This window comes from Protomyctophum bolini (genome assembly GCF_963924005.1).
Source record: "Protomyctophum bolini genome assembly, chromosome: 11".
Classification (NCBI taxonomy): domain Eukaryota; kingdom Metazoa; phylum Chordata; class Actinopteri; order Myctophiformes; family Myctophidae; genus Protomyctophum; species Protomyctophum bolini.
This window is the reverse complement of record NC_137872.1, coordinates 12197997-12270085: the sequence shown is the minus strand read 5'-3', so window position 1 is coordinate 12270085 and position 72089 is coordinate 12197997. Positions and strand designations below refer to the sequence as shown.

Sequence of the window (72089 nt, the reverse complement as noted above, 5' to 3'; positions counted from 1 at the left end):
AAGTTAGCCTCGTTTCTCATCATTTTGGACCGTGGGCTATAGCCCTTATCGTACGGCATACTATGGCACGCCGTTTTTCATCATTTTTGAGGATTTGAAAAAAATGAAAAATGAAAAAAACAGTGGGTTATAGCCCATGTTTTTTGAAATTTTGAAAAAAAAAGTTAGCCTCGTTTCTCATCATTTTGGACCGTGGGCTATAGCCCATATCGTACGGCATACTATGGCACGCCGTTTTTCATCATTTTTGAGGATTTGAAAAAAATGAAAAATGAAAAAAACGGTGGGTTAGAGCCTATGTTTTTTGAAATTTTGAAAAAAAAAAGTTAGCCTCGTTTCTCATCATTTTGGACCGTGGGCTATAGCCCATATCGTACGGCATACTATGGCACGCCGTTTTTCATCATTTTTGAGGATTTGAAAAAAATGACGAAATGAAAAAAACGGTGGGTTATAGCCCATGTTTTTTGAAATTTTGAAAAAAAAAGTTAGCCTCGTTTCTCATCATTTTGGACCGTGGGCTATAGCCCATATCGTACGGCATACTATGGCACGCCGTTTTTCATCATTTTTGAGGATTTGAAAAAAATGAAAAATGAAAAAAACAGTGGGTTATAGCCCATGTTTTTTGAAATTTTGAAAAAAAAAGTTAGCCTCGTTTCTCATCATTTTGGACCGTGGGCTATAGCCCATATCGTACGGCATACTATGGCACGCCGTTTTTCATCATTTTTGAGGATTTGAAAAAAATGAAAAATGAAAAAAACGGTGGGTTATAGCCCATGTTTTTTTAAATTTTGAAAAAAAAAGTTATCCTCGTTTCTCATCATTTTGGACCGTGCCCATATCATACGGCATACTATGGCACGCCGTTTTTCATCATTTGAGGATTTGAAAAAAATGAAAAAATGAAAAAAACGATGGGTTATAGCCCATGTTTTTTGAAATTTTGAAAAAAAAAGTTAGCCTCGTTTCTCATCATTTTGGACCGTGGGCTATAGCCCATATCGTACGGCATACTATGGCACGCCGTTTTTCATCATTTTTGAGGATTTGAAAAAAATGAAAAATGAAAAAAACAGTGGGTTATAGCCCATGTTTTTTGAAATTTTGAAAAAAAAAGTTAGCCTCGTTTCTCATCATTTTGGACCGTGGGCTATAGCCCATATCGTACGGCATACTATGGCACGCCGTTTTTCATCATTTTTGAGGATTTGAAAAAAATGAAAAATGAAAAAAACGGTGGGTTATAGCCCATGTTTTTTTAAATTTTGAAAAAAAAAGTTATCCTCGTTTCTCATCATTTTGGACCGTGCCCATATCATACGGCATACTATGGCACGCCGTTTTTCATCATTTGAGGATTTGAAAAAAATGAAAAAATGAAAAAAACGATGGGTTATAGCCCATGTTTTTTGAAATTTTGAAAAAAAAAGTTAGCCTCGTTTCTCATCATTTTGGACCGTGGGCTATAGCCCATATCGTACGGCATACTATGGCACGCCGTTTTTCATCATTTTTGAGGATTTGAAAAAAAGTGAAAAATGAAAAAAACGGTGGGTTATAGCCCATGTTTTTTGAAATTTTGAAAAAAAAGGTTAGCCTCGTTTCTCATCATTTTGGACCGTGGGCTATAGCCCATATCGTACGGCATACTATGGCACGCCGTTTTTCATCATTTTTGAGGATTTGAAAAAAAGTGAAAAATGAAAAAAACGGTGGGTTATAGCCCATGTTTTTTGAAATTTTGAAAAAAAAAGTTAGCCTCGTTTCTCATCATTTTGGACCGTGGGCTATAGCCCATATCGTACGGCATACTATGGCACGCCGTTTTTCATCATTTTTGAGGATTTGAAAAAAATGAAAAATGAAAAAAACAGTGGGTTATAGCCCATGTTTTTTGAAATTTTGAAAAAAAAAGTTAGCCTCGTTTCTCATCATTTTGGACCGTGGGCTATAGCCCATATCGTACGGCATACTATGGCACGCCGTTTTTCATCATTTTTGAGGATTTGAAAAAAATGAAAAATGAAAAAAACGGTGGGTTAGAGCCTATGTTTTTTGAAATTTTGAAAAAAAAAGTTAGCCTCGTTTCTCATCATTTTGGACCGTGGGCTATAGCCCATATCGTACGGCATACTATGGCACGCCGTTTTTCATCATTTTTGAGGATTTGAAAAAAATGACGAAATGAAAAAAACGGTGGGTTATAGCCCATGTTTTTTGAAATTTTGAAAAAAAAAGTTAGCCTCGTTTCTCATCATTTTGGACCGTGGGCTATAGCCCATATCGTACGGCATACTATGGCACGCCGTTTTTCATCATTTTTGAGGATTTGAAAAAAATGAAAAATGAAAAAAACAGTGGGTTATAGCCCATGTTTTTTGAAATTTTGAAAAAAAAAGTTAGCCTCGTTTCTCATCATTTTGGACCATGGGCTATAGCCCATATCGTACGGCATACTATAGCGCGCCGCTTTTCATCATTTTTGAGGATTTGAAAAAAATGACGAAATGACAAAAACGATGGGTTATAGCCCATGTTTTTTGAAATTTTGAAAAAAATAGTTAGCCTCGTTTCTCATCATTTTGGACTGTGGGCTATAGCCCATATCGTACGGCATACTATAGCGCGCTGTTTTTCATCATTTTTGAGGATTTGAAAAGAATGACGAAATGACAAAAACGATGGGTTATAGCCCATGTTTTTTGAAATTTTGAAAAAAAAAGTTAGCCTCGTTTCTCATCATTTTGGACCGTGGGCTATAGCCCATATCGTACGGCATACTATGGCACGCCGTTTTTCATCATTTTTGAGGATTTGAAAAAAAGTGAAAAATGAAAAAAACGGTGGGTTATAGCCCATGTTTTTTGAAAATTTGAAAAAAAAAGTTAGCCTCGTTTCTCATCATTTTGGACCGTGGGCTATAGCCCATATCGTACGGCATACTATAGCGCGCTGTTTTTCATCATTTTTGAGGATTTGAAAAGAATGACGAAATGACCAAAACGATGGGTTATAGCCCATGTTTTTTGAAATTTTGAAAAAAATTGTTAGCCTCGTTTCTCATCATTTTGGACCATGGGCTATAGCCCATATCGTACGGCATACTATAGCGCGCAGTTTTTCATCATTTTTGAGGATTTTAAAAAAATGACGAAATGAAAAAAACGGTGGGTTATAGCCCATGTTTTTTGAAATTTTGAAAAAAAAAGTTAGCCTCGTTTCTCATCATTTTGGACCGTGGGCTATAGCCCATATCGTACGGCATACTATGGCACGCCGTTTTTCATCATTTTTGAGGATTTGAAAAAAAGTGAAAAATGAAAAAAACGGTGGGTTATAGCCCATGTTTTTTGAAATTTTGAAAAAAAAAGTTAGCCTCGTTTCTCATCATTTTGGACCGTGGGCTATAGCCCATATCGTACGGCATAGTATGGCACGACGTTTTTCATCATTTTTGAGGATTTGAAAAAAATGACGAAATGAAAAAAACGGTGGGTTATAGCCCATGTTTTTTGAAATTTAGAAAAAAAAAGTTAGCCTCGTTTCTCATCATTTTGGACCGTGGGCTATAGCCCATATCGTACGGCATACTATGGCACGCCGTTTTTCATCATTTTTGAGGATTTGAAAAAAATGAAAAATGAAAAAAACGGTGGGTTATAGCCCATGTTTTTTGAAATTTTGGAAAAAAAAGTTAGCCTCGTTTCTCATCATTTTGGACCGTGGGCTATAGCCCATATCGTACGGCATACTATGGCACGCCGTTTTTCATCATTTTTGAGGATTTGAAAAAAATGAAAAATGAAAAAAACGGTGGGTTATAGCCCATGTTTTTTGAAATTTTGAAAAAAACAGTTAGCCTCGTTTCTCATCATTTTGGACCGTGGGCTATAGCCCATATCGTACGGCATACTTTGGCACGCCGTTTTTCATCATTTTTGAGGATTTGAAAAAAATGAAAAAATGAAAAAAACGATGGGTTATAGCCCATGTTTTTTGAAATTTTGAAAAAAAAAGTTAGCCTCGTTTCTCATCATTTTGGACCGTGGGCTATAGCCCATATCGTACGGCATATTATGGCACGCCGTTTTTCATCATTTTTGAGGATTTGAAAATAAGTGAAAAATGAAAAAACCGGTGGGTTATAGCCCATGTTTTTTTAAATTTTGAAAAAAAAAGTTAGCCTCGTTTCTCATCATTTTGGACCGTGGGCTATAGCCCATATCGTACGGCATACTATGGCACGCCGTTTTTTAACATTTTTGAGGATTTGAAAAAAAGTGAAAAATGAAAAAAACGGTGGGTTATAGCCCATGTTTTTTGAAATTTTGAAAAAAAAAGTTAGCCTCGTTTCTCATCATTTTGGACCGTGGGCTATAGCCCATATCGTACGGCATACTATGGCACGCCGTTTTTCATCATTTTTGAGGATTTGAAAAAAAGTGAAAAATGAAAAAAACGGTGGGTTATAGCCCATGTTTTTTTAAATTTTGAAAAAAAAAGTTAGCCTCGTTTCTCATCATTTTGGACCGTGGGCTATAGCCCATATCGTATGGCATACTATGGCACGCCGTTTTTCATCATTTTTGAGGATTTGAAAAAAATGAAAAATGAAAAAAACGTTGGGTTATAGCCCATGTTTTTTGAAATTTTGAAAAAAAAAGTTAGCTTCGTTTCTCATCATTTTGGACCGTGGGCTATAGCCAATATCGTACGGCATACTATGGCACGCCGTTTTTCATCATTTTTGAGGATTTGAAAAAAATGAAAAATGAAAAAAACGGTGGGTTATAGCCCATGTTTTTTGAAATTTTGAAAAAAAAAAATTAGCCTCGTTTCTCATCATTTTGGACCGTGGGCTATAGCCCATATCGTACGGCATACTATGGCACGCCGTTTTTCATCATTTTTGAGGATTTGAAAAAAATGAAAAATGAAAAAAACGGTGGGTTATAGCCCATGTTTTTTTAAATTTTGAAAAAAAAAGTTAGCCTCGTTTCTCATCATTTTGGACCGTGGGCTATAGCCCATATCGTACGGCATACTATGGCACGCCGTTTTTCATCATTTTTGAGGATTTGAAAAAAATGAAAAATGAAAAAAACAGTGGGTTATAGCCCATGTTTTTTGAAATTTTGAAAAAAAAAGTTAGCCTCGTTTCTCATCATTTTGGACCGTGGGCTATAGCCCATATCGTACGGCATACTATGGCACGCCGTTTTTCATCATTTTTGAGGATTTGAAAAAAATGAAAAATGAAAAAAACGGTGGGTTAGAGCCTATGTTTTTTGAAATTTTGAAAAAAAAAGTTAGCCTCGTTTCTCATCATTTTGGACCGTGGGCTATAGCCCATATCGTACGGCATACTATGGCACGCCGTTTTTCATCATTTTTGAGGATTTGAAAAAAATGACGAAATGAAAAAAACGGTGGGTTATAGCCCATGTTTTTTGAAATTTTGGAAAAAAAAGTTAGCCTCGTTTCTCATCATTTTGGACCGTGGGCTATAGCCCATATCGTACGGCATACTATGGCACGCCGTTTTTCATCATTTTTGAGGATTTGAAAAAAATGAAAAATGAAAAAAACAGTGGGTTATAGCCCATGTTTTTTGAAATTTTGAAAAAAAAAGTTAGCCTCGTTTCTCATCATTTTGGACCATGGGCTATAGCCCATATCGTACGGCATACTATAGCGCGCCGCTTTTCATCATTTTTGAGGATTTGAAAAAAATGACGAAATGACAAAAACGATGGGTTATAGCCCATGTTTTTTGAAATTTTGAAAAAAATAGTTAGCCTCGTTTCTCATCATTTTGGACTGTGGGCTATAGCCCATATCGTACGGCATACTATAGCGCGCTGTTTTTCATCATTTTTGAGGATTTGAAAAGAATGACGAAATGACAAAAACGATGGGTTATAGCCCATGTTTTTTGAAATTTTGAAAAAAAAAGTTAGCCTCGTTTCTCATCATTTTGGACCGTGGGCTATAGCCCATATCGTACGGCATACTATGGCACGCCGTTTTTCATCATTTTTGAGGATTTGAAAAAAATGAAAAATGAAAAAAACAGTGGGTTATAGCCCATGTTTTTTGAAAATTTGAAAAAAAAAGTTAGCCTCGTTTCTCATCATTTTGGACCGTGGGCTATAGCCCATATCGTACGGCATACTATGGCACGCCGTTTTTCATCATTTTTGAGGATTTGAAAAAAAAGAAAAATGAAAAAAACGGTGGGTTATAGCCCATGTTTTTTGAAATTTTGGAAAAAAAAGTTAGCCTCGTTTCTCATCATTTTGGACCGTGGGCTATAGCCCATATCGTACGGCATACTATGGCACGCCGTTTTTCATCATTTTTGAGGATTTGAAAAAAATGAAAAATGAAAAAAACGGTGGGTTATAGCCCATGTTTTTTGAAATTTTGAAAAAAACAGTTAGCCTCGTTTCTCATCATTTTGGACCGTGGGCTATAGCCCATATCGTACGGCATACTTTGGCACGCCGTTTTTCATCATTTTTGAGGATTTGAAAAAAAGTGAAAAATGAAAAAAACGGTGGGTTATAGCCCATGTTTTTTGAAATTTTGAAAAAAAAAGTTAGCCTCGTTTCTCATCATTTTGGACTGTGGGCTATAGCCCATATCGTACGGCATACTATGGCACGCCGTTTTTCATCATTTTTGAGGATTTGAAAAAAATGAAAAATGAAAAAAACGGTGGGTTATATCCCATGTTTTTTTTAATTTTGAAAAAAAAAGTTAGTCTCGTTTCTCATCATTTTGGACCGTGCCCATATCATACGGCATACTATGGCACGCCGTTTTTCATCATTTGAGGATTTGAAAAAAATGAAAAAATGAAAAAAACGATGGGTTATAGCCCATGTTTTTTGAAATTTTGAAAAAAAAAGTTAGCCTCGTTTCTCATCATTTTGGACCGTGGGCTATAGCCCATATCGTACGGCATATTATGGCACGCCGTTTTTCATCATTTTTGAGGATTTGAAAATAAGTGAAAAATGAAAAAAACGGTGGGTTATAGCCCATGTTTTTTTAAATTTTGAAAAAAAAAGTTAGCCTCGTTTCTCATCATTTTGGACCGTGGGCTATAGCCCATATCGTACGGCATACTATGGCACGCCGTTTTTCATCATTTTTGAGGATTTGAAAAAAAGTGAAAAATGAAAAAAACGGTGGGTTATAGCCCATGTTTTTTGAAATTTTGAAAAAAAAAGTTAGCCTCGTTTCTCATCATTTTGGACCGTGGGCTATAGCCCATATCGTACGGCATACTATGGCACGCCGTTTTTCATCATTTTTGAGGATTTGAAAAAAAGTGAAAAATGAAAAAAACGGTGGGTTATAGCCCATGTTTTTTTAAATTTTGAAAAAAAAAGTTAGCCTCGTTTCTCATCATTTTGGACCGTGGGCTATAGCCCATATCGTATGGCATACTATGGCACGCCGTTTTTCATCATTTTTGAGGATTTGAAAAAAATGAAAAATGAAAAAAACGTTGGGTTATAGCCCATGTTTTTTGAAATTTTGAAAAAAAAAGTTAGCTTCGTTTCTCATCATTTTGGACCGTGGGCTATAGCCAATATCGTACGGCATACTATGGCACGCCGTTTTTCATCATTTTTGAGGATTTGAAAAAAATGAAAAATGAAAAAAACGGTGGGTTATAGCCCATGTTTTTTGAAATTTTGAAAAAAAAAAATTAGCCTCGTTTCTCATCATTTTGGACCGTGGGCTATAGCCCATATCGTACGGCATACTATGGCACGCCGTTTTTCATCATTTTTGAGGATTTGAAAAAAATGAAAAATGAAAAAAACGGTGGGTTATAGCCCATGTTTTTTTAAATTTTGAAAAAAAAAGTTATCCTCGTTTCTCATCATTTTGGACCGTGCCCATATCATACGGCATACTATGGCACGCCGTTTTTCATCATTTGAGGATTTGAAAAAAATGAAAAAATGAAAAAAACGATGGGTTATAGCCCATGTTTTTTGAAATTTTGAAAAAAAAAGTTAGCCTCGTTTCTCATCATTTTGGACCGTGGGCTATAGAGCGCCGCAGTCCCCGCCCCCTTTCAGAAAAGCGAGTGGCCCAGGAAGTGAAAGCCCCATGCATTCTGCCATCGGCACTTTTCATATAATTTATTTAAAGACGGTTACGCCGCGGACAAAGCCAATTCGGATCGTGACGAATCATGACAATGAACACAATATTTTGGGAAGATCAAATCATTAGAAAGAAGAAAAGAAAGTCAGGAGACAACACTATTTGTTTTATTTTTCGTCTTATAAATTATTTGATCGGCCCAAAATATTGTGTTCATTGTCATGATTCGTCACGATCCGAATTGGCTTTGTCCGCGGCGTAACCGTCTTTAAATAAATTATATGAAAAGTGCCGATGGCAGAATGCATGGGGCTATCACTTCCTGGGCCACTCGCTTTCTGAAAGGGGGCGGGGACTGCGGCGCTCTATAGCCCATATCGTACGGCATACTATGGCACGCCGTTTTTCATCATTTTTGAGGATTTGAAAAAAAGTGAAAAATGAAAAAAACGGTGGGTTATAGCCCATGTTTTTTTAAATTTTGAAAAAAAAGGTTAGCCTCGTTTCTCATCATTTTGGACCGTGGGCTATAGCCCATATCGTACGGCATACTATGGCACGCCGTTTTTCATCATTTTTGAGGATTTGAAAAAAAGTGAAAAATGAAAAAAACGGTGGGTTATAGCCCATGTTTTTTGAAATTTTGAAAAAAAAAGTTAGCCTCGTTTCTCATCATTTTGGACCGTGGGCTATAGCCCATATCGTACGGCATACTATGGCACGCCGTTTTTCATCATTTTTGAGGATTTGAAAAAAATGAAAAATGAAAAAAACAGTGGGTTATAGCCCATGTTTTTTGAAATTTTGAAAAAAAAAGTTAGCCTCGTTTCTCATCATTTTGGACCGTGGGCTATAGCCCATATCGTACGGCATACTATGGCACGCCGTTTTTCATCATTTTTGAGGATTTGAAAAAAATGAAAAATGAAAAAAACGGTGGGTTAGAGCCTATGTTTTTTGAAATTTTGAAAAAAAAAGTTAGCCTCGTTTCTCATCATTTTGGACCGTGGGCTATAGCCCATATCGTACGGCATACTATGGCACGCCGTTTTTCATCATTTTTGAGGATTTGAAAAAAATGACGAAATGAAAAAAACGGTGGGTTATAGCCCATGTTTTTTGAAATTTTGAAAAAAAAAGTTAGCCTCGTTTCTCATCATTTTGGACCGTGGGCTATAGCCCATATCGTACGGCATACTATGGCACGCCGTTTTTCATCATTTTTGAGGATTTGAAAAAAATGAAAAATGAAAAAAACAGTGGGTTATAGCCCATGTTTTTTGAAATTTTGAAAAAAAAAGTTAGCCTCGTTTCTCATCATTTTGGACCGTGGGCTATAGCCCATATCGTACGGCATACTATGGCACGCCGTTTTTCATCATTTTTGAGGATTTGAAAAAAATGAAAAATGAAAAAAACGGTGGGTTATAGCCCATGTTTTTTTAAATTTTGAAAAAAAAAGTTATCCTCGTTTCTCATCATTTTGGACCGTGCCCATATCATACGGCATACTATGGCACGCCGTTTTTCATCATTTGAGGATTTGAAAAAAATGAAAAAATAAAAAAAACGATGGGTTATAGCCCATGTTTTTTGAAATTTTGAAAAAAAAAGTTAGCCTCGTTTCTCATCATTTTGGACCGTGGGCTATAGCCCATATCGTACGGCATACTATGGCACGCCGTTTTTCATCATTTTTGAGGATTTGAAAAAAAGTGAAAAATGAAAAAAACGGTGGGTTATAGCCCATGTTTTTTGAAATTTTGAAAAAAAAGGTTAGCCTCGTTTCTCATCATTTTGGACCGTGGGCTATAGCCCATATCGTACGGCATACTATGGCACGCCGTTTTTCATCATTTTTGAGGATTTGAAAAAAAGTGAAAAATGAAAAAAACGGTGGGTTATAGCCCATGTTTTTTGAAATTTTGAAAAAAAAAGTTAGCCTCGTTTCTCATCATTTTGGACCGTGGGCTATAGCCCATATCGTACGGCATACTATGGCACGCCGTTTTTCATCATTTTTGAGGATTTGAAAAAAATGAAAAATGAAAAAAACAGTGGGTTATAGCCCATGTTTTTTGAAATTTTGAAAAAAAAAGTTAGCCTCGTTTCTCATCATTTTGGACCGTGGGCTATAGCCCATATCGTACGGCATACTATGGCACGCCGTTTTTCATCATTTTTGAGGATTTGAAAAAAATGACGAAATGAAAAAAACGGTGGGTTATAGCCCATGTTTTTTGAAATTTTGAAAAAAAAAGTTAGCCTCGTTTCTCATCATTTTGGACCGTGGGCTATAGCCCATATCGTACGGCATACTATGGCACGCCGTTTTTCATCATTTTTGAGGATTTGAAAAAAAGTGAAAAATGAAAAAAACGGTGGGTTATAGCCCATGTTTTTTGAAATTTTGAAAAAAAAAGTTAGCCTCGTTTCTCATCATTTTGGACTGTGGGCTATAGCCCATATCGTACGGCATACTATGGCACGCCGTTTTTCATCATTTTTGAGGATTTGAAAAAAATGAAAAATGAAAAAAACGGTGGGTTATATCCCATGTTTTTTTTAATTTTGAAAAAAAAAGTTAGTCTCGTTTCTCATCATTTTGGACCGTGCCCATATCATACGGCATACTATGGCACGCCGTTTTTCATCATTTGAGGATTTGAAAAAAATGAAAAAATGAAAAAAACGATGGGTTATAGCCCATGTTTTTTGAAATTTTGAAAAAAAAAGTTAGCCTCGTTTCTCATCATTTTGGACCGTGGGCTATAGCCCATATCGTACGGCATATTATGGCACGCCGTTTTTCATCATTTTTGAGGATTTGAAAATAAGTGAAAAATGAAAAAACCGGTGGGTTATAGCCCATGTTTTTTTAAATTTTGAAAAAAAAAGTTAGCCTCGTTTCTCATCATTTTGGACCGTGGGCTATAGCCCATATCGTACGGCATACTATGGCACGCCGTTTTTCATCATTTTTGAGGATTTGAAAAAAAGTGAAAAATGAAAAAAACGGTGGGTTATAGCCCATGTTTTTTGAAATTTTGAAAAAAAAAGTTAGCCTCGTTTCTCATCATTTTGGACCGTGGGCTATAGCCCATATCGTACGGCATACTATGGCACGCCGTTTTTCATCATTTTTGAGGATTTGAAAAAAAGTGAAAAATGAAAAAAACGGTGGGTTATAGCCCATGTTTTTTTAAATTTTGAAAAAAAAAGTTAGCCTCGTTTCTCATCATTTTGGACCGTGGGCTATAGCCCATATCGTATGGCATACTATGGCACGCCGTTTTTCATCATTTTTGAGGATTTGAAAAAAATGAAAAATGAAAAAAACGTTGGGTTATAGCCCATGTTTTTTGAAATTTTGAAAAAAAAAAGTTAGCTTCGTTTCTCATCATTTTGGACCGTGGGCTATAGCCAATATCGTACGGCATACTATGGCACGCCGTTTTTCATCATTTTTGAGGATTTGAAAAAAATGAAAAATGAAAAAAACGGTGGGTTATAGCCCATGTTTTTTGAAATTTTGAAAAAAAAAAATTAGCCTCGTTTCTCATCATTTTGGACCGTGGGCTATAGCCCATATCGTACGGCATACTATGGCACGCCGTTTTTCATCATTTTTGAGGATTTGAAAAAAATGAAAAATGAAAAAAACGGTGGGTTATAGCCCATGTTTTTTTAAATTTTGAAAAAAAAAGTTATCCTCGTTTCTCATCATTTTGGACCGTGCCCATATCATACGGCATACTATGGCACGCCGTTTTTCATCATTTGAGGATTTGAAAAAAATGAAAAAATGAAAAAAACGATGGGTTATAGCCCATGTTTTTTGAAATTTTGGAAAAAAAAGTTAGCCTCGTTTCTCATCATTTTGGACCGTGGGCTATAGAGCGCCGCAGTCCCCGCCCCCTTTCAGAAAAGCGAGTGGCCCAGGAAGTGAAAGCCCCATGCATTCTGCCATCGGCACTTTTCATATAATTTATTTAAAGACGGTTACGCCGCGGACAAAGCCAATTCGGATCGTGACGAATCATGACAATGAACACAATATTTTGGGAAGATCAAATCATTAGAAAGAAGAAAAGAAAGTCAGGAGACAACACTATTTGTTTTATTTTTCGTCTTATAAATTATTTGATCGGCCCAAAATATTGTGTTCATTGTCATGATTCGTCACGATCCGAATTGGCTTTGTCCGCGGCGTAACCGTCTTTAAATAAATTATATGAAAAGTGCCGATGGCAGAATGCATGGGGCTATCACTTCCTGGGCCACTCGCTTTCTGAAAGGGGGCGGGGACTGCGGCGCTCTATAGCCCATATCGTACGGCATACTATGGCACGCCGTTTTTCATCATTTTTGAGGATTTGAAAAAAAGTGAAAAATGAAAAAAACGGTGGGTTATAGCCCATGTTTTTTGAAATTTTGAAAAAAAAGGTTAGCCTCGTTTCTCATCATTTTGGACCGTGGGCTATAGCCCATATCGTACGGCATACTATGGCACGCCGTTTTTCATCATTTTTGAGGATTTGAAAAAAAGTGAAAAATGAAAAAAACGGTGGGTTATAGCCCATGTTTTTTGAAATTTTGAAAAAAAAAGTTAGCCTCGTTTCTCATCATTTTGGACCGTGGGCTATAGCCCATATCGTACGGCATACTATGGCACGCCGTTTTTCATCATTTTTGAGGATTTGAAAAAAATGAAAAATGAAAAAAACAGTGGGTTATAGCCCATGTTTTTTGAAATTTTGAAAAAAAAAGTTAGCCTCGTTTCTCATCATTTTGGACCGTGGGCTATAGCCCATATCGTACGGCATACTATGGCACGCCGTTTTTCATCATTTTTGAGGATTTGAAAAAAATGAAAAATGAAAAAAACGGTGGGTTAGAGCCTATGTTTTTTGAAATTTTGAAAAAAAAAGTTAGCCTCGTTTCTCATCATTTTGGACCGTGGGCTATAGCCCATATCGTACGGCATACTATGGCACGCCGTTTTTCATCATTTTTGAGGATTTGAAAAAAATGACGAAATGAAAAAAACGGTGGGTTATAGCCCATGTTTTTTGAAATTTTGAAAAAAAAAGTTAGCCTCGTTTCTCATCATTTTGGACCGTGGGCTATAGCCCATATCGTACGGCATACTATGGCACGCCGTTTTTCATCATTTTTGAGGATTTGAAAAAAATGAAAAATGAAAAAAACAGTGGGTTATAGCCCATGTTTTTTGAAATTTTGAAAAAAAAAGTTAGCCTCGTTTCTCATCATTTTGGACCGTGGGCTATAGCCCATATCGTACGGCATACTATGGCACGCCGTTTTTCATCATTTTTGAGGATTTGAAAAAAATGAAAAATGAAAAAAACGGTGGGTTATAGCCCATGTTTTTTTAAATTTTGAAAAAAAAAGTTATCCTCGTTTCTCATCATTTTGGACCGTGCCCATATCATACGGCATACTATGGCACGCCGTTTTTCATCATTTGAGGATTTGAAAAAAATGAAAAAATAAAAAAAACGATGGGTTATAGCCCATGTTTTTTGAAATTTTGAAAAAAAAAGTTAGCCTCGTTTCTCATCATTTTGGACCGTGGGCTATAGCCCATATCGTACGGCATACTATGGCATGCCGTTTTTCATCATTTTTGAGGATTTGAAAAAAAGTGAAAAATGAAAAAAACGGTGGGTTATAGCCCATGTTTTTTGAAATTTTGAAAAAAAAGGTTAGCCTCGTTTCTCATCATTTTGGACCGTGGGCTATAGCCCATATCGTACGGCATACTATGGCACGCCGTTTTTCATCATTTTTGAGGATTTGAAAAAAAGTGAAAAATGAAAAAAACGGTGGGTTATAGCCCATGTTTTTTGAAATTTTGAAAAAAAAAGTTAGCCTCGTTTCTCATCATTTTGGACCGTGGGCTATAGCCCATATCGTACGGCATACTATGGCACGCCGTTTTTCATCATTTTTGAGGATTTGAAAAAAATGAAAAATGAAAAAAACAGTGGGTTATAGCCCATGTTTTTTGAAATTTTGAAAAAAAAAGTTAGCCTCGTTTCTCATCATTTTGGACCGTGGGCTATAGCCCATATCGTACGGCATACTATGGCACGCCGTTTTTCATCATTTTTGAGGATTTGAAAAAAATGACGAAATGAAAAAAACGGTGGGTTATAGCCCATGTTTTTTGAAATTTTGAAAAAAAAAGTTAGCCTCGTTTCTCATCATTTTGGACCGTGGGCTATAGCCCATATCGTACGGCATACTATGGCACGCCGTTTTTCATCATTTTTGAGGATTTGAAAAAAAGTGAAAAATGAAAAAAACGGTGGGTTATAGCCCATGTTTTTTGAAAATTTGAAAAAAAAAGTTAGCCTCGTTTCTCATCATTTTGGACCGTGGGCTATAGCCCATATCGTACGGCATACTATAGCGCGCTGTTTTTCATCATTTTTGAGGATTTGAAAAGAATGACGAAATGACCAAAACGATGGGTTATAGCCCATGTTTTTTGAAATTTTGAAAAAAATAGTTAGCCTCGTTTCTCATCATTTTGGACCATGGGCTATAGCCCATATCGTACGGCATACTATAGCGCGCAGTTTTTCATCATTTTTGAGGATTTTAAAAAAATGACGAAATGAAAAAAACGGTGGGTTATAGCCCATGTTTTTTGAAATTTTGAAAAAAAAAGTTAGCCTCGTTTCTCATCATTTTGGACCGTGGGCTATAGCCCATATCGTACGGCATATTATGGCACGCCGTTTTTCATCATTTTTGAGGATTTGAAAATAAGTGAAAAATGAAAAAACCGGTGGGTTATAGCCCATGTTTTTTTAAATTTTGAAAAAAAAAGTTAGCCTCGTTTCTCATCATTTTGGACCGTGGGCTATAGCCCATATCGTACGGCATACTATGGCACGCCGTTTTTCATCATTTTTGAGGATTTGAAAAAAAGTGAAAAATGAAAAAAACGGTGGGTTATAGCCCATGTTTTTTGAAATTTTGAAAAAAAAAGTTAGCCTCGTTTCTCATCATTTTGGACCGTGGGCTATAGCCCATATCGTACGGCATACTATGGCACGCCGTTTTTCATCATTTTTGAGGATTTGAAAAAAATGAAAAATGAAAATAACGGTGGGTTATAGCCCATGTTTTTTTAAATTTTGAAAAAAAAAGTTAGCTTCGTTTCTCATCATTTTGGACCGTGGGCTATAGCCAATATCGTACGGCATACTATGGCACGCCGTTTTTCATCATTTTTGAGGATTTGAAAAAAATGAAAAATGAAAAAAACGGTGGGTTATAGCCCATGTTTTTTGAAATTTTGAAAAAAAAAAATTAGCCTCGTTTCTCATCATTTTGGACCGTGGGCTATAGCCCATATCGTACGGCATACTATGGCACGCCGTTTTTCATCATTTTTGAGGATTTGAAAAAAATGAAAAATGAAAAAAACGGTGGGTTATAGCCCATGTTTTTTTAAATTTTGAAAAAAAAAGTTATCCTCGTTTCTCATCATTTTGGACCGTGCCCATATCATACGGCATACTATGGCACGCCGTTTTTCATCATTTGAGGATTTGAAAAAAATGAAAAAATGAAAAAAACGATGGGTTATAGCCCATGTTTTTTGAAATTTTGAAAAAAAAAGTTAGCCTCGTTTCTCATCATTTTGGACCGTGGGCTATAGAGCGCCGCAGTCCCCGCCCCCTTTCAGAAAAGCGAGTGGCCCAGGAAGTGAAAGCCCCATGCATTCTGCCATCGGCACTTTTCATATAATTTATTTAAAGACGGTTACGCCGCGGACAAAGCCAATTCGGATCGTGACGAATCATGACAATGAACACAATATTTTGGGAAGATCAAATCATTAGAAAGAAGAAAAGAAAGTCAGGAGACAACACTATTTGTTTTATTTTTCGTCTTATAAATTATTTGATCGGCCCAAAATATTGTGTTCATTGTCATGATTCGTCACGATCCGAATTGGCTTTGTCCGCGGCGTAACCGTCTTTAAATAAATTATATGAAAAGTGCCGATGGCAGAATGCATGGGGCTATCACTTCCTGGGCCACTCGCTTTCTGAAAGGGGGCGGGGACTGCGGCGCTCTATAGCCCATATCGTACGGCATACTATGGCACGCCGTTTTTCATCATTTTTGAGGATTTGAAAAAAAGTGAAAAATGAAAAAAACGGTGGGTTATAGCCCATGTTTTTTTAAATTTTGAAAAAAAAGGTTAGCCTCGTTTCTCATCATTTTGGACCGTGGGCTATAGCCCATATCGTACGGCATACTATGGCACGCCGTTTTTCATCATTTTTGAGGATTTGAAAAAAAGTGAAAAATGAAAAAAACGGTGGGTTATAGCCCATGTTTTTTGAAATTTTGAAAAAAAAAGTTAGCCTCGTTTCTCATCATTTTGGACCGTGGGCTATAGCCCATATCGTACGGCATACTATGGCACGCCGTTTTTCATCATTTTTGAGGATTTGAAAAAAATGAAAAATGAAAAAAACAGTGGGTTATAGCCCATGTTTTTTGAAATTTTGAAAAAAAAAGTTAGCCTCGTTTCTCATCATTTTGGACCGTGGGCTATAGCCCATATCGTACGGCATACTATGGCACGCCGTTTTTCATCATTTTTGAGGATTTGAAAAAAATGAAAAATGAAAAAAACGGTGGGTTAGAGCCTATGTTTTTTGAAATTTTGAAAAAAAAAGTTAGCCTCGTTTCTCATCATTTTGGACCGTGGGCTATAGCCCATATCGTACGGCATACTATGGCACGCCGTTTTTCATCATTTTTGAGGATTTGAAAAAAATGACGAAATGAAAAAAACGGTGGGTTATAGCCCATGTTTTTTGAAATTTTGAAAAAAAAAGTTAGCCTCGTTTCTCATCATTTTGGACCGTGGGCTATAGCCCATATCGTACGGCATACTATGGCACGCCGTTTTTCATCATTTTTGAGGATTTGAAAAAAATGAAAAATGAAAAAAACAGTGGGTTATAGCCCATGTTTTTTGAAATTTTGAAAAAAAAAGTTAGCCTCGTTTCTCATCATTTTGGACCGTGGGCTATAGCCCATATCGTACGGCATACTATGGCACGCCGTTTTTCATCATTTTTGAGGATTTGAAAAAAATGAAAAATGAAAAAAACGGTGGGTTATAGCCCATGTTTTTTTAAATTTTGAAAAAAAAAGTTATCCTCGTTTCTCATCATTTTGGACCGTGCCCATATCATACGGCATACTATGGCACGCCGTTTTTCATCATTTGAGGATTTGAAAAAAATGAAAAAATAAAAAAAACGATGGGTTATAGCCCATGTTTTTTGAAATTTTGAAAAAAAAAGTTAGCCTCGTTTCTCATCATTTTGGACCGTGGGCTATAGCCCATATCGTACGGCATACTATGGCACGCCGTTTTTCATCATTTTTGAGGATTTGAAAAAAAGTGAAAAATGAAAAAAACGGTGGGTTATAGCCCATGTTTTTTGAAATTTTGAAAAAAAAGGTTAGCCTCGTTTCTCATCATTTTGGACCGTGGGCTATAGCCCATATCGTACGGCATACTATGGCACGCCGTTTTTCATCATTTTTGAGGATTTGAAAAAAAGTGAAAAATGAAAAAAACGGTGGGTTATAGCCCATGTTTTTTGAAATTTTGAAAAAAAAAGTTAGCCTCGTTTCTCATCATTTTGGACCGTGGGCTATAGCCCATATCGTACGGCATACTATGGCACGCCGTTTTTCATCATTTTTGAGGATTTGAAAAAAATGAAAAATGAAAAAAACAGTGGGTTATAGCCCATGTTTTTTGAAATTTTGAAAAAAAAAGTTAGCCTCGTTTCTCATCATTTTGGACCGTGGGCTATAGCCCATATCGTACGGCATACTATGGCACGCCGTTTTTCATCATTTTTGAGGATTTGAAAAAAATGAAAAATGAAAAAAACGGTGGGTTAGAGCCTATGTTTTTTGAAATTTTGAAAAAAAAAGTTAGCCTCGTTTCTCATCATTTTGGACCGTGGGCTATAGCCCATATCGTACGGCATACTATGGCACGCCGTTTTTCATCATTTTTGAGGATTTGAAAAAAATGACGAAATGAAAAAAACGGTGGGTTATAGCCCATGTTTTTTGAAATTTTGAAAAAAAAAGTTAGCCTCGTTTCTCATCATTTTGGACCGTGGGCTATAGCCCATATCGTACGGCATACTATGGCACGCCGTTTTTCATCATTTTTGAGGATTTGAAAAAAGTGAAAAATGAAAAAAACGGTGGGTTATAGCCCATGTTTTTTGAAAATTTGAAAAAAAAAGTTAGCCTCGTTTCTCATCATTTTGGACCGTGGGCTATAGCCCATATCGTACGGCATACTATAGCGCGCTGTTTTTCATCATTTTTGAGGATTTGAAAAGAATGACGAAATGACCAAAACGATGGGTTATAGCCCATGTTTTTTGAAATTTTGAAAAAAATAGTTAGCCTCGTTTCTCATCATTTTGGACCATGGGCTATAGCCCATATCGTACGGCATACTATAGCGCGCAGTTTTTCATCATTTTTGAGGATTTTAAAAAAATGACGAAATGAAAAAAACGGTGGGTTATAGCCCATGTTTTTTGAAATTTTGAAAAAAAAAGTTAGCCTCGTTTCTCATCATTTTGGACCGTGGGCTATAGCCCATATCGTACGGCATACAATGGCACGCCGTTTTTCATCATTTTTGAGGATTTGAAAAAAAGTGAAAAATGAAAAAAACGGTGGGTTATAGCCCATGTTTTTTGAAATTTTGAAAAAAAAAGTTAGCCTCGTTTCTCATCATTTTGGACCGTGGGCTATAGCCCATATCGTACGGCATAGTATGGCACGACGTTTTTCATCATTTTTGAGGATTTGAAAAAAATGACGAAATGAAAAAAACGGTGGGTTATAGCCCATGTTTTTTGAAATTTAGAAAAAAAAAGTTAGCCTCGTTTCTCATCATTTTGGACCGTGGGCTATAGCCCATATCGTACGGCATACTATGGCACGCCGTTTTTCATCATTTTTGAGGATTTGAAAAAAATGAAAAATGAAAAAAACGGTGGGTTATAGCCCATGTTTTTTGAAATTTTGAAAAAAAAAGTTAGCCTCGTTTCTCATCATTTTGGACCGTGGGCTATAGCCCATATCGTACGGCATACTATGGCACGCCGTTTTTCATCATTTTTGAGGATTTGAAAAAAATGAAAAATGAAAAAAACGGTGGGTTATAGCCCATGTTTTTTGAAATTTTGGAAAAAAAAGTTAGCCTCGTTTCTCATCATTTTGGACCGTGGGCTATAGCCCATATCGTACGGCATACTATGGCACGCCGTTTTTCATCATTTTTGAGGATTTGAAAAAAATGAAAAATGAAAAAAACGGTGGGTTATAGCCCATGTTTTTTGAAATTTTGAAAAAAAAAGTTAGCCTCGTTTCTCATCATTTTGGACCGTGGGCTATAGCCCATATCGTACGGCATACTATGGCACGCCGTTTTTCATCATTTTTGAGGATTTGAAAAAAAGTGAAAAATGAAAAAAACGGTGGGTTATAGCCCATGTTTTTTGAAATTTTGAAAAAAAAAGTTAGCCTCGTTTCTCATCATTTTGGACTGTGGGCTATAGCCCATATCGTACGGCATACTATGGCACGCCGTTTTTCATCATTTTTGAGGATTTGAAAAAAATGAAAAATGAAAAAAACGGTGGGTTATATCCCATGTTTTTTTTAATTTTGAAAAAAAAAGTTAGTCTCGTTTCTCATCATTTTGGACCGTGCCCATATCATACGGCATACTATGGCACGCCGTTTTTCATCATTTGAGGATTTGAAAAAAATGAAAAAATGAAAAAAACGATGGGTTATAGCCCATGTTTTTTGAAATTTTGAAAAAAAAAGTTATCCTCGTTTCTCATCATTTTGGACCGTGCCCATATCATACGGCATACTATGGCACGCCGTTTTTCATCATTTGAGGATTTGAAAAAAATGAAAAAATAAAAAAAACGATGGGTTATAGCCCATGTTTTTTGAAATTTTGAAAAAAAAAGTTAGCCTCGTTTCTCATCATTTTGGACCGTGGGCTATAGCCCATATCGTACGGCATACTATGGCACGCCGTTTTTCATCATTTTTGAGGATTTGAAAAAAAGTGAAAAATGAAAAAAACGGTGGGTTATAGCCCATGTTTTTTGAAATTTTGAAAAAAAAGGTTAGCCTCGTTTCTCATCATTTTGGACCGTGGGCTATAGCCCATATCGTACGGCATACTATGGCACGCCGTTTTTCATCATTTTTGAGGATTTGAAAAAAAGTGAAAAATGAAAAAAACGGTGGGTTATAGCCCATGTTTTTTGAAATTTTGAAAAAAAAAGTTAGCCTCGTTTCTCATCATTTTGGACCGTGGGCTATAGCCCATATCGTACGGCATACTATGGCACGCCGTTTTTCATCATTTTTGAGGATTTGAAAAAAATGAAAAATGAAAAAAACAGTGGGTTATAGCCCATGTTTTTTGAAATTTTGAAAAAAAAAGTTAGCCTCGTTTCTCATCATTTTGGACCGTGGGCTATAGCCCATATCGTACGGCATACTATGGCACGCCGTTTTTCATCATTTTTGAGGATTTGAAAAAAATGAAAAATGAAAAAAACGGTGGGTTATAGCCCATGTTTTTTGAAATTTTGAAAAAAAAAGTTAGCCTCGTTTCTCATCATTTTGGACCGTGGGCTATAGCCCATATCGTACGGCATACTATGGCACGCCGTTTTTCATCATTTTTGAGGATTTGAAAAAAAGTGAAAAATGAAAAAAACGGTGGGTTATAGCCCATGTTTTTTGAAAATTTGAAAAAAAAAGTTAGCCTCGTTTCTCATCATTTTGGACCGTGGGCTATAGCCCATATCGTACGGCATACTATAGCGCGCTGTTTTTCATCATTTTTGAGGATTTGAAAAGAATGACGAAATGACCAAAACGATGGGTTATAGCCCATGTTTTTTGAAATTTTGAAAAAAATAGTTAGCCTCGTTTCTCATCATTTTGGACCATGGGCTATAGCCCATATCGTACGGCATACTATAGCGCGCAGTTTTTCATCATTTTTGAGGATTTTAAAAAAATGACGAAATGAAAAAAACGGTGGGTTATAGCCCATGTTTTTTGAAATTTAGAAAAAAAAAGTTAGCCTCGTTTCTCATCATTTTGGACCGTGGGCTATAGCCCATATCGTACGGCATACTATGGCACGCCGTTTTTCATCATTTTTGAGGATTTGAAAAAAATGAAAAATGAAAAAAACGGTGGGTTATAGCCCATGTTTTTTGAAATTTTGAAAAAAAAAGTTAGCCTCGTTTCTCATCATTTTGGACCGTGGGCTATAGCCCATATCGTACGGCATACTATGGCACGCCGTTTTTCATCATTTTTGAGGATTTGAAAAAAAAGAAAAATGAAAAAAACGGTGGGTTATAGCCCATGTTTTTTGAAATTTTGGAAAAAAAAGTTAGCCTCGTTTCTCATCATTTTGGACCGTGGGCTATAGCCCATATCGTACGGCATACTATGGCACGCCGTTTTTCATCATTTTTGAGGATTTGAAAAAAATGAAAAATGAAAAAAACGGTGGGTTATAGCCCATGTTTTTTGAAATTTTGAAAAAAAAAGTTAGCCTCGTTTCTCATCATTTTGGACCGTGGGCTATAGCCCATATCGTACGGCATACTATGGCACGCCGTTTTTCATCATTTTTGAGGATTTGAAAAAAATGAAAAATGAAAAAAACGGTGGGTTATAGCCCATGTTTTTTGAAATTTTGAAAAAAAAAGTTAGCCTCGTTTCTCATCATTTTGGACCGTGGGCTATAGCCCATATCGTACGGCATACTATGGCACGCCGTTTTTCATCATTTTTGAGGATTTGAAAAAAAGTGAAAAATGAAAAAAACGGTGGGTTATAGCCCATGTTTTTTGAAATTTTGAAAAAAAAAGTTAGCCTCGTTTCTCATCATTTTGGACTGTGGGCTATAGCCCATATCGTACGGCATACTATGGCACGCCGTTTTTCATCATTTTTGAGGATTTGAAAAAAATGAAAAATGAAAAAAACGGTGGGTTATATCCCATGTTTTTTTTAATTTTGAAAAAAAAAGTTAGTCTCGTTTCTCATCATTTTGGACCGTGCCCATATCATACGGCATACTATGGCACGCCGTTTTTCATCATTTGAGGATTTGAAAAAAATGAAAAAATGAAAAAAACGATGGGTTATAGCCCATGTTTTTTGAAATTTTGAAAAAAAAAGTTAGCCTCGTTTCTCATCATTTTGGACCGTGGGCTATAGCCCATATCGTACGGCAGGCATACTATGGCACGCCGTTTTTCATCATTTTTGAGGATTTGAAAAAAAGTGAAAAATGAAAAAACCGGTGGGTTATAGCCCATGTTTTTTTAAATTTTGAAAAAAAAAGTTAGCCTCGTTTCTCATCATTTTGGACCGTGGGCTATAGCCCATATCGTACGGCATACTATGGCACGCCGTTTTTCATCATTTTTGAGGATTTGAAAAAAAGTGAAAAATGAAAAAAACGGTGGGTTATAGCCCATGTTTTTTGAAATTTTGAAAAAAAAAGTTAGCCTCGTTTCTCATCATTTTGGACCGTGGGCTATAGCCCATATCGTACGGCATACTATGGCACGCCGTTTTTCATCATTTTTGAGGATTTGAAAAAAAGTGAAAAATGAAAAAAACGGTGGGTTATAGCCCATGATTTTTTAAATTTTGAAAAAAAAAGTTAGCCTCGTTTCTCATCATTTTGGACCGTGGGCTATAGCCCATATCGTACGGCATACTATGGCACGCCGTTTTTCATCATTTTTGAGGATTTGAAAAAAATGAAAAATTAAAAAAACGGTAGGTTATAGCCCATGTTTTTTGAAATTTTGAAAAAAAAAGTTAGCCTCGTTTCTCATCATTTTGGACCGTGGGCTATAGCCCATATCGTACGGCATACTATGGCACGCCGTTTTTCATCATTTTTGAGGATTTGAAAAAAATGAAAAATGAAAAAAACGGTGGGTTATAGCCCATGTTTTTTTTAATTTTGAAAAAAAAAGTTATCCTCGTTTCTCATCATTTTGGACCATGGGCTATAGCCCATATCGTACGGCATACTATAGCGCGCCGTTTTTCATCATTTTTGAGGATTTGAAAAAAATGACGAAATGAAAAAAACGGTGGGTTATAGCCCATGTTTTTTTAAATTTTGGAAAAAAAAGTTAGCCTCGTTTCTCATCATTTTGGACCGTGGGCTATAGCCCATATCGTACGGCATACTATGGCACGCCGTTTTTCATCATTTTTGAGGATTTGAAAAAAAGTGAAAAATGAAAAAAACGGTGGGTTATAGCCCATGTTTTTTGAAATTTTGAAAAAAAAAGTTAGCCTCGTTTCTCATCATTTTGGACCGTGGGCTATAGCCCATATCGTACGGCATACTATGGCACGCCGTTTTTCATCATTTTTGAGGATTTGAAAAAAATGACGAAATGAAAAAAACGGTGGGTTATAGCCCATGTTTTTTGAAATTTAGAAAAAAAAAGTTAGCCTCGTTTCTCATCATTTTGGACCGTGGGCTATAGCCCATATCGTACGGCATACTATGGCACGCCGTTTTTCATCATTTTTGAGGATTTGAAAAAAATGAAAAATGAAAAAAACGGTGGGTTATAGCCCATGTTTTTTGAAATTTTGAAAAAAAAAGTTAGCCTCGTTTCTCATCATTTTGGACCGTGGGCTATAGCCCATATCGTACGGCATACTATGGCACGCCGTTTTTCATCATTTTTGAGGATTTGAAAAAAAAGAAAAATGAAAAAAACGGTGGGTTATAGCCCATGTTTTTTGAAATTTTGGAAAAAAAAGTTAGCCTCGTTTCTCATCATTTTGGACCGTGGGCTATAGCCCATATCGTACGGCATACTATGGCACGCCGTTTTTCATCATTTTTGAGGATTTGAAAAAAATGAAAAATGAAAAAAACGGTGGGTTATAGCCCATGTTTTTTGAAATTTTGAAAAAAAAAGTTAGCCTCGTTTCTCATCATTTTGGACTGTGGGCTATAGCCCATATCGTACGGCATACTATGGCACGCCGTTTTTCATCATTTTTGAGGATTTGAAAAAAATGAAAAATGAAAAAAACGGTGGGTTATATCCCATGTTTTTTTTAATTTTGAAAAAAAAAGTTAGTCTCGTTTCTCATCATTTTGGACCGTGCCCATATCATACGGCATACTATGGCACGCCGTTTTTCATCATTTGAGGATTTGAAAAAAATGAAAAAATGAAAAAAACGATGGGTTATAGCCCATGTTTTTTTAAATTTTGAAAAAAAAAGTTAGCCTCGTTTCTCATCATTTTGGACCGTGGGCTATAGCCCATATCGTACGGCATACTATGGCACGCCGTTTTTCATCATTTTTGAGGATTTGAAAATAAGTGAAAAATGAAAAAACCGGTGGGTTATAGCCCATGTTTTTTTAAATTTTGAAAAAAAAGAGTTAGCCTCGTTTCTCATCATTTTGGACCGTGGGCTATAGCCCATATCGTACGGCATACTATGGCACGCCGTTTTTCATCATTTTTGAGGATTTGAAAAAAAGTGAAAAATGAAAAAAACGGTGGGTTATAGCCCATGTTTTTTTAAATTTTGAAAAAAAAAGTTAGCCTCGTTTCTCATCATTTTGGACCGTGGGCTATAGCCCATATCGTACGGCATACTATGGCACGCCGTTTTTCATCATTTTTGAGGATGTGAAAATAAGTGAAAAATGAAAAAACCGGTGGGTTATAGCCCATGTTTTTTTATATTTTGAAAAAAAAAGTTAGCCTCGTTTCTCATCATTTTGGACCGTGGGCTATAGCCCATATCGTACGGCATACTATGGCACGCCGTTTTTCATCATTTTTGAGGATTTGAAAAAAAGTGAAAAATGAAAAAAACGGTGGGTTATAGCCCATGTTTTTTGAAATTTTGAAAAAAAAAGTTAGCCTCGTTTCTCATCATTTTGGACCGTGGGCTATAGCCCATATCGTACGGCATACTATGGCACGCCGTTTTTCATCATTTTTGAGGATTTGAAAAAAAGTGAAAAATGAAAAAAACGGTGGGTTATAGCCCATGTTTTTTTAAATTTTGAAAAAAAAAGTTAGCCTCGTTTCTCATCATTTTGGACCGTGGGCTATAGCCCATATCGTATGGCATACTATGGCACGCCGTTTTTCATCATTTTTGAGGATTTGAAAAAAATGAAAAATTAAAAAAACGGTAGGTTATAGCCCATGTTTTTTGAAATTTTGAAAAAAAAAGTTAGCCTCGTTTCTCATCATTTTGGACCGTGGGCTATAGCCCATATCGTACGGCATACTATGGCACGCCGTTTTTCATCATTTTTGAGGATTTGAAAAAAATGAAAAATGAAAAAAACGGTGGGTTATAGCCCATGTTTTTTTTAATTTTGAAAAAAAAAGTTATCCTCGTTTCTCATCATTTTGGACCATGGGCTATAGCCCATATCGTACGGCATACTATAGCGCGGCGTTTTTCATCATTTTTGAGGATTTGAAAAAAATGACGAAATGAAAAAAACGGTGGGTTATAGCCCATGTTTTTTGAAATTTTGGAAAAAAAAGTTAGCCTCGTTTCTCATCATTTTGGACCGTGGGCTATAGCCCATATCGTACGGCATACTATGGCACGCCGTTTTTCATCATTTTTGAGGATTTGAAAAAAATGAAAAATGAAAAAAACGGTGGGTTATAGCCCATGTTTTTTGAAATTTTGAGAAAAAAAAGTTAGCCTCGTTTCTCATCATTTTGGCCCGTGGGCTATAGCCCATATCGTACGGCATACTATGGCACGCCGTTTTTCATCATTTTTGAGGATTTGAAAAAAATGAAAAATGAAAAAAACGGTGGGTTATAGCCCATGTTTTTTGAAATTTTGAAAAAAAAAGTTAGCCTCGTTTCTCATCATTTTGGACCGTGGGCTATAGCCCATATCGTACGGCATACTATGGCACGCCGTTTTTCATCATTTTTGAGGATTTGAAAAAAATGAAAAATGAAAAAAACAGTGGGTTATAGCCCATGTTTTTTGAAATTTTGAAAAAAGTTAGCCTCGTTTCTCATCATTTTGGACCGTGGGCTATAGCCCATATCGTACGGCATACTATGGCACGCCGTTTTTCATAATTTTTGAGGATTTGAAAAAAATGAAATGAAAAAAACGGTGGGTTATAGCCCATGTTTTTTGAAATTTTGAAAAAAAAAGTTAGCCTCGTTTCTCATCATTTTGGACCGTGGGCTATAGCCCATATCGTACGGCAGACTATGGCACGCCGTTTTTCATCATTTTTGAGGATTTGAAAAAAATGAAAAATGAAAACAGTGGGTTATAGCCCATGTTTTTTGAAAGTTTGAAAAAAAAAGTTAGCCTCGTTTCTCATCATTTTGGACCGTGGGCTATAGCCCATATCTTACGGCATACTATGGCACGCCGTTTTTCATCATTTTTGAGGATTTGAAAAAAATGAAAAATGAAAAAAACGGTGGGTTATAGCCCATGTTTTTTGAAAAAAAAAGTTAGCCTCGTTTCTCATCATTTTGGACCGTGGTCTATAGCCCATATCGTACGGCATACTATGGCACGCCGTTTTCCATCATTTTTGAGGATTTGAAAAAAATGAAAAAAAACGATGGGTTATAGCCCATGTTTTTTGAAAAAGAAAAGTTATCGTTTCTCATCATTTTGGACCATGGGCTATAGCCTATATCGTACGGCATACTATAGCGCGCCGTTTTTCATCATTTTTGAAAAAAAATGTAATAATGAAAACAAAATTTGTATGTCTACTTCGAAGTTATGCACATTTTATGATAGGCCACTCCCATTGCATCTCCCCCACCCCTTTTAGCCAATTGGTCTGAAAGCACATGACCTTCATGCAACATTTCAGTCTTCTACAGCAAATATTGTAGCTGCTAGAGGGACGTTTAGGAAGATTTGACAAAACCGCTGGCGGCCATTTTGAAAAATGGCTGCCACACCCACCAGAATAAGAATTTGGGATGGCCCAATATCCAGTTTCGTTACCAATATATCTGTCAAAACTTCTGCCAAATTTGGCGCTTACGTCATAAAATGAACGATAGGTTAGCTATGCCGCCTCACTATGGAACGAAAATCATTCCGAGACCATGGGCTATATAGTCCATGATCTTGGAATGATTAGTCTATTTTTTCAAATCCTCCAAAATGAAAAACGGCATACTGAAAAACGAGGATTTGAAAAAAAGTTCCATGGACTTCTAATATGGACCCAACCCCCAACTGACTGCCGAGTGTGACCGTGGACTGCCATTTTTGGTGGAAGGAGAAGAGAAAACCAAGAGTACCTTCGGGCTTGTCCCTAAATAGACTTGTAACCCAAATGTAGAGAGTACAAACGCAGTAAAGAACCTGGGGGTTATCATCTCTGAAAAGGCAACAATGAGCAGAAAATGAACCATGTAAATACAACAAATTGAGGGCACCGCAGGGAGTTGAACCCCATTCTGGTAAACCAGTAGTACCACACCAGTGCCTTAGTTTGTTTTGTTGTAATTTACAGGTCCAAAAGCAATCACATTCATAATAATTTGAATCATAATGGACTATAAATGATAGCCATGATTATGTCTTACAATTGAAATCGAGAAGAAGACTAAGGAAAACTCCTCAGACATAAACTAAGAAAATATTTTATTTTTCCGTGCTCATAAAGAGCTGCAAAGTGCTAAAAGTGAAAAGTGCAGCAGAAAACCTTTGGGTCATAGGCCCATCGTCAATGCCTCGCCTACTGACCGGCATGAATTAAGTTAGCTGCAAATGGCAGCATAAATAAATCACATCAATACACACCACATAATGTGATGTGAACTGACACGATGAAGCTTCACTCGCACATTATAAAAGACATACATCACATCAATCCACATCACATACCTAACCCTAGCCCTAACCCTAAATTCATCATGTGATGTGGGGATGACGTGATGAAGCCTTACTCACCAATGTGAAATGATACGAGACATAAACACACATCACATACCGGGCCTGTGTTCATATGTGATGTGGGCTTAGATGAAGCTTTATACTCACAAATTGGATCTGATAATATAGCACAAACAATGCTCTTATGACCTAGAGGTTTGCTGCTGGACTTCTCACTTAAAGCACTTGGAGCGCTTTATGAACATGAACAAAACAAAAAGATTCTTGGTCTCCGCCCAAGCAGTTGGCCTTAGGTTTGTGGCCAGTCTTTCTAGCCAGTTGTCCCACATTTCTATTTTAAAATCTACATGTTTTCAAAAGAATTGCCCACATTTAAATATACATTACAATTTATGCCATTTGTGGACGATTGACAAATTATACAAGGTTCAAATTATGCAATGGCAGAAGCATTCTTTGGACCCCAGTATTTGTCAGCAATACAGCAACACTATGAACATGAGAACACAACATACATACAACACTGAGGATGACATTAGAACACAAGAGCAATGAACAGAGTGCATGGCGTGCAACGAGCTATCCGCAATTTGTGAAATAATCACATAAAAATATCACATAAATGCACATCACATACCGGCCTGTGTTCATATCTGATGTGAACTGACGTGATGGCGCTTTACCAGCAAATGACACAACGCAAATGACGTGAAACGATACAGCTCCAATCAAATGATTAGAAACTGTATGAGAGACACGACCCGACACACGCTAGTGAAGAACTAGTGATAGATAGGAAAGAAAGAAATGACTTATGAAAAATAAAGCAAAATGCGATTAAAAACTCTGACCAGAAAAAACAATAACTTTATTAAAGCAAAGAATAGAAGAGAAGATGAAAGGTCGGGGTAGAAACCGTGCATGTTCGATACTAATAGGTTATATTCAATAATGGATGATCTTTGCATCGTGAGCTTGTAGATCAGCTATTTTCTACTTTAGTGTGTGACACTGTAGCATGACCAAGTAAGGAAATTAATTTACAAAAGGTTGAACTATGGAGATACAAGGTTTCTGCCCGACATCAAAAGATAATAAACTACGCCCACTTACCTTCAATATCAGCACTAAACAAAACAAACTAACCAACGAAGAAAATCTGCCATAATTTTCTTCCTGTTAGTTTGGACAGATCTACAGCATAGAAGGCTGTAAACAGTGTTAAGCAGGCTACATGCTACCATAATGATACCGGAAATAAGTCGCATGACGCCAAATCACATTTTGTACACACAGTCCACTAGTGAAGAACTAGGGCAATGGGCAAGGAGAAATAAAAAAAATACTTTTTTTTATTAAAAGAGAAAGGAAATAGAAATTCTAATAACTCGACACAGAAAACAGTACAGAAAGACTACAACAGAACATACATAATGTGATGTGACGTGACGCGACAGCTTTACCCGTAAATTATGTTAAACAATACATAAATCACATTGCGGCATGTGATGTAGAGTGGCATTATACACAGATTACGTGAAACGATACACGGTGCGAATGACAACCTATGGTATGGTAGCATGTAGCATATAGCCCACTTACACAAGCATCAGGAATCAAAAGGTTCATTACTAACCTTCACTGCCAACAGCACCCAGGAGTGGCAACAGCACTGTACCTTCAATACCGACGTCGCCTTGTCAGCTTCACGTTCTGAAATGACAAGAAAAAAATATATCTATTTAGTTGTCGGCCTACAGGATGACATTTTGTAAGTCATAACAGTCACTGAAAGCTGTGTCACCAATATCTTACTTTATTATTGTCACAAATTGTGATTAAAGCTCCTATAAGCAATAATGTCAATTTTAATGATTTTTATTTCATTCAGCAATGAGTAAAACACACATGATTTAGTCTCTGCGATACATCTAGGGGCCCCAATCTGCAGTCAAAGATATTCCTAGAAGCTTTGTCATTGGTCAGAGAAAAAAAAAAGAACCCGGTCAAAATGACTGACCAATCAGGAAGTAGACAGGCAAATCGACCAATGACAAAGCTAGGAACATCTTTGAATGCAGATTGTGGCCCCAAGATGTGTCAGAGACAATATTGTTTTACCCATTGCTGGCAGTCTGAATACCAGATTTTTTTTAAGTAATTACATTTGACATATTGCTTATAGCAGCTTTAATGATTCAACCCATTAAACGGCGACTTCACCCCTTTTGCAACCAGAGCTTATTTTAATGATGTTTGGGAGACAAGAAACACTTTCCTGGGTTTTTTATGTGGGTAATCGTCGTTTTTAGATACGGTATGTAGTATTTCAAAAGTGTCCATGGGCTCCATGATGTCATGGACAATGGGCTCACTTCCTCCCTAGACTACATGTTGTCTCAGTAAGACAGCCCTCCCCTATGCACAAGGAGCAGTGCACCAAAGCATTATGGGAATTGTAGTCTGGGTAGGAAGTGTCCATGAAATCATGGACACATTGAAATACTAAAAACACATAAAAACCTCAGTAAGGTTTTTCACCCAAACATATGTAAAATCATATGTATGACAATGAATGGTCAACTTGACATGTAATGGTGACACTGCCCTTGTTTCTACTACAGCCACATGTAATCCAGGTACATACCATGGGGGGGCTTCCGTCGCTCAGTTGAAGATAGCCGGTATTAATAGAGCCGCGTAGGTTGTATGGCACAATACGTCCCGAGCACCGTACGCCTCGTGATCTCAGGGAGCGTTCGTTGACACCGTTATACGTTTCAGCTCAGCCGAGTAGACACTCTATTATCAATACCAGCCATCTCCTGATGACCCCATCCAAGGTCACACATGACACCAAGGTCACATGATTAACCTGCAAGACATAAATAAAAACAACATTACTCTTTATCCAGATTTCATACATTGTAAAATTCATATAATATTAAAAGGATATTTCACTTTATCGTCTACTCAGGCTTATGTGAACACTGCAGACAGCTTTTAAGTTGCTTGATTCAGTATTTAAATATTCATTTTAGCTTTTTAGCATTTTAACTTAAAACTGTCTGTAGTGTTCACATAAACCCGAGTAGATAATACAATGACAAAAAGTTAGTTTTTTAAAGTGAATTGTCCCTTTAAGATATTGGTAAAAAAAAATCTAAACTTCAAAATCTACATTATATAACTTGAGTCAAAGTTAAAAGGTTTTGGCATCAAAATGTACTTAAACATTTCAAATGGGACAATCTGCATACTTGGTCATTTTGAACAGAAAAAAACCTTTTGAAAATAGCAGATCTAAAAGCTCACAATGTGTCACATCACATTCACAATGCATTGTGAGCTTGTAGATCAGCCATTTTCACAGACAAGACAATGCTTTTGTTGCGATCAAGGCCCAAGGCCTCAGTCACACATAAGCATATGTTCTGGGCTCTGCCTGTGTTTGATTGCCCCCCAAAATCAAACACAAATGTTTGGTCAAAGCATGTGCCTCCCATTGGAAATGCATTGGGGCGGCCATTAAACAGAAAAGACAAATGTTTTTTTTGTGTGATCGAGGCCCAAGGCCAAAGAACGAGTCCTATAAAAGGACAAACATTGCTGACATTGTTGTCCATTTAGTGTCACAATAAACAACAGTCTTATAAATACTCTGTTTAAACAATAAACAGTCCTATAAATCATCTTAATGTCTAAACAACAACAGTGCTCAAGGATAAAACCATGTTTCTCAAACAAACGCTTCTTACCTTGGAACAAACAGCTCTGCTCACAGACAACATGAAGTGGATCCCAAACCAAACAGCATGCTGGGAAAAAACATGGCCGCTCCTATTTAAATCCAAAGCCCCGCCCACTGGATCCGGTCACCTGTTCAACTAGTCCGTCCGTCATTGGTCCGTTAGTCAGTTGCTGTGTGCACCACACACACACACACACACACACACACACGCACACACGCACTCATGCACTCACGCACGCACGCACGTGCATTATTTCACCCTTTGGTTGGTTATAAAGGCTTATATTAATAAACACAAGGACGTGTGTGTCTGTGGCTGCCTGTATCAGCCTTTATAGGTTTGTTTATTCCGCCATCTTGTTTGATATTTGTTTGAGTGTCACCACCATCAGCCTTTAACAGGTTTTCAATCAGGCAAATGAGCACCAGCAGCCATCTAGCAGCTGTCTGCCTTCCTGCCTGTCCAATTGTCCATGAGTAGCTGTCTGTCTGTCTATGAGTAGCTGTCTGCCTGCCTGCCCAATTGTCTATGAGTAGCTGTCTGTCTGTCTATGAGTAGCTGTCTGCCTGCCTGTCCAATTCTCCATGAGTAGCTGTCTGTCTGTCTGCCTGTCTATGAGTAGCTGTCTGCCTGCCTGCCAGCCAGCAAGTTGGTTAACAGAAAATAAATTGTTATGGCTGAGTAAAATAAAATACAATAAACACAATTTGCCTGAAAATAGATTACCCAGCTATGACCTTTTTCATGAAAAAAATGAGTAGTGATATGGCTGACTGAGTAAAATAAAACAATCTACCTGAAAATAGATAGCTATAAGTGAAGAGCAATTTCCGCAATTACCATTTCCACAATTTCCGCAATTTCCATTTCCGCAATTTCCTCAATTTCCATTTCCGCAATTTCCATTTCCACCATTTCCGCAATTTCCGCAATTTCCAACTATTAATGGCAGCTGGGTTTCATCATTCAAATAAAATAGAATTCTGTCCGTTTAGCTATAAAATTATGTCAGGGAATAGGGATACACAGTATATGTCTTTCATTTGCATTGCATCTCCCCCCCCCCCCCCCCCCCCCAAGCTTTTATTTTCGTTCGAGTAATAGTACAACTCTAATAGTATTACTTATAATAATGTAATTAAAGATAACTTAATTCAGATTTATTTATTTTTATTTCATTTTCCAGATTTTTTTTTCTTCTTTTTTTTAGATTTTCATTGGTGGGCCAGTCATAATGGTCCCGCGGGCCTGATGTGGCCCGCGGGCCTGAGGTTGAGTATCACTGCCGTACGATATGGGCTATAGCCCATGGTCCAAAATGATGAAAAACGAGGATATTTTTTTCTTTCAAAAATTCAAAAAACGATGGGCTATAACCCATCGTTTTTTTCATTTTTTTCAAATAAATAATAAATAAAAACTCATCAAAATTGTACTTAGTACAGTACGTGAGTAAATGTACTTAGTTACTTTTAACCACTGCATCAAACTCCACATCTAGTTTGATGCTGTAAATTCCACAGTAAGACACAGGAAATGCCCAGAAGGTCTTGAATGAGTGTTTTTACTTGTTGTAAGCAAGCAAGAACATGTTATGCATCGTGGAGGACATTTTAGGATACAATCACCACCAGCATATTACCGGTAGCATCTGAAAAAGCATAGCATTATACACAGAAATACCGAGCGTTTTAAGGGCAATAATAAACACTCAAATGATATCACAATAATATACCACAGCTACACCACCTGCAGCCATGATATAATCACAATATAACATATCCTCTCGTGTACTGTTGCTTAAATACTGTCCTTTTCTAGTAATGTATGCTACTTCCCCAATGTATTTACTTTTAAATACTACATATTAAGCAGACATACATAAATCCAAGTTCAGACTCAGCCCCCAAAAATAGACTGATTTGAATCCGACAGCTGAATACAGTCGGGATGGAGTTTTACCCCTGTGGAGTGAGCAGCACACTCAGCCACAGAAACAGAAAAAATATTGCAGATGAGGTCTGTCCAAGATAATTTGGCTCGGATCTCTAAATAGCCAATGCCCTGATATCTGAGGTCTTGCACATTTACAATAGAAAAGTGTATTGATTGAGTTTTGACTAAAGTCACCATTTTGCTCTCTGACAACATATTTTCTGTCATCTGAAGAGATTATCAGAATTACATATTACTCAAAATCTCGATTGTTCTTTAGTACTGTATTTGCATTCACCAAGTCTAGCCTGAGAAATATGGATTTCTACATTGTTATGCTCGAGTCTTTAGCGAAAGAAACATTTTAAGTCAGGGGGAAATCTTCTGAAAAGCCTTTTACGATTACAGTTATATACAGACTGTGGCATTTGTGCAATGTTTTTTTTTTTGTACTTTTCATATACTTGTCATAACTGCAGTGAAAGCATTCTGATTAAAATGTCAATGTCATAAATATTATCTGAACCAGTACTTGACCATAATAATTACATATAGATCTGGGATACAGTGACAAAAAACTAATATCAAAATAAATAGCAACAAATAATCTCTAAACGTATATCAAAATAAATAAAACAAAAACAATTGGAACTGTGATTCAGTCATATAAAAGTGCAACACCCATACTCTAACCCTAACCCATGTCCCACTGGAACATGGCTAGTACTAAGCTGTATTGTCGATATTTGAAACACATGAAAACACCAAATATTCAGTGTTCATCTTTTGTCTGGTAGCTAATTACCTTTGACTGTTGAACCAATTATTGCCATCCAACACAAAGAAATACATTCCAGCTCTTGAGGAATTACGGTTAACGAAAGGCTAGTTTATGCCCCATTGTGCGATAGTGTTGCCTGCCAAGTGAACGGCTGAGAATAGCAGACCTACAAGACCACAACACGTCAAAAGCGAGACGCGTTGCAAGCTTGTAGGTCAGATATTCTCAGTGCGAGACACCGTCACGCGGCAAAGTATGAATCAGGCTTAACGCTTAAGTCTTTAGCATACCAAGTTACTAAATAGCTCTGGTCTTTCAGTGTATTAACTTGACAAAGCGGTCCATTCAGTCCAGCCCAAACATTTGTTTGCATAACATACAAACAACATGCAATGTGGATTTTTTCTTTCCCCATAAGCAAGCACCAAGTGGTCCGAGTTTTAACTGTTTAGACAAATCTGAACACTTGTACTCCGGCTGAGCCTGTGTCATGACATGAATAATCTGAACACATATAGTACATAGTATATACACATCTTACTGTATAACTATCATTTTTAGAATACTGCACATAAATACACAATACGAGTCATTGGGTCTGAGGCATTTTAGGATTTCTTTTTACGAATAATTAGTACCTCTTAGCTGCATGGTAATATACTGTAGATTAGAAGGACTTACACATAATACCTTAGGTCCATCAATCCTCAAGTCTGCATTTCTGCCTAAACAATAACCCCTGGCCTGGACATGTATTTTGTAGAGGTTTTGTGCACTGCAGACATTAACACTGGGAGATACGTTTTATCTCCCAAATCATGAGGAGAGACAATCAAATTACTGCTGAAACTTTACAGGACTACACGTCGAGTAGCTTACCAGAACACCCGGCTAGCCCTGTACTTCCTGTACAACGCACAATAAACAAGTTGTAGAGACTCTAGAATTCGGCTGATTTAAACCATTCAGCTGACTCTAATAACAGAGTTTGAACAACACTAATGTTTGGATTAAGGTAGATAAAGAATATAACGGAAGGAAATTAGGAAGAGCTCAATGATGAAAGCAATGATGAAAGCATTTGAGCGTCTCAAGAAGATGGGAGATAACAAGTGGACTGCATTATGACATAAAGATCACTGCACCGTCTGGATTCTATGTTTGCATCCAAGTAACCTCCAAATGATCTTTGGTGAAATAATTTGGTCAAGGAAGGACCAAAAGAAGAGCAAACCCCATACCAGCTCATGCAGTCCTTTGGCAGAGCCCTCAAATTCAATGTCCCTGAGTGGAGTGCGTGTTCTCACTCAGGTCGTCTTTGGTCTTCTGGATGCAGGTAAAGATTTCCTTGAAGAGAGCTTTGTATTCTGGCTGCTGCCCATCCTCCACGACTCTGCGGCGGATTCGATTGCCAACGTAGGGACTGGTGGCCGTCTGAACGGCCTTGTGGTTCATCTCGTCTCCTCCCTGCTGGCACCGCCGCAGAAGCTCCTCGTATTTTACCTGAAACATGACAAAAATGTACATATAAGTATTTACCCAAAATCAATTTGCAGTCCGTAAGTTTTATGTTCAAATGCAGTCTTATGAAAGTAAGCTCTAGATTGCAGCTTTAACTAACCACTACACAAGCTAGGAATACACCACCTGCAGTGCGCTGTACTGGGCATCCACTTCATTGAGCAGAGAGATTCCCCTTTGTTTTACCGCCTCTGCTCGTCTGATGCACATCTGCTCGTGGCCACGCCGAAGGTCATCTGTATTGGTCCTCCTCACAGGGATGTCACTGCTACGCCTCTGCTGGCTGTACGTCCCCGACTCCACTGCTTCTTTCTCCACCTTCTCCTCCTCCTCCTCCTCCTCCACCTCCTGCTTGGGTTTCTCCTCAGAGGAAAAGAAGACCGTATCAGGTAGCAGCAGCTTGTCCGGCCTCCTGGCACTGTGGGGGGGGGGGGGGGGGGGGGGGGGACAGCAGCATGTTACTTTGATGGCCAATAACTATTACATAATACATGTTATGGGTACATTCTAAATGATGTTACCAGTAGAGGGTATGCGCATGCATAAAGTGAGTGGAAGATCGAGTGGCAAAGTGAGTTTAATGCAATCAGATAGGACATTTCTTTCTTTGGATGTCAAGGCCAGAAAGTAATTTTTATTTGCCACTCAGTAGGCATTCCTGCATAACTTCTGGTTATGATGATGATGTCACACGTATAGTTGCATACCCTCTATTGGAAAAAAATAAAAATAAACTAAATTATCAAAATAAAAATAGAAAAATAGCTCAGGTGCTCACCTGCTCGTAAAATCGGCATGCCACAGAAGCCGGAGTTCCTCCACTTCGGCCTCCAGCTCCCTCTGCCTGGCCTGGCAGCCCTCCAGAGCGGCCAGCCTCTGCTCCAGAGTCCCGTTCTCTCTGGCAGTCAACTCCGTCTCGTGCACCGCCGCCTCCCTGCGACTCCGTTCTGCAGCCACCTGCTTCTGAAGGGTCTGGATGGAGCGCTGAAGGATGGCCTGCACCTCCTCTGGGTCTTGGTGTTCCTCTCGGTCGTAGGAAGACACCTGCGGAGACCAGGGTCGATCCACGCGCAGGCTTTCATAGTCCAGGTACCTGAGACGAGGAAGGTGGACAGAAATGTGTCACTTCAGAAAGGGGTAACACTATATGGCTATAATTGGGACTTTAATGACCGTCAGTCCTTGACTTTGATTGTGTCCTTGACACAACCCATCTCGTCGGGTTAAGATATTGATCCTTCCCATCCATTTTAATGAAACTCTGCCCATACATTCTCTACTTTCACCATTATTGTTACCACGACCTTGGACCATTTCTCGGTAGAATCATTCCCACAAAGTCTCATGAAAAGCCACCTCTCCATTTGCAATAGCAAACAATAAATAATAATCAATAAAAATAATAAATAATCAATCAATTTATTTGACAATGGTGGCTTACTTTACTTTGTTTTAGACCAATGTCTATCTCACTTCACACAGCAACACTGTTTCAGAATAAATAGAGGTACACTGAAACCACAACATTTAAATATGTTTTAACACTGACTATAAGAGACTAGGGAGGATTAATCCACTCTTCGCTGTGGATTATATCTAAAATCTCTAAATCAGAATATGTTGGCTAGCTTTGGGTAACCAGAGGATGTCCAATATAATATGGGGCCTAAGTCACCAGTGCACCGTCTATAGAGCACCGAAGTCCTGACGTAACTCGCTCATCCCTTCGATTCCCCTGGTTCGCGGAAGTAATTTCTCTATGGAGAATAACATGGGGTGATCTTAATATCGTCTACTATAAGCGTTGTGGTCCAAAAAGAAACAAGCTGTCTCGGCGTTATTGTCAGGGAGGTGTCTCTGTATCGTTTGCAACAGTCAGTGACTCATATATGATACAGTCTGCTTCTAGCGAAAATCTAACTAATTCAGCAGCTGTAACATTAGCGTTTTTTCTCAGTCAGTTGATTCTTCATATCCATATGAGTGAAGCGGCCGGGGTGACATGTTTATTTTTCAAACACAGTTCTTATATGAAGCAATCTAAAAATCCTCCTATGGCGATTTCAATGCAGCCGGCGAAAACTAGAGTTCTCAACAATCCAGAAAATGAAGGCCCGGCCCTATACCTGGGCCCTCATCAAACCCTGTACACTCAAGACACTGCCCCCGCTGCCACCCTTAGATCTTCATATATGGAGCTGACCTGTTCTGACATTCCATATGTTGATCTGACCTCATCAAACCCTGTACACTCAAGACACGCTCCATATATGGTCAGTACAGAATTCATTCCATTATGTTGATCTGCCAAAGCACCAACGCTCGCCCAGCAGTCTGCCGTCACCCGGGCAGATGCGTGCATTTTATGATTTAATTCTAGGTGAAAATGTTAAAGACTAGGGTGAAGTGTCAAGGGGACATTACCATGTTACTTCTGGCACAAGACAAAATGACATTCAAATTCAAATGAACGTTGGGTCTTCATTAGTGCAACAAACAAATTATGAAAAGCAGCCGCATGTAAAAGCCACATTCCCATCCGAGAAACACAGGGTTACAAAACTTTCAGGGCAACTTCCTGTATTTATCTGTTGCTATTGTTTTGGCATGCCATGTCATTTTCTTCTGGAGAATAGTGTTCCTTTACACATACTTGAAATTAGTATCTGCGAGGACACAATGGTATTTTTACTAACACAAACCTGTCATGGTTCAAGTCATAGAGCTCCTTGAGACAAGAAACACTCTGTGCTCCGAGGCTGCGTCTCTGCTCGGCCAGTTCTCGTCTGTTCCGCTCTTTCTGGGCACTCTTCAGTTCCTCCACCTGGGTCTGCAGGTCCTCCATGTGGGTCTGCAGTGCATCAATGGTCTCTGTCAGACTAGAACCATGAGAAGAGAAGAATTAATGTGGCGTAGAAGCCAGTGCATAAAATGTGGTGTGGAAATTAAAAGGTACGTGAACATGGTAGGATCACAGGAATATAGGGCTGCAACTATTGATTTCTCAAAGATTATTCTATCGATTAATTTTGAGATGAATTGAAATAAAATCTCCAAAATATATTTTATATATCAACGAATACATGAAGAAATTGCAATTAATCTTCTAAATCTATTGACTTATTTGTCATATAACTAATAGCAAAACGAGCTGGTCTACAACCTCACAATGTGTCACATCACAACATGTTTGTACTTTTACATCAAGAAATCATAATTTTGAATTTGATTGATAAGATGCATATTGACCAATAGATATGGCTGATTTGAGCAAAAAGAAACTGACCTATGGATTTTCTGCTGGGAAAGGCGGTTGTCTTGAACCAGTCTGTGGTTGCCCTGCTCTAAATCCCTGGCTGCCATATCCAGCTGCTCATAGACCTTGGCATGCTGGTCATTCATCTGCCGTAGCAAGTCCACCTGCTTTGTCAGGTACTGTTGGAGAGGAGAGACACGAAGTGAGTTAAATATGTGCTCAATATGGGAAAGGAAACAAGAGCCATTTCTCACCAAAACCTGACCATCTATGGAATCTCCAGTGTTGAGGGCCTTTTGAACACTAGCTCCCTCCCCATCTCCAAGAATTACGAGAAGATTTCACTGTCCTGTGAAATATTCCCCTTCCCTCCCTCCATATAAAGCTTATCAATGCTGTGAATTATTCACAGCATTTAGCTTTAGTATTAATTAACTGTTAGAGTAAGCTTCAAGAAAAACAGTTGGCTATAATCAGAGGAACATTATTTGAAGTTGTAAATTTTACTTTGAACACCAAGCTCTCACTATTAACATTAAGAGAATATTGATTCTTGCTCAAGACAAGTACAGAGACAAAATTAAAAGTCTGGATGGGACGACAAGTGCAATATGATCACAGTGGCTAGAGCAGAGCCTGACTAGACTTTGAAATAGAGATAATAACGTATCATGTGCTAAGCATGCTTTATGTGTATGTTAAATCGAAGAAGCGGATCAATTTCATTTCTGGCAGACATTGTATTTGTTATCCATGATCAAGGCCAGGGCACTTTATTTATTTATTTATTTATTCATGAAGCACAGCCATACGTCAATCATTGCATCAAGAATTACATCTACCGTACATTTGCAGAAAGTGTGTAATATTATACTTTGTTGTACAACCATGTTGCTTGCTGAAAATAATTGATTTTCAACTGGAAAAACATGCTGCACTTTATTTGAAAATCAGTTACTTACTACTTTCGGGAACTGTCACAGTTCAATTGTACATGAAAGTATAAATTAGCCATGAGACTGACAGCAGACACTATAGACAGGGGTCAGCAGAATACAGGGGATTAGTTTATTAAGTACTCAAGCCACTGGAAGACACACTGTAGTGTAAACAGATAAGGCTCTTATATGCTGACCTGAATTGGTCAGCATATAAGTTGCGTGTCCTGCAACTGTAATGTCGGTCTGTTTATATGCCAAATGACATATGCAGACATCATAATGTCAAGGCACACTGTATGGTGGAGTCAAAGCTAAATGTCTATACACACTTTATGATGGTGTCTGGTGAGTCAACACAAAATAATATGGTGGTGTCCAATAAGTTACTATATTTAGCTCGTTTGTACAGTATGTTTCTCTAAATAAAAAAACACTGGTAAACTCTGCAAGTGAACCACGATCATATTAAAACCTTGAATTAGGTTCCACATGAATATGGTAATACTTTATTATGTGAAAAAAGTAATTGGAATGTATTAAAGTTTTTCGACATTTAGCAGTCCCTGTGAGGCAACATTGGTTTAACCAGACGAACTGTGCTAGAATGATTAAATCACAGTGTCTTCGTGACTTGCATTCACTTAATTTCTTAAAAACAAAAAGTCGCTGCCGGGGTCGGGAGTAAGACTTTCAAATTATTCCATTTGGACTATTCTAAGTGGGGCTCTCATTTTAAACTCAAGTAAGTAATATTTAAAAAATAATAACAGTAATTGAAGTGTCTATATGGTCAGCGGTTGGTCCGATAACAGTCATTTACTTACAGAACGAGCTGTGAAGTGTGAGTAAAGAGTACAGTATGTCAGGCACACGAGACCAGTGGGTTGTTTCCACAAATGCGGTGGATTGGAACAGTAAATAGTATCTAAATACCGTTCACTCAGTCGTTATTAAGAATAGTTTTAGTACTGTTTTAACCTCTATCTCCTGCAGCTGTTCCTGGTTAGTGCCATACAGCCCCTGCAGAGCCTGCTCCAACTCATGGTTTCTGTCCAGGAGAGTTTTCCCCAGCTCAGCTGCGAGATGGAGATCTGTAAACACACAGGAAATCATACTGAATAAACAAGGTGTAATGTTCAATGTGCACACATTGCAGCAATAAAACCACATGCTTGTAAACAGTAGGTCACAGATATGTTTGCATGTTCTTTACACATTAACTTAACTGTATGTGTCTCACACACACACACACACACACACACACACACACACACACACACACACACACACACACACACACTCGCACTCGCACTCTATCCAACCTAATCTGTTACTTGTCAAACAAGTTGCGTTTGCTGAGTGTTTAAAACAAGAAGGAACAAAGTCATATTATATGAAGTTAATGTATGGCCCAGCGGGCATACTGAGTGAGAACGTCAGATCTAAAGTTGCTAGTAGTGTTACTGTGCCGTGTGCATGAATATCTCCTTATCCAGGACACAATCAACGCATGGGAAAATTACAGCCTCAGGAAATCCTGGAAACAGCTGAGACTTCTCTGGCTTATGTCTTTCCTTAACCCATGAGTCATGGGCCATGACCAGTCTGTTACTCTGTTTATCAAAGTATGTGTGTCAGTGTCACAAGAGTAGGCTACAGAATTGTGTATGTATTCTAGTTGTGTGGTGTATCTTTTTTTTGTCATACGTTTTAAATTTACTAAAAAAAGCAAAAGAACACTAAATATAATAGTTGACTGGCTCTCAATGAGTTGTTCAATGGGACTCCCATCTAAATTATTGATATTTTGGAATCATTTGGTCCAATTTGTATATATATAATTATTATTATTAATTTTACACAGTGTAGAATAGATTGGGATCCCAGATATTTAAAAAAAATAAAAGAGGATCAAAAGGGGACCTGATGCATATCAGTGTCATAGCCCCACAAGCAGAACCCAAATGTAGTAAAGTTTCTGACACTTTGATTATATAAAGCGACAATCAAATTTCATAAAAGCTTTATGTAGGGTTCCGAGAGGGGCTAATCAGTGTCACAGACTCAACAGTGTCCCTAATTTTTAAAAGACAACAAGAGCCTCTTAACATACATAATCCAGCTCTATCTATCCCCACCTCCTCCTGGCATCCACCCTACTCTAATTACCAATTCATAAATAATAGTTTTTGAAGTAATCATAAATAATAGTTTTGAGGTGATAAATTACCGTTTTGATTTGCTAGTTATACACACAGTTACACTACAATTCCAGTGGTTACAACTTACAAACCACACCAGCTGACAAGTGTTTAGGGCGCGACCAACCCATACAGGCAGCCCTTACCACGTTCAAGGTCCTGTTTCCCATACCAAGACTCTTCCCCGTCAAAGTCTTCCTCCACAATCATGTCCGTTAGCATCGTTACTATCTATGATCCCGCTTGAGAGGAGACTGCAGCCGTCATGAACTTGAAGTAAAACAACGGGTTACGGGACCCACAGACAGGTTGAACTATAGTTGTTGTCCCGCGGCGTCCCACTCCCAGAGCGCTCAGCATAATGCTCAACGCTCATCCATCCTCCGGCGGTGTGTTCTGTTCCCTTCTGCAGCAAGCGAGATTGCAGCAACGTGGCAAATACTGTCATCCACCCAGCTAGCGCACAACCAATATGACGTAGTCAAAACAGCTTGACCAATCACGGTGAAGTAGGCGGAACAAACGTTTTGTTTTTGTTTTAGTATTCTTACAAACACCAAGGCATGAAGGCAATACATTACAGTGCATTCATCTTTACAGTACAGTCAGAGTACATTATATAAACAATTATATATAAGCATCAGTGGAACTTCAGTGTAAGATAATAAATGAATAATAATATAACATGGTACATACATAAATGACAGAAAATTAAAACAATTCCAAAATAAATAGAGTGGCTACAATGACAAAAATGCAGTCCATAGTTAAACTCGAGAGCTCAGTAAATATTTCAAGTTCTTAATAAAAAGCCTAGTTTTATTCAGTGCAATCCGGTCTAGGGCCCGCCTACTTCACTGCTGTATCCATTCATTTCCACTCACACATACATGCACGCACACAGACCTATTCCGTATCCGCTGATTAGCGGATATGTAACCTGGCAAAGCGAATTCAAAATGTTTATGTGTTTATGTCCTGTTGTTCCGCCTATTTCCGCATATACAGAGGAATGGAGTTTGACTGGACGCGGCGCTGCTAACTGATGTTAGACCTGATTATTGTAAGTTATTACACATTTAAAACCTAATTTGTGACAGCAGTCGTCATGAAGGTCTTATGTGGTTATGCCATTGTAATTTACCTGCAAACGAATATGCGAAATGAACCGATGCTGAAGATGCAACAGCTGAAAGCACGCGACTATACTGTTGTGTTGATGTGTATTCTAGTTGTCCAGTATTCCTATATTGTACTTCGATTTTGACGCTGGTATGTGGTATGTCACTGCCATCTGGGATTTCTCAACTAATTTAATTCATTTCGTTGCAGATGTGTTAAAATAAAAAGCAGCCGTGTGGAATCGTTTCAGTATTGTCTACATAATTATACTTTGGTGTAACCGATTCGGACCATCACCATGACCGTGGAGAAGACAGGCCCAGGTGCACGCACCTACGGACGGGGAGTTCAGCGTCACCTGGTGAACTTTGGAATCCACCCTGCAGCAGTGTCCTACTCAATGACCACTCTTGGAGCTGGCATGATGAACAGTATCTTCAGCTTCTATTATGTCAAACTCTTCCTCAACAAATACAAAATATCAGAGGGAGCATTTCAACAGTCACAAGTGAGTACACACACACACACACACACACACACACACACATACATACACTCACTTATTTGTTCATTTAACACAGAGTGCACAAATGGATAAATTAACACACATGTGTGTATATTAGGGAAATACTATGTGTGCTCATTCTCAAAATGTCTTGAAATACAAATATGGACACACACCTGGATGCTTCATTTTGGTATCTCACAGATCGTATACATGGTGTGGAATGCAGTGAATGACCCTCTGTTCGGTTACCTGCAAGACAACTCCCGCGTTCCCTGCTGCTCACAGCGCCGCCTCTCCATCCTATACGGAGCTCCCCTCTACTCCCTGGCCTTTCTGCTGGCCTGGTTCCCATGGCGGACATACGCCCCCAGTGACTGGATGAGCGGCCTCCACTTGACGGTGGCGCTCTGCGCGTTTGATGGCATGTTGACATTTGTGCTGTTGGCACAGTGCGCCCTGTTCGCTGAAATCTCCAGCCACCATCAGAGTCGCCTACGACTCATCAAGTACAACCAAGTAAGCAAGCGAGCAAAGCCCCCTCCTTGTTTTCTTGCACCAAATGTCTTTGCCCAAAAGAGGCAATCTGCAATCTCACAAGATGTTGTGTTGCGACACGTTGTAAGCTTGTAGATCTGCTATTTTTCGGGGGGGGGTTTTTACTGAATGTTTGCCTATCATGGCGCGCCCCGAATAGGAATGCTAGAGTTCAAGTGGTTAAAGATGTCATTAACTCTGCTTGATTTTTCTCTGTACATTTTAGAATCTAGTGTCCTTTAGTTTAGCCCATGCATTCTCCTTCCGTTCTTCATTCTCAGGTGGCATCCCTCATTGGTTCCTCCAGTGTGCTATTCTGTGGTCTCCTCTCCAACAACATGGATGATTTCCCAGCCTTCCAATGGTTTACTGTGCTGGTAGCCATCGTGGCCTGTGGCTGCATGCTCTATACAGGCGTCCACAGTGAAAGTCGCTTTGATAACAAAGGATCCACTGGGTCTGATGACGAGGCTTCTGGCGAATCAGCGCTCTCCTTCTCTGCCGTAATGTCTATGTCGAAGCAAATCTTAACCAACAGGGACTTCCAGCTCTTTGTGGTCATGAACTTTTTCCAGGTCTTCATGGTGGCTTTCTGCAATAACTTCACCATGATATATGCTGAGCATCTAATTCCCCCTGATGCACTGCCATCTTTGGCTAAGAGTATTATGTATGGAGCTGGATTCATTTGCCCACAGGTATTGTGCAGCATAGCCCTACTGTAGTTTTTCGATGATATTATTAAATGTTGTTCAAGTGCTATTTGAAATGTACAGATTTGTCATTGGGGATGCATTTGGAAATCTCTGTGACTCACTTCATCATTTAACCCTTTTCTCAACCCTAGATATTAGTCCTCTGTCTCCAAAATCTTCTCCATAGTCTTGGCTACTACAAGATGATTCTTTTCACCTTCTATGTGGAGGCAGGAATGGCTGTGGTAATGCTGGCTCTGGGTCCTCACTACTATTATATACTAGCATTCTTCCTCATTGCTAACATGTAAGAGACTACACCATTTCTACTGAATGGTATATTGTGTTTTACCTATTACAGTTACAATTTATAATTCAGTGTTTCATTGACTATGCCATGAGGTTTACTTTATATCACGTGTTGTAAGAAATCAATATATCTGCTCTACCTTGTATTCTCCATACAGGGTCATTACTCAGGCGACCTTCAGTCTATTCTGTCTACCTCTGGCTGACATAATTGACTCAGATCTGCAGAGGAACAAGCGCAGGTAAAAAACAAAAACAAGAGGGGGAAAAAAAGACAGATTATGTGTAGTCCAGTCCAGTGCTGATTTTCACTCTAATCCGTTGAGTCATGATCATATTTGGCAGTCATTGGTAATTTAATTGAACTGTTATTTAAATAGCAATATTTTAATGATTATTTTGGTTTCGTCTCTGTAGTTCTCCCCTCTCCTCTATGGTGTTTGGAACAAATGCACTTTTCACTAAACCTGCCCAATCTCTGGCACCTATGATGGTGGTTAGTATTCTCAACCAGTTTGGCTATGAAAAGCTGAAGGATGCAAGCAGCAATTCAAATCAAAGGTAAAGACTACATCTCAATGGCAGTCTGCTGAACTAACTGCAGTTGCTGTTTGGGAGACTATATCCAGGATTAGTGTAACCTCATTCTATATGTAACTGTATTGTTAGCCTATTTATATAGATCCTAAGTCGACTTTGTCCAGCTGTTTAGTTGTTTTTGTGTTGGAAAAATAAACATTTGAGCACTGAGGAAATAATTCTTGAAAATAGCAATCGGGTTTATAAATTATATTATTGGGTGTGTTTAATTTATAAAAAGAGAAGGGAACCCCCCTCATCTGCTCCAAAAGTTTATTATTGACGACGTTTCGAGCGAAGGCTCTTCATCCTTATGTGCGTATTTTACTATAGTTTCTGTGTGTTTAATCTATATAAATGAACATTTTAATTTTGAATGAGAAAATAATAAAACAGTGGATTGGATGAATATAATAATATAAATATAACTCTGCTATAGGAAAAACAAAAAGGGTTGACCAGAAATTAAATATTGACAACCAATGTTTTATCCCTAAATAAAATATAACTACACTTTCATCACTGCAGTTCTAAATGATATTCAACATACAAATATTTGGTCCACATCAATTAAGTAGGTATTATTAATTCTCCTTCTCAGTGCACTGGAAGACCTGCATGGGGCCATGTTCTACTTGGTGTGTCTGGTGCCCATGTGTGTTGCTGTTCTACAAGCCCTGGCCTGGAAGCCATTCTCCATACGCAACAGTCATACAGTTGACATAAAGTATATGGACGGCTAACTTTGACAACCTGTCAGTCCAACATTCCAAGGAATGATTCTGTTGGGTTTGGTGTTGGGGTTTGTTAGTTTAGTGTTGAACACAAAGATAAGATGACCAGCGCTTTGTGTGTTGTTTTGAGGACTTTGAGAAAAACTGTCAAGTGAAAGTTGAAGTTTTCTTTTAATGAGTAATGGCTCATCAACCTGTCATGCCTCTTAACAATCAGTGCACTAACTGAACTACTGTAGGTGATTTGATTGTAAAAGTGTGACTCACCAAGATGTCTTAACAGGCAGACAGTTTGAAGTCTGATTGCCTTGTTACTTTAAAGTGTGCCAGTTTGCGTAATGGTAGTCGTACATAGCCAGACGATTAGATATCTCAGACTACTAACACGTCTGTCAATATGGGCCAACAGCGGCTGCTAACAAACCTATACCCACTGATTTGGAAAGCAAATCATAGCACTGTCCCTGTATGAAGAAACATCATACATTTAATTTAACCTATAAACACCTGAGGCTGATTCTGCGAATGTCTTGTAAATCCTAAAGGCCAAACCGCACCAATGCAATCCTTGCAACTACCATTGGGGATAATGGTTGCAAGGAGTTGCATGGTGAGGTCTTGGTTTTATGAAAGAACTTATGTTGCTATATCAGTGGTGCTTAAACTTTTTCATGTCAAGGACCACTGGAATGATTTATGTATTTGGTCGCGGACCACCAGTAACAAAAAAGATTATGAACATGAAGTATGTAGATCCAAAGATGTGCACAAATGTTTAAAAAATAGCAGATTTGTAAATGTACTATTTTTGAATAGCCAAAGTATAAAATAAGCTGAAGTGGTTAAAAGATTGTGATGCAAAATGAGGTAAAATGAGAGATGTCTGATCATCTAGCTAGCACAATGGGGACTACACCCTGCACTCGTACTGTATATAGTGGGATTTTTTTTATTTGGGACTGTATTTTAGGGTGCATAGAGAATACTGTAAGCACTTCCATTGTGCCTTTCTCCTGTTATGGCAATTGATGTGCCATTTGTTGTGATGATACACTTTAAGTACAATAAAGGGACCAGGTGTAACAGGACATTTATTGTATTTTTATACTGATTTATTACACAAATCATGTAAGTTTATATTGCACAAATATCAATCTATCTACTGTAGTGTATACTGTACAGTGTATAAAAGGAATGAGTGTCTTTGACACAGGAAGAGTTTACAGTAAGCTAAGGCATTAACATCAATTTATTTGGATTTCCGCGATTTCCAATTTCCGCAATTTAGGCACTGGTGTCGTACTTCTGGTTTACCGGAACAGGGTTCAACTCCCTGCAGTGCCCTGCTCAATGTGTTGTATTTGTGTTGCGGAGGATGAGAAACAATTTCCGCAATTTGCAATTTCCGCAATTTCCAATTTCCCCAATTTCTGCAATTTCCGCAATTTTCAATTTCCGGAATTTCCAATTTCCGCAATTTCCAAAATTTCCAATTTCCAATTTCCGCAACACTCCGCAATTTGCTAATCTTTCTCATCCTCCGCAACACTCCGTAATTTGCTAATGTTTCTCATCCTCCGCAACACTCAATTTTTCCGGTAAATACAACAAATTGAGCAGGGCACTGCAGGGAGTTGAACCCCGTTCCGGTAAACCAGAAGTACGACACCAGTGCCTTAGCTTTTGTGTATTCAACTATTTGGGTAACATGTGAGCTTTATCCTCTAATTCAGGGGTTCCCAAACTTTTTTGGACCAGGTACCCCTTTTGGGGTAGATATTTTTCCAGGTACCCTCTCATCCTCGCAACACGGATAACAATATATTTACAACCACAAGCAGTGTTTCCTGCAGGAAAAAGCTTTGGCATGGTGCTGGGCACAGGCCGCAATTTTGATTAATTAATTAATAAGATTAATACATTAAGATTAATTTGTATTATTGCTCTTGTATTGCTATTGGAGACACTGGGCAGGCACTGAGGAGGCACTGGGGAGACACTGGGGAGGCACTCAGGGGCACACTGGGGAGGCACTCGGGGGGCACACTGGGGAGGCACTCGGGGGGCACACTGGGGAGGCACTGGGAAGGCACTCAGGGGCACACTGGGGAGACACTGGGGAGGCACTCAGGGGCACACTGGGGAGGCACTGGGAAGGCACTCGGGGGGCACACTGGGGAGGCACTGGGAAGGCACTCGGGGTGCACACTGGGGAGGCACTGGGAAGGCACTCAGGGGCACACTGGGGAGGCACTGGGGAGGCACTGGGGAGACACTGGGGAGGCACTGGGGAGGCACTCAGGGGGACACTGTCTAAATGTAGACGTCTAAATGTATACGTCTAAATGTAGACGTCTAAATGTAAGTTTGGGAACCACTGCTTTAAACACTTTAGCACTTTATGAACATGAACAAAATAGATGGGTCCCCCCTGGAACTCCCTCAGGTACCCCTGGGGGTCCCCGGACCCCACTTTGGGAACCACTGGTCTAAATGTATACAGACGTCTAAATGTAGACGTCTAAATGTAAGTTTGGGAACCACTGCTTTAAACACTTTAGCACTTTATGAACATGAACAAAATAGATGGGTCCCCCCTGGAACTCCCTCAGGTACCCCTGGGGGTCCCCGGACCCCACTTTGGGAACAACTGCTCTAATTCATGGGCCTGGATTTTTTTTTTCAAAATTTCAAAAACATGGGCTATAACCCATCGTTTTTTTCATTTTTTCATTTTTGTCAAATCATCAAAAATAATGAAAAATGGCGCGCTATAGTATGCCGTACGATATGGGCTATAGCCCATGGTCCAAAATGATGAGAAACGAGGCTAACTTTTTTTTCAAAATTTCAAAAAACATGGGCTATAACCCATCGTTTTTTTCATTTTTTCATTTTTGTCAAATCATCAAAAATGATGAAAAACTGCGCGCTATAGTATGCCGTACGATATGGGCTATAGCCCATGGTCCAAAATGATGAGAAACGAGGCTAACTTTTTTTTCCAAAATTTCAAAAAACATGGGCTATAACCCATCGTTTTTTTCATTTTTGTCAAATCATCAAAAATGATGAAAAACGGCGCGCTATAGTATGCCGTACGATATGGGCTATAGCCCATGGTCCAAAATGATGAGAAACGAGGCTAACTTTTTTTTCAAATTTTCAAAAAACATGGGCTATAACCCATCGTTTTTTTCATTTTTTCATTTTTGTCAAATCATCAAAAATGATGAAAAACTGCGCGCTATAGTATGCCGTACGATATGGGCTATAGCCCATGGTCCAAAATGATGAGAAACGAGGCTAACTTTTTTTTTCAAAATTTCAAAAAACATGGGCTATAACCCATCGTTTTTTTCATTTTTGTCAAATCATCAAAAATGATGAAAAACGGCGCGCTATAGTATGCCGTACGATATGGGCTATAGCCCATGGTCCAAAATGATGAGAAACGAGGCTAACTTTTTTTTTCAAAATTTCAAAAAACATGGGCTATAACCCATCGTTTTTCTCATTTTTTCATTTTTGTCAAATCATCAAAAATGATGAAAAACGGCGCGCTATAGTATGCCGTACGATATGGGCTATAGCCCATGGTCCAAAATGATGAGAAACGAGGATAACTTTTTTTTTCTAATTAATTAGGAACCAATGTCATTCTATATTCTTGCTTGGCAGTTACAGGTTTTGATAGATGTCATCAGTTGCAGAGTTTGACTGTGGATCTTCTGCCTGTAATGAGATTAGTTATGAAATAAAATGGTAAACTGTTTACATTGCAAGTTCTGAGAAACGAAGCATTGCTACAGAGACGTTTCCTATATGTGTCCTATGTCTTACATAGGGAAACCACAGAAATCTGTAATAACATTTCACCTGGCTTTGAGAGGGGCCTCTCTTGTCCTTCTGATGGTGGGTGCACCGCAAGTTCCTTCTGCTAAACTCTTGCACCACAGCACGGAACTGCATTCTTGTCGTTGAATCATGCTGTATTAATAGAACATAATCAATTAGGTATAAACACTCTCCACCTTGAAGTTGTTTTTTAAGAAATAATTAATTCTGTGATTTGTGTCACATGCCACGAATATACAAAAAAAAATGAATCGTGATTTTCTTTGAGACTTCCTCTTTTGTTCTTCAGAGGGTTTTCCATAATTTGATAAAAACAAGTGTTAAACCACCACAAACCTGGTCAACTGTCCTTCCTGACCCTCGGCCTCTACTACATATGACATGGCCATTCTGAAATATGGAGAACAGGTTAATAATAATAATAATCTTTATTGTCCCGAAGGATATTTGTCTTCAAAATCTGTTCAACACCCACATCAAAAACAACACAGAGCACATAACACCAAGACAATACAAAAACAAAAACAAAACATGAGGTCCCCACTCTGTGCAGAACCATCCTATCGGCGGGGCAGTTTGTTTAATGCCGCGATGGCTGAGGGGACAAAACTCCTACTAAAACGGACCTTTTTCCATGGCAAGGTTCTGTATCTTTGTTATGGTTATCTTCAATAACAAGTGTATACATGCAGTAGATTGACTGTTTTCCATAATTTCACATTTGGAAGGTCTTGTTTGAATATGTATTACAGTGGCAGATCATGAAAAAGCCATATAGCATGAAGAAACATAAATTGTTAGTTTACCTTCTTAAGAAAAATAAGTATGATTACTGCCAGGCTGTAGACGGTCAAGAGGGTAAACGGTAGCCATATTAACTTGGATATCACCATTGATGTACCTTCTGTTAAAAAACAAAACAAAATGAATGAATAAAAACAGTCCCAATGCCCCAATGCCAATGCTCAGTTATTATGTTATTTGACTGGTGATTCCTTGATTCATCTTCTATTTGAAAGCAGACCCAATACTAATAATTCACAAGACTGATGACATCATAATATCGACATAACACTTTTTCATGCTAGTCAGAAAAATAAATGAGTGCATGCGAGTATACATATGTCAGTGAGTGTGAAATTCAGAATGTTGAAATACCGGTATTCAACTTAAATGCAATTGTTTCTTCTTTCTTTTTTGTATTTACTACTTCTCCTTTGTGTTCAGCTTTAACTGTTTTCTTTGTCTTTTACATGAATACTCTTACCCCTCACTGTTAGAGTAGTGCCAGATCCTATCATCTGTGCTCCTGGTTCATGTTTTCCATTGAGCACTGCAACACAGTAGTATATGCCACTTTCATTGACATTAAGCGATTGGATGTTTAGCGATGCTCCAACTCCGTCCAGTCTGTACTTGAGAGTACTGGTAGTACTGGTAGTCAAGTGGAGTTGGTGATGGGAGTGTTGTTTGAAAACAAACCACTGGAACTGAAAGCCAGCACTTTGACAGGCCGAACTGAACTTGCAAGGAAGAGAAACAGATTGTCCACTGCTCCGCCACATCTTATCTGGCTGTTCCAGTGACTGGCACCTCTCTGTGTTCAACTTCAGCACACTATCTGGAACGAATGAATGGAGATACTGTTAAGTGTGAGAAGTATACATTAATGTTTATCATTCACATACACTATAAAATCATTTTAACATGTAACCAAATTTACGGGTCCATTTGGTTACATTTGTTCACTCAGAGATCATCATGTACAAATGAAAACTAAGGATATTACTGTATACAACAATATTGTACGCTACATTCAAATATTATAGTGTAGTGTAGTCTATAACATTTTCTTTCAAACACAAAGCAACAAGCAACATGCTTGTTGTTCAATTGTCTAACCAAAATGTTACTATCTAATTTATATTATAAATCATTAGGTAATACATGTAATGCTAGATGGATTGTGAGTGTGAACGCAGTATAACATTCATATCTTACCTGCTGCTGGGAGGCAGCTGAGCGAGAGAGAAAGCCAAACAGACCAGCTCATTGCTACAGTCTGACAGAATGTCAATGATCTCATGACTCGTTGCGTGGAGCTTTCTAAATAGTCAACAGTTAGGAAGTCAGCATCCTGAAGTTCCCTAACATTCACTTCCCTCTTTTTGCTTCTGTGACGTGTACTGTGACTGATTGCATAGCAACTTTTGTTACAGAAGAATGTACAGTGATATCTCTCTGTTTTTGTAATCCCTGATGCGATGATGTAGGGCTTGGCAATTAACTGAAAATATATCAAATCTCAACTTTCTCACCAGCACTGTTGGAGACAATAGCAGGCACTGCTTCCATCCCTTGGGCACCATATTTGACCTCTATGGTCAGAGACCATAGTGTTATACATGTATAGTACAGGTGTGGTCTCAACGTTTTGATTTCAAGATGTCCCAGTTTGATATTCATTAGGCCACAGACTCCAATTTGATGCCTTTTTTAATTTAAAATCTCTCTAAACCCAATCTACACTGTAAAATCCACAGTGTTAATTTAACTTTGTGTCAGTAACTCTCAGAGTTACGGACCCCATAATGGTCCATTTGGAATCCTGGTGGTCTCCAAACCCGTGCTAAGAACCAGTGCAGTGCATTGGACATTATGGGATGGCTCAAGACAGAAGACAGAGTACAGCAACTTGCAATGGGCCTGGGGGGGGCGGAAGTTCCAGACCCACAGGAACGCACCCATGGTGCCGGCCCAATTCCGGCGAGCCGCCCCGCATCCGAAACAGTTGAGAAATGACAGTTACCATGTGGGGGTCCCTCTACTGTACCCTCTCCTCTACTGTACTGTACTGTACTGTACTGTACTGTACTGTACTGTACTGTACTGTACTGTACTGTACTGTACTGTACTGTACTGTACGTACTGTACTGTACTGTACTGTACTGGCACACCCGAAATCACCATATATACAGTTAATATGATATGTGCATGTGTTTGTGTGTGTTAGGTTGGGCACCAGTGGTGAAACCAGCCAGCCAGCCACATAAGGGAGTGGTTGCACTCAAAAAAGTGTAACTCCTTACCCTCCTTCAAAACCACCATAAAAGAGATCAAGGTCCTCTAATAAGCCTAACACCAGAAATGACCCAATGTTTACTGTATGCTCATTTCTATAATGTTGATTAAATGTCTTGTTTATTATTGTCTTAAATTGAATACATAGGACCACAATCGATGGAAACAAGCCCCAAGGGCTTTTTGTGTTATCCTTTTATCATTGTAAACCTCTCAATACTAATTGCAAACTGTTTTCAATAAGTATCCAATCAATCAATCAATCAATCAATAGTATAACTGTATAACGGCTGAGAAACGATATAATCTGAAAGTTCAGATAAAGTAGTCTGTCTCCTTATAATATCAGAGTTACAAGTTACAACAGCACGTTGTAGGCGTATATATGCACGCTGTCACTCACCGCCTTCATCCAATCGAATCCCTTCTTTTTGTTTTCTCACGCCCCCTTCCACGTCGACTTGCAACTCGCCATATTTTCAATGTGATCATAGTCTGATGTCTGTGTCTCCCACTGGCCTTGCTGCTGCGAGAAAGTTGCTGGAAAAACAGGACAAGACATTAACTGCTAGAAGTCGTGGTCGTTCCTCAGAGTGAGGAAGATTCATCACCACCAAAACACCAGCACGTTTCACATCACATCCACGAGACAAGACGCTTGTGTGTTTATTTCTGCTTCGCAACAATGAACGTGTTCAGACTCACTGGAGATCTGTCTCATCTGGCTGCTATCATCATCCTGTTGCTCAAAATATGGAAGAGCAGGTCGTGTGCAGGTAAAGAAATGACTCTAGCTGTTACTAGTTGTGTTTTAACGTGGCGTGAGAGATCTTTTTAAAGGCTAGTTAGCATCTTAGCTAGTTTGACTGACTGATATTTTGCGTTCATTCATTCAGCCATGCGAACCGGAGGCTAGTGTAAGCGCGGTGAGAATGCACCATAGTAACAGTTGCGACACCGTGTTGGTTAATAACCAGGTGATGATGACGTATTAAAGTACCAATGTAATACTTTCTGACCATCATCACTCCTCATATCGGCGCTCCGTTCATATTGGCTGTTTGACTTGTCAGGTCTGGCCTCTGACGTGGCGTTCTAGAAAGAGCTACGGAAGTAGCTAAACTAGCTAATTTCATATAGTTTCATAACAGTAATATTGCTCCGTTAGCATACCTGTATCATATCTCTTTCAGATGTTTTTGTTCACTACTAGTACCGACATAACAATGGCTTCCCACCACATCACACATCCGTGATCTCTGATGTCAACAACCTGAATCTGTCAAGTCGTGCCTGATGAATATACATTGTATAAACTAAAACACACCACTGGTGGTCAGCATTTCATGATCTCGGGCTCTTATCTTGTCTTTCATGTTAGTCTGATTCTGAACATGCAGTTGTCGTGCAAAGTCCGAATGTGAAACTGCAGCAGTGTCAGATAAAGGCATTTGCTGGCTTGTCAGAGCATGTAAATAGACTTCTGCAAGAGCACACTGGCATCTGCTGCTTCCATTAAAGCTAATGTGCATCAAGCCCCATGCAATACAGTAGTAATAACACTGCTATGCCAGTTCCATAAAACTTGTGACATGCATATATTTGTGATGGACTAGTTTGAAACGTGTGACTTTGCAATGATATGGTACCGGATAGTTTAATCCCCTGGCAGACTGGCATTCTTACCAAACATCTGTTTAAACAATACACTTGGTACAAACTAGTACCAAGCTGTGGAATGTACCATGTGTCTTGGGAATATTCATTTGCACCTTCCAACAAGGGTCGGTAATTAGAGGAAGAATTGGTTTTAGGTTTTAGCATGTGATCAAATGACATATCATGTGTATTAAGAGATCAACAATGGTCAATCTATTTATCTGCTGGTTTCTACTTTTAGTATTATCACCATCACATTTGAAAATGTATATTTCTGTGCTCCAGGTATCTCTGGAAAAAGCCAGATCCTGTTTGCTTTGGTCTTCACCACTCGCTACCTGGATCTCCTCAGCTCCTTCATCTCTCTCTACAACACAAGCATGAAGGTAAAGGATGTGCTGTGTCTCATTGTGATGTGAATGTCCTTATTATTATGATATGGTTGTAGGGATGTTCGTCTGTTTTATGGTTCCTAAACACTAAACAGAACCGACTAACCGCTCCCTGTATCTAGATGAGATAATGTCCAAGCCAGGCATTTGTCCTTTAGGGCAGAGTTACTACTATAGATAATATATCTCAATCACACACTGCTCTCTCTCCCTGAATCCAGACGCTGACTGCTGTCTCCCAAATTACATGATAGTTAATTATTTATCAGATCGAGACTTCAGTGTATTATTCCTGGCTCCAGTATTATATAGCATACACATCACCAAGCCGTTTCCTTTTTTTCCCCTACGTACTGTACTTCTCATACCATTTCCATATTTAAGCATAACACTGTAGAATGAATAACATGAAGGCCTTCCATCCTCTACTCCTCATCAGGTGATCTACATTGGCGCTGCTTATGCCACAGTCTACCTGATCTACATGAAATTCAAGGCAACATATGACGGCAACCACGACAGCTTCAGAATAGAGTTCCTGGTTGTTCCCGTAGCGGGCCTCTCTGTTCTCATCAACCATGACTTTTCTCTGCTTGAGGTTGGTCCTCCGTTTGATCAAGGACATATAAAGTCACTGAGTTGAACTATTAACACAATGCAAACAAATAAGATGTACAAGCTCCTTGGACGGCTTTGCACGAAGTGACACGCTGTGAGCTTGTATATCTGCTATTTTTAAATAACCAACGTAAAAATCTAAAATTACACAATGCTTTCCTGGTTTTAATGGGTTAATGCTTCAGTGAACTTATCAGTATGAAAAGGCAGGGACCTTAATAGTGAAGGTTCAATGGTGTGTGTGCTCAACTTATTTAGACTGAGAACCCCTATACGCAACAACTGTATACCTTTCAATCCGGGAACCCCTTTTGGGGTTGTTTTTTCAGAAAACTTAGGTGAAGGTGTTTTTAGAATGTGCTTCTGTTCTAAATGGGTTAACTAAATAATACTTGTTTGCGCACCTGTGTCACTCGCTCAAATGAGCAGATCTATTAGCTCACAATGTGTTATGCTTATGCTGTGTGATGTGTTGCGATTGTTTACCGTTAGTTAATCTATGGTATTTTCAGCGTGCGACTCCAGTCTGGCATGCAATAAATTATACATCAGGCCTAACTAACTCCCTCCCATTAGATCCTATGGACATTCTCCATCTACCTGGAGTCCGTGGCGATCCTGCCCCAACTTTTCATGATCAGCAAGACGGGCGAGGCAGAGACCATCACGACCCACTACCTGTTCTGCCTCGGCCTCTATCGAGCCCTTTATCTCTTCAACTGGATCTGGCGTTTCTATTTCGAGGGCTTCTTTGACATGATTGCTATCGTTGCCGGTGTGGTCCAGACTATCCTCTACTGCGACTTCTTCTACCTTTACGTTACTAAAGGTGGGTTCTCTCCCTGCTTCTTGCATCCACCATTGCATTCGGCCTGCAATCAGCCTATTTACCTTCATCACAGTGGTGGAGGTAGTCTAATGTAGTACCATCTGTTTACATCTGAGAAAATTGGACACACAGCAGGCATGGGCATAGCATACACTATGCACTCATGACCAGGTATTGGTAGTGGTAGCAATGTCCGCAGAACTAACAATAGTTACAATACTAGCCTACCGTACATTATAACAATATTCAGGCTACTTTGAAATTGAGACTATTATTTAAAGCTGTTTTTTAACCTCAAGTTGTAGACCTGTATCAATTAGTCACTGGAAAAAACAAACAAAACAAAAACACACGCTGGACGTTCCATACCGATTTAGCGGATTTACCCTCCGTAGCGGCCCTTAGGCTAGATCTCTTCTTCAATTGTGCAAAAATGCATCTGTTCTAGATGCTGTGAAAAGTAAGTCCCATGGAGTGGTGTTGTTCTACGACATCCACATAGTCTAGAACCGCGTCCAAAAATATCAAATTTTCTAATTAACAGGTGTGTTGCATCGTGATTCGTGACAGTTGTGCGTTTGGGGGTATAAATGCAACTTTAATCACCTTAACTGTGTTTCAAATCTTTGCATCTCTGGATCAGTCCTGAAAGGCAAGAAGCTGAGCCTGCCAGCGTAAGAGCTACAAGAGGATGTGGTGACTCCCAGATGACTCAGGACGCGTGGACGTGACATCATGGAATCCCGCCGAACCAGCGTAAGATGCCTGAGACAGTGCCAATGGAGGGGAGAGGAGGGAGAGGGGGTAAAAACACTAGTCTTCTTGATGAGTATTGATGGAACTGGTAAACACCAACAAGCTCCAGAACTGAACAAAGATCATCCCAGGTCAACACTCAACCTTTGGATTTCTGTGTTCAACGTCTCGCCTTAAAACTTGTTTTCATTGCTGTTCAAATAGGAGAAAAGCTTTTTTCTACATCTGAGGTGTATACGCTTTTTTTTTCTCTTCCTTTTTTGTATGACAAAAGACACCTTGTCACAAATTATGTTTGACTTCAAGAAAAGTAGCTTGTTGAACTCAGTTATGAAATGCACAAATGTACAGTCTTATTAAAAGAGTGGGATAAATATTGTATGAGTGCCTGATAACGCTTTATGTCCATTTTCCTCAGACAGTATTTTGCTTTATTTAAAAGAAAATTGTGTAGTAGGGCTATACCTATTTTATTTTAGGGGTAGTGGCTCCTGAACTTTTAAGTATCATACGCATAATGCATTGTGTGAACAGCCAGAACTGTAAAAAATAGATGGGGCATTACGTTATGGATGGTTAACTTTAGGTATATTGTACATTTCTAAAAAATAATGATGTGTGTTGGAGATGGTTAAATTTGGATATGGGTTTGGTGTGGTTAAGGTAAGGATATGGGTTGCGTTGGGGTTTTGCCAATGAGATTGCATGACCGTTAACTCCTGGATTCAGAGCTTGTAAAAATTAGACACTGGTTGAGGAGCCACAACCTTGATTTTGTTGTCTAAACGGAATTGTTTGCATAATGCATATTCAGTTTTGTTACCAGTAATATTATTTTGATATATAATTTGTACCCTCTTTTAAACCTATCCATAATGGCCTGCAGCTGTTCACTGATACTTTTCCTTTTTTGCCTCATTATACTGTATAGATGTAAACAAAAACACCAAATTGAAATACAGGAGCAATATAGGCGGCAACTCATTTTGTACCTGGCGGTAGTTTAGAACCACAGCCTTTCTCCCTGCCATAGCTCCACAACAGTGAAGTGAATAGCCTGTGGACTATAGGAACATGTTTTAGTATCATGATCAGCAATGTAAAAGTTGAAACACTGCATTTAACAAGAGCACAGTAACGGTGAATAATCACTAAGTATGATTAGTTTGTAAAACTAAAGCATAGGTGCTGGGATGGTAAGACTCCCAACAAAATGGAATTGTAACATGTCATTTGACCATAGTAAGTAAAGGTTTACTTAAATGTTCATTTAATCTGACATTGAAGTTACATGTCTCAGACAGCATATGGCGATAGTGTTCATGGTTTTTATTGGGTAGACTTTAGTTAAATGTAAAGATCATCAATCTCATTTTAAAATTGATTTTAACACTGCTTTCAGAGAAATTATTTTAACTAGTCATTCCTTAAGGAATGGGATTATTTCAACACTTGGACATGTCTGATTTTGTGCATGATATCACCTCCATTAAAGATTTTTTTTGAAAATCCTCTGACTTGTGTTTATAATGCAGGAATACTAGAGGCATTGATAGCAGTTTTGTACTTTTATTTATATAAGTGACAATTGAAAATGTTTCTAACGTGCTAAAATATGTATTATGGGTATAAAGGATTCCATTCTGTACAATTAATTCAAATTTGTATTAGTGCATCTTACAATGCTCAAGCATAAGTACTTTGTCAAATTAACGCCTTTATAATGTCAAGTGTAAATGCAAGTAAAACTTGAAATTGGTGGTCTATTGCAGTGATACTCAACCTCAGGCCCGCAGGACCATTATGACTGGCCCACCAATGAAAATCTAAAAAAAAGAAGAAAAAAAATCTGGAAAATGAAATAAAAATAAATAAATCTGAATGAAGTTATCTTTAATTACATTATTATAAGTAATACTATTAGAGTTGTACTATTACTCGAACGAAAATAAAAGCTTGGGGGGGGGGGGGGGGGGGGGAGATGCAAATGAAAGACATATACTGTGTATCCCTATTCCCTGACATAATTTTATAGCTAAACGGACAGAATTCAATTTTATTTGAATGATGAAACCCAGCTGCCATTAATAGTTGGAAATTGCGGAAATGGAAATTGCGGAAAGCGGAAATTGTGGAAATTGTAATTGCGGAAATTGCGGAAATGGTGGAAATGGAAATTGCGGAAATGGTAATTGCGGAAATTGCGGAAATGGAAATTGCGGAAATTGCGGCAAAATGGAAATTGAGGAAATTGCGGAAATTGCGGAAATGGAAATTGCGGAAATTACGGAAATTGCTCTTCACTTATAGCTATCTATTTTCAGGTAGATTGTTTTATTTTACTCAGTCAGCCATATCACTACTAGAGGCAGCGGTGGCCGAGTGGATTGCAGAGCGGTCTAGATACCGGAAGGTCGCCAGTTCGAATCAGCGATCCGACACGTTAAAATTACCACCGTTGAAGTGCCCTTGGACAAGGCATTGAACCTCTACCATGAAATGCTCCATGTGGGCCTTGCTGTAAACAAGTATCTGATGCTTAGTCGAGTTACCCTTGGTAAACATGATTTACCAGAACGCATTTTCTTCTTCTTCTTCTTCTACTCATTTTTTTTCATGAAAAAGGTCATAGCTGGGTAATCTATTTTCAGGCAAATTGTGTTTATTGTATTTTATTTTACTCAGCCATAACAATTTATTTTCTGTTAACCAACTTGCTGGCTGGCAGGCAGGCAGACAGCTACTCATAGACAGGCAGACAGACAGACAGCTACTCATGGAGAATTGGACAGGCAGGCAGTCAGACAGCTACTCATAGACAGGCAGACAGACAGCTACTCATGGAGAATTGGACAGGCAGGCAGACAGCTACTCATGGACAATTGGACAGGCAGGAAGGCAGACAGCTACTCATAGACAGACAGACAGCTACTCATGGACAATTGGACAGGCAGGAAGGCAGACAGCTACTCATAGACAGACAGACAGCTACTCATAGACAATTGGGCAGGCAGGCAGACAGCTACTCATAGACAGACAGACAGCTACTCATGGACAATTGGACAGGCAGGAAGGCAGACAGCTACTCATAGACAGGCAGACAGACAGCTACTCATGGACAATTAGGCAGGCAGGCAGACAGCTACTCAATCATAGACAGGCAGACAGACAGCTACTCATGGACAATTAGGCAGGCAGGCAGACAGCTACTCAGACAGGCAGACAGCTACTCATGGACAATTGGACAGGCAGGCAGGCAGACAGACAGCTACTCATAGACAGGCAGGCAGACAGCTACTCATAGACAGGCAGACAGTAAGACAGCTACTCATTGACAGACAGACAAATAACTACTCATGGACAGACAGACAGGCAGGCAGGCAGGCAGGCAAAGAGCTACTCATGTTATGTTATTATAACATGTTATTATGTCATGTTATGTGCAATAATTTGTGCAGTTATGGAAACAGCTCTTTGTGTTTATGCAAGAAAATGTAACACATTTATTTATTTACATATTGTGTGCATGCACATTGTACTTTGATACATTTTGCGAAAATAAAGCAATTGAAAGAGAGAAGTTATCAAGTATTATTAATGTCGTAATTTTATCTACTGGCCCCTGGCCCCTTGCCATTTTTTTAATGTGGCCCACAGGTAAATCTATTTGAGTATCCCTGTATGGTATAAAACATTCAGTTCTAATTGTCTTTGAAGGTGAGCATGGAGTGCTTTAGTATATTCAGCCAAGAACCCCCTCCAACTGCTGGAAATGAGCCATCTGTTCACAAGATGTACTTTAATATCTTTGGTGTCAAAAAGGTTGACCTTCCTAGCTCAGATTCCCAGCAAAGTACACTTATCAAATAAAGCCATGAGCCAAACTGATAATTAAACTGATAAAACTGATGTTTTATTTATTTAAAAATGTCAGGACAGATAAATATGAAATTAAAGCTTTTTTTAAATGTAGAAAAGAAATAAAGATTGGCAATATGATTGGTTAGCTGTGTACTGTTATTCCCAATGCAGTACAACAGTGGTTGGTGGAGGTCAAAAGTGAGCCAAAGAACAAGATTGGACTAGTTACCCATTTAAGCCCTATTTTAGACTTCCTTGTCCTATGATTACGTGCAGTGTAAATAGATCATAACGTGTCACATTGCAAGTTGTGAGCCTGTAGATTCGATTGGCTATTTATTTTTTGCTATTGTTGAAAATGTGTCTGACGATGCCAGTTTCAAAGTGGTTAATTAAAATTGATTTATTTTTATTTATTTTATAATACTTTGATATAATGAGAAGCTAGCAGATGGCCTAGTGGTAAGAACATAGTGTGTGTGTGTGTGTGTGTGTGTGTGTGTGTGTGTGTGTGTGTGTGTGTGTGTGTGTGTGTGCGTGCGTGCGTGAGTGCGTCAGCCAGAGGCCGACCCTGCACTTTGACCTCCACACAAAGTAGTGAAGGCAGAACAATCAACCTTCTCCCTAATAACAAAATAATGAAAACATAGTTACTGTATCTTGCTCACAGACCTTGATGTTACACACACACACACACACACACACACACACACACACACACACACACACACACACACACACACACACAACACAGAGTCTAGCCTGACAATTAGACTACTTGAATGTACTCTTGATCAGTCATGTATACATTGTGTGATATTTTTGTTATTTTAGTGTCAGCGTGTTGGCACAGGAAATATAATGTACTTTAAATAATACTGAATAATCCCGTAAGCCACGGGATGGGCTGTGAAAGGCAGCCAGACACGAAAATAGAATCATTCACTCACTCACTCACTCACTCACTCACTCACTCACTCACTCACTCTCCCATCATGCAGTACAATGCTTGATTGGGACAGATGCTTGATTGACGTTTTCCATCAAGTGTAACAACAGAAATTGAACACACTGGAAGTGTTGATAACAGAACAGCGGATGTTGGAGAACAAGGTCTGGCCAGAGAACATACAGTACAGCAGGGTGACAGCTTGTACTTACCAACAAGAACACTGGCCATAGTAACCCCCTGCACAAGAAAGGGAGCAAATTAGACCCCGGCAACTACCGCCCTATTTCTATTCTAAGCTCCATCTCGAAAGTGATGGAAAGAATAGTCTATGAACATGTTGAAAAGTATCTTGCCACAAAAAAATGTATGCACGAATTCCAATCTGGCTTCAGAACATCCCACTCCACTGACACATTCCTCCTCTATTTGAGCTACCACATCAAACAAGAGGTGGATGCAGGCAAATACTGCGGCATGGTCAAGCTGGACCTCCAAAAGGCGCTTGACACCGTGAACAACTCCATTCCTTTACTTTACTGTTCCTAATATATGTAAACGACATGACATGAGCTTGTGACTGCAACTTGTTCCTGTTCGTAGATGACTCGGCACTGCTGGTCTCGGACAGGAACAAACTGCATGTTGAAAAGGCCCTCAGCTCTGAACTCGGTAGAATCTGCACCTGGCTCGCTGATAAACTATCTTTACACCTGGGAAAAACTGAATCCATTCTCTTTGGATCAAATAATAATCTCATCATGGCAGATGGCTTCTTTGTTAGAGTGGGTGACAATATTATCACACGTAAATCTTTCCGGTGATAAAATGGCCTAGGGTTGACGACAGAGTACAGCATCTTGCAATGGGTCTGGTCCACAAGATTCGATACACCACCAAGATACCCATGTACCTGTCTAAATACTTCCTTAATGTCAACAAAGTCCACACCCACAACACCAGAGGGAGTTCAACAAAGCATGTGCAACCCAGATTCGGCACAAAAGGGACACATTTATTTTCGCTCCTATGCCACCAAAATGTGGAACGCCCTACCAACAGTCATGCCATGCGAATCCCTTGAATCCTTCAAAACCGCTCTCAAAGGGCACCTACGGACGGCTGCAATTCGAAACTGGCCCCCATAAAATCTGAATCCCCCACCCACCCCTTTTTCCCCTCACTGTATACATGTTTTTTTACCTCCTCTATGATGATGATTTATGTGTATATTTGTCTCTAAATGTTATGATGAATTGAACATGGTGGACCCTATTGTAAACAAGTGTAATGCTTTATGGTGTCATCCACAGTTAACAGTTTTGTATTGAGTTGTGCTTGAAATGTACTGTAATTCTCCAATCTGTTAATAAATACTTCAATCAATCAATCAAACTAGTAACAGCAAATATAGAGATAACCAGATTGGTAGTTCTGAAACGGTAAGCTTAGATAGTATTTTAAACAGACTTATAGCTTGTTACATAGACAGCATTAGAATTGCATTTTATGTAGTCATAGCACTTTATAGTACACATGTATAATATATAATATAGTATAGTATGTATAGTTTACATAGATACTCCACTGTTACGTTTTTAGTTTATACATGATTCATGATAACTACTTTTTATGTGATGTATGCCATGTTTTTGTTGTTGCTTAATGTAAATCGCTCTGGATTAAGAGTGTCTGCTAAATGCCTAAATTGTAAGCATGACATGTTCCTGTTTATAATAGGATGATTATTTCTAATAGGACTAGTGTCAGGCTGCTCTGACACCATGATCTTGTCAGACAGAGATGGGCCAGCTTATTATCTTCTGCACAGGGGGGGGGGGGGGGGGGGGGGGGGGGTATCGACCCATGTTGCACATATCAACCTCTATATAGGCCATATTAGGTTGAGGTTAGATTAGAGATTGAGGAAACAAGTAAAGTAGTAGTTTAATTCAAATTTCAAACTCAAGTCCTCAAGGTCCACAAGGAGATTATGGACAGTGCACTAACCAGCCTCTTTTATTTTAAGAATATCTATGTCACTAACATGTTATGTTAATGTTAACTGTCAATAGTCAGTGTTGTGCATCAACTGCACAGAAATAAAAACCTAGTTTGTGCAGTTGACCTGCATCTGAGAATAGCCAGCTGTTCTCTTGAGAACCAGCAGAGGGCGTTCCCACATTGAAGCATTGAGCATCTCTTGTTGTACAGTATACTAGTGTATACTGTATACTAGTCTATACTGTTATATTATTCAGTATCAGTGGCAGGCAAATATCTCATATCTGTTCCTGAAGACGGAGATCTGCACTATATACTAAATATATACTATATTATATACAAATACATTTCTCAAATGCAGATCTCATTTAAGAGTAAGATCTTAAACATTTAGCTTTAACTCTGTTTCAACAATATAATTCAATATATGAGACACATAACTTATATATTCTTCTTTGTCTCGGGGAGAACAGTGTGATTAATGGCAAGATTTGGTGAGAGACTGAGAGTCTGTCTGACTACTTCACCATTTTCAACCTATCTTCATATAATTGGTGGTCCTGACTCCTCACTAATGTTCATGATAAAATGCCACCATTTGTTTTCTCCACCATGGGGAGAGAGTATGTTTTGCACTCTGTCCGTGTGTGTCCCCGTCCGTCTGTGTACAGCTAATTTCCGGCACCGTTAACCCGGTCGATGCCAAACTTTGCACACACGCCCCCTAGATGGATGAACCTCTGTGCCAAATTTTCTAGAACGGCCACCAGGAGGCTGACTTTTGTAAAACATATTTTTTGATATCACTCCTCCATATTTTGTCCAAAAATCCTGCAAATCGTTACACAGTATCTCTATAGTCATGTGCTCAAGACAGATATGTCTCGATAATTCATATTCCATCCTGATTGGCTAACATTGGCTTTCAAAATTTGAAACAATTTTTTTAACAAAAAAAATCATGAACGCAGCGTGCAATTTATGTAAAATATTTCACAGACGTTCCTACTAGGCTGAGGAATATATCCCACCCATTTCACATTGGCCTGTTATAGCGCCACCAACAGGTGGATTTTTGCAAAACACATTTTTGGAACAAAATGCCTCAAATCATCCAATTTCCATAGAAATGGCACCCTTTTCACATTGGCTTATTATAGCACCACCAGGAGGCCACAACCTGACCTGCCCTGGTACTGGGCACTTTTTCATGGGAGGGTTGTGGGCAAAGTGTTAGACACAAATTACAAAATGTACCCTTGACTTTACTCTTATTTAATCACATTTAATGTAAATTTTGATTGATTGATTGATTGATTGATTGATTGATTGACAGACAAATGTATGAACAGTTTGTAGAATGTGGATAGAATTGTGGATACAGTTCAATGAAAGTACAGGTCAATACAAAATCTGCTAAGAGGATAAAACCAGAAACAGCAAAGACCACCATAAGAATAAGAACATTCATACCCATTTCAGAGCTAACAATCTCCCTGGTTATGTCTACTTGTTAAGTAGTGTTCTTGTTGGTAGAAGAGCTGTCACTCTGCTGCATGTATTCTGTGGCCTGAGCTTGTTCTCCATCATGGGCTGTTCTGCCTTCAGTGCCTGTTATCAACACTTCAATAGGTGTTGAATCTCTGCTACACATGATGGACAGCAGTAATACACAAAGACATACACATAGGCCTTTTACATTGAGGCAACAACCTGCCTGTCAAACACAGACGCGTATTATATCACATCCCCGGACTCATTTTCCTGTGCTACTTCAAAGAGGAGGAGAACAGAGGGGAGAGGGGGGTAATTGTGAGATGAAGAGAGTGTAAGTGGCAACACAACAACAATTCTGCACCACATCATCTAATTTCTTAATTTCCCTTTGTGTCCAGCCCTTTATCTGTAATGTTTGCACAGGTGTTAATATGGCACAAGGTGTAATAATAAACAAGCTTAGAATCTAGGCATCCCTGAAGTAGACATATTGTACGTGTCACGCTGACACACAGGAGAATTCCTACCTGCTCTTCTTTTCTGTTCATCTTAATCTCCCTTCCACTCCACGTGATCTGTTCAGACACAAATGGGAATTTGCCAACAGCTCATCAATCATACAGCTGCTAAAAAATCTGCTGGACTGCTGTGCATGTGCAACCTGCAGAAAGTTTGCACTGAGACATTAAAGTACATTAGTGATACATGGACACAATTAGAATATCAATGCACAGGCAATTTCAGACCAGACCAGAGTGACACAACAAAGGATTAGCCATAAACTATAGCGTATACAGTATGATTTTAGTTTTTGGAAGAGTAGGATGGAAGTCATGGAACCATTCACTATTGGAACCCACAAATGAGCATCACCTTGACAGTCGACTGTTGTTGTCGATGTCAACTGATGCAACTGCATGGATGAATAGCAAAGACCACAACCATGGCCTTGACATTTACAATTTACAATTTAGGCATTTAGCAGACGCTCTTAATCCAGAGCGATTTACATTAAGCAAGGACAAAAGCATGGGAATACATCACATAAAAGCATTTATCATGAAACATGCGTAAGCTAAGAAAGTAACAGTGGAATATCTATATAATGAAACTATACATACCGTATAAACTATACATATATACTACTATGCTATACATATGTACTATGACATTCCATGTTTAAATGCAGTCTATTACAGCCTAAGAACCTACCAACATCCACTGGTTCATGGTTCAGACAGGTTACCTTGGGCTGCTTTAGGACAGGACATAGACACCTTGAATCCTGCAGGAACAACAGCCTGGGAGAGGGAGAGGACCTACAACCTCACAGATGTTCTGTGTCCATCCATCACTTCTGCTTGGAGGAGAGAGAGACTAAAAAACAAAACAATAACAGAATGCATGTCATCATGGTCATTAGAGGGGGCTCTAGTGCAGATTTATCTCAAGTGTATTCCAACCCTTGTTGTGTGATTCGGTTGCATAAAGACCCGCCCTCGCCTGCATCTGATTGGCCTCCCGACACTGCCCGTCTTTGCTCCGTGGTTACCAGACTGTCCTCCGAGGTGGAAAGTCTGGTGACACTGACTCGAGGTTACTCCGTGGTGGGAAATAAATATTGCTCTGTGTTGGCATTGCCTTGTGGGGTAATAATTTACTATGCTGTGCCTATCTGGTTGTAACTCTGAGAGTGTACAACATTTGGTTCCATTTCCGCTGTGCATACGATACAGGACCCATCTTTATCAGCTATATGATTGCAGCCATGCTGATACTCATACAGCATCAACATGTGCGCAGAGTTGGTAATCATGCTCATGCTCAACAGGCCGCACAGGTCAAATGTAAATTATGCACAATGTTTACTGATGCAGGTGTTACCTCCAAGATGTTGGCCTTGGAGGAGACAATATTGCCTGCTCCAATATGTTTTCATTCAGCTGTGAACAGTTTTGCAGTTGGATTGTTGTTAAAGCTACATGCACCACATTCTCTGATTTAAGAAAATGCATCTAAAGGTGATTTTCACTTAGCTTTGCAAGTTCACGGAATATTACAATAAAGCCAATTACTGGTACACAATTTCTGTTTCCTAGAATGCAAATCAATGCCTTTCACATTCTTGAGATTCAGAAGTGTCTTTTCTGCTTTTAGCAGATTCTTCTGCACGCACTTTGTTTGAAAACCTCAGGTGCTCTAAATCCCTTCTCAAGGGATTCCTGGTTGTAAAGATCAAAAGCTGCAACGTGTCTCTGAAAGTCCACTGTTTCTGTGTTGGGCAGTAACTTCGCTGTAAGTAGCTAAGCTAATAGCATATCTACTTTCAGTATTGTAGCTTGTGGTTAGCTTCACTGCTTTCAAGTAGTTCTATTCAACCCACCATGTAGCTGGGTGGGCAATTTGACAAAAGCTATAGATCCTACACTACATTTTCAGTGGCACATCAACATAAAATAGTACAACAGATAACTTTTAAGTGTGGTTCGTATATGTACATGTTCTCCATCTCCATTCATTCGTAGTTTAGATTTAGTTTACATTCGGCAGATCTTTTTTTCTCACTTTGCGTGAGAAAATAAAATCCGCCAAATGTAGTGAATCAGGCTGGATCCCGAGCTACCATCTTAATACAATGCACCAACCTCACAGAGACACATTCCTAAACATACCTGACAATACAAAGTATTCAGATTCTCTTAAGAACCAGCAGAGGAAAATCCCAGATGAGATGAGAGCATGAAATAACTGAATAAAAAGAATGGACATTCATTTCTGTTGTGAGATCTTATATAAGCTATCATTCCACACACCACTGCAACATTACATCTTATTGTGCATGGTTGGCAACTCAATCAAAGTTAGTAATTAGGCGTCTTTCTAATGCCAACCAAGTTCAGCCCCATTTAAATCATGACATTTAAATCTATGAGGCACCCAACTGCAACATCTTGAGGCAAATCAATCAGTGTGATCTGTTCTGGACTTTGCCAGGAAGAGGAAGAAAGAGACACCCAAGGGAGTAGTGATGACAACTTATTGGGCCTTTAGTAGCTACCGGCTATACTAATTAATCACACTGTTTTGTATTGAGTAACAGGGCAAGGTTTGGTGAGAGAGGGAAACACAGTCTCGCCGCTCACCTCCTCAGACTGTTAAACACGCCGAACTCGGTGAACCAAGTTATAGCCTCTAGAGTTGTGTGTGTTTGTGTGGGTATGCTGGCAGGTCCTAAGGTTAGATTGGAATAGATTACTGTATATGCTGAGTCCTGTGTGTGTGTGTGTGTGTGTGTGTGTGTGTGTGTGTGTGTGTGTGTGTGTGTGTGTGTGTGCGTGCGTGCGTTTAACAGCTTCCACTTGGCTACCAGACAAGGCATGACCGTGCACTGCCTGTCATCATTGGCCTTGGACGTTTGCTTTCCTCATGGACATACCTGGATTATACCAGTAAAGCAACATGGCTAAACTTGACTCTTGCCGATACTCTGCACCTTAATCACATGCACTAATACCCCTCTCATGCACTAATACCCCTCTCATGCACTAATACCCCTCTCATGCACTAATGTCATGACCAGCTGCTACTCATGCTCCTGATTTCTAAACCTCATAATGTACATAATGTTTGAATGGACAGTAAGTAATGTAAGTAGATAAGTTGTTGTCTCTTTTTTATTCCTTCTTTTTTGTCAGGTGAAACCTGACTAATGAAAGCTCATGAAATGTAAGCGACCTAGTCATCAATGGGAGTCGCCCCCATACCGCCTAAGCCAATGGTAGCCACCTAAACGCCACCTAAGCCAATGGGAGCCGCCTAAACGCCACCAGCAAATCGCGTAGTAGCGACCTAGTCATGATTGGCTGCCTCCTGGAAGTCTGCAATGCCCAGACCACACTCTCAACCATAGACATATATAAACACAGGAGCGGAGCGGACTCTGTGGAGCGCCTGATAACACCGCTTAATGTTATGAGCAAACTGGAGAGCAGAGAGCAGGAAAGATGCACAACGGAGACAGCGTTTGTTTCACCTGACAAATATGACTATGTAATATTTCTTGTTTTCCTTCTCATGCCTCGCTCTTCTTCTCTTTTTTGGAAACAATCAAAAATGAGCTTGCAAAAAAATGAATTTCCCCCTCTGTTTTACACCTGTAAACCTGTGATGTGACAAGATGTTTCTTTGATGTTGCACAGGACCACGGGGCCCACGTGTTGCTGTCACAGGAGAACAAAATGTCTTTGGGAGCCTGCACTGTTAGGTGTCAAGCCTAATTTATACCCCATCATAAGACGCCATGATGACGCCTGCTCAAAGTTATTTTCAACATTTGAAACTGCAACAGAATAGTCTTAATTGTTATTTTATTAAGGGGGGGGGGGGGCTTTTGGTTCCGGTTCCGGATTTGGTTCCGGTTCTGGAGAGCGGGGGGCAGACTTTTGTCCGGTCACATACCATAGGGCCGACATGCGGAAAACGATCGGATTAAGGTCGGCGAACATACGTTAAGGTTGGCGAACATGCGTTAAGGTTGGGGAACATGCGTTAAGGTTGGCGAACATGCGTTAAGGTTGGCGAACATGCGTTAAGGTTGGCGAACATGTGCTGCTCCGTGCCTGTGGTTATGATCGGTTTAAGGTCGAACATTAAGGTTTAAGAACGGATTAAGGTTGGCGAACATGTGCTGCTCCGTGCTTGTGGTTATGATCGGATTAAGGTCGGCGAACGTACGTTAAGGTTGGCGAACATACGTTAATGTTGGCGAACATGCGCTAAGGTTAGCGAACATGCGTTAAGGTTGGTGAACATACGTTAATGTTGGCGAACATACGTTAAGGTTGGCGTGCATGCATTAAGGTTGGCGAACATGCACTGCTCCGTGCTTGTGGTTATGGTTAGGTTAGGGTAGGTTGTCGTTGTCGGACCAATAGTATGTCGGACCAAATACCTGCACCCGGGGAGAGCGAGAGCCTCAAAGCCAGCTCCCCAGAGGTTAGTAAAGGGCATGGTGGACTAGCCTTGCATAGCCAGCCTTCATCTGCCTTTGCAATGCATATTGCCCCAGGCAGATTAAGTCTGGCCCCTCTCAATTGTGGGAGGACTTCATGGCCAAAGTGGTGACGAGTCAACCAGATTCATCTGGAACCACGCTATAACCAACCAGGGCCCAGTAGGCAAATATGGGGCGGGATATTGCAAAAAAAAATATTAAATACTGAGCAGGACAAGACTAATATCCACGCAGTGATATTAGTATCGCTACGCAAAGCTAATGGTGGACAGCGGGCTCAGTACCCCTGCAGCCAGAAACTGAAATCCCATGACCATTAACACCCCCACCACCACAGCCTGCTCACCATATAGACCCTTGAAGGCATACCTTTTCAGTTGCTCTGAAAATGCTCTTCTAGCCTGACACACACACACGCACAAAATCTTCTTTACTGTATGTGTAATATAAAACTATGCATAGGCTACTCA

General features: G+C 39.0%; 4 protein-coding genes across 4 annotated transcripts; 2 read left to right on the top strand and 2 right to left on the bottom strand.

The window, feature by feature from the left end:
- Positions 1-33432: 33432 nt before the first annotated feature.
- Positions 33433-43017, bottom strand: cdr2a (cerebellar degeneration-related protein 2a). The gene is made up of 7 exons (XM_080775390.1): positions 42767-43017; positions 41398-41510; positions 39509-39657; positions 38925-39101; positions 37001-37315; positions 36349-36640; positions 33433-36204 (listed from the first exon to the last, which is right to left on the bottom strand). The coding sequence occupies exons 1-7, from the start codon at positions 42840-42842 to the stop codon at positions 35977-35979; spliced, it is 1350 nt and encodes a 449-aa protein (XP_080631516.1). The 5' UTR covers positions 42843-43017; the 3' UTR covers positions 33433-35976.
- Positions 43018-43625: 608 nt separating this feature from the next.
- mfsd13al (major facilitator superfamily domain containing 13a-like) lies at positions 43626-48242 on the top strand. The gene is made up of 8 exons (XM_080775844.1): positions 43626-43683; positions 43953-44250; positions 44452-44766; positions 45066-45482; positions 45632-45786; positions 45947-46030; positions 46206-46349; positions 46969-48242. The coding sequence occupies exons 2-8, from the start codon at positions 44041-44043 to the stop codon at positions 47108-47110; spliced, it is 1467 nt and encodes a 488-aa protein (XP_080631970.1). The 5' UTR covers positions 43626-43683; positions 43953-44040; the 3' UTR covers positions 47111-48242.
- Positions 48243-50702: 2460 nt separating this feature from the next.
- Positions 50703-53020, bottom strand: LOC308323918 (immunoglobulin superfamily member 6). The gene is made up of 6 exons (XM_080775783.1): positions 52961-53020; positions 52227-52580; positions 51766-51863; positions 51296-51349; positions 50981-51091; positions 50703-50836 (listed from the first exon to the last, which is right to left on the bottom strand). The coding sequence occupies exons 1-6, from the start codon at positions 53010-53012 to the stop codon at positions 50783-50785; spliced, it is 723 nt and encodes a 240-aa protein (XP_080631909.1). The 5' UTR covers positions 53013-53020; the 3' UTR covers positions 50703-50782.
- Positions 53021-54500: 1480 nt separating this feature from the next.
- On the top strand, positions 54501-59805 carry LOC308323947 (ER lumen protein-retaining receptor 2). Its single transcript, XM_080775828.1, has 5 exons — positions 54501-54816; positions 55985-56085; positions 56531-56689; positions 57286-57538; positions 58182-59805. Exons 1-5 carry the CDS (start codon positions 54726-54728, stop codon positions 58214-58216), a joined length of 639 nt encoding a protein of 212 aa, XP_080631954.1. The 5' UTR covers positions 54501-54725; the 3' UTR covers positions 58217-59805.
- Positions 59806-72089: the final 12284 nt, after the last annotated feature.

Coding starts and splice junctions, on each gene's coding strand:
- cdr2a (XM_080775390.1), bottom strand. CDS start 42,842: ATGCTAACGGACATGATTGTGGAGGAAGACTTTGACGGGGAAGAGTCT. Junction 37,316..38,924: donor TATGACTTGAACCATGACAG/GTTTGTGTTAGT, acceptor TCCTCGTCTCAG/GTACCTGGACTATGAAAGCC. Junction 36,641..37,000: donor CATGCCGATTTTACGAGCAG/GTGAGCACCTGA, acceptor CCCCCCCCACAG/TGCCAGGAGGCCGGACAAGC.
- mfsd13al (XM_080775844.1), top strand. CDS start 44,041: ATGACCGTGGAGAAGACAGGCCCAGGTGCACGCACCTACGGACGGGGA. Junction 44,767..45,065: donor GACTCATCAAGTACAACCAA/GTAAGCAAGCGA, acceptor CTTCATTCTCAG/GTGGCATCCCTCATTGGTTC. Junction 45,787..45,946: donor TTCTTCCTCATTGCTAACAT/GTAAGAGACTAC, acceptor TTCTCCATACAG/GGTCATTACTCAGGCGACCT.
- LOC308323918 (XM_080775783.1), bottom strand. CDS start 53,012: ATGAGCTGGTCTGTTTGGCTTTCTCTCTCGCTCAGCTGCCTCCCAGCA. Junction 52,581..52,960: donor CAGCTGCCTCCCAGCAGCAG/GTAAGATATGAA, acceptor CATTCGTTCCAG/ATAGTGTGCTGAAGTTGAAC. Junction 50,837..50,980: donor GAGGCCCCTCTCAAAGCCAG/GTGAAATGTTAT, acceptor ATCTCATTACAG/GCAGAAGATCCACAGTCAAA.
- LOC308323947 (XM_080775828.1), top strand. CDS start 54,726: ATGAACGTGTTCAGACTCACTGGAGATCTGTCTCATCTGGCTGCTATC. Junction 56,086..56,530: donor TCTACAACACAAGCATGAAG/GTAAAGGATGTG, acceptor ACTCCTCATCAG/GTGATCTACATTGGCGCTGC. Junction 57,539..58,181: donor CTACCTTTACGTTACTAAAG/GTGGGTTCTCTC, acceptor TCTCTGGATCAG/TCCTGAAAGGCAAGAAGCTG.